The 72,089-nt window shown below is 52.7% G+C and overlaps 2 protein-coding genes and 1 pseudogene across 2 annotated transcripts in view; 2 read left to right on the forward strand and 1 right to left on the reverse strand.

Annotated features, from left to right (window-relative positions):
* Window positions 1-2,634, forward strand: part of LACTBL1 (lactamase beta like 1) — a 22,041-nt gene extending 19,407 nt beyond the window's left edge. The window contains 2 exon segments of the mRNA XM_077456266.1: window positions 158-263; window positions 588-2,634. Of these exon segments, the coding sequence (XP_077312392.1) occupies window positions 158-263; window positions 588-1,569 (1,088 nt within the window). The 3' untranslated portion in view covers window positions 1,570-2,634.
* Window positions 2,635-19,384: 16,750 nt separating this feature from the next.
* LOC143933338 (neuromedin-U receptor 1 pseudogene) lies at window positions 19,385-20,143 on the reverse strand (annotated as a pseudogene).
* A 34,345-nt stretch (window positions 20,144-54,488) lies between these two features.
* Window positions 54,489-72,089, forward strand: part of LOC143933059 (guanylate cyclase activator 2B-like) — an 18,934-nt gene continuing 1,333 nt past the window's right edge. The window contains exons 1-2 of the mRNA XM_077456022.1: window positions 54,489-54,698; window positions 70,900-71,095. Coding sequence (XP_077312148.1) covers window positions 54,504-54,698; window positions 70,900-71,095 — 391 coding nt within the window. The 5' untranslated portion in view covers window positions 54,489-54,503. The remainder of the gene's footprint in view (window positions 54,699-70,899; window positions 71,096-72,089) is intronic.

Consider the following 72,089-nt stretch of genomic DNA (forward strand, 5'->3'; position numbering starts at 1 on the left):
GGATCATTTCTACTCCCAATGGCCACAGTCCGGCCCCCGTAAAGTCTGTAAACTGGCCCTTTGTTTAGGAAGTTTGGAGACCCCTGGTGTAGAGGATGAATGGTTCCCAACCTTCTGGATTGCTCCCCTGACCTGTGCTGTGTCCGGTTCTCTGCAGGTCTCCCCCGTAGGCTGCGCTCCACCAACCTTCTGTGGAAGGGCAGCACACAGGAAGCCATCCGCCTGCTGAGGGATGACGTCTTGGTAGCAGATCCCGGCACAAGGTGGGTGATCGATGGATTATCGGGGGTCCTACAACCAGCAGCCACTAGGATTGTCATCTGTGTCCACCCATAGCAACCAGTGCCCATTTGTATAGTACCTGTCATATGGGGCGTTGTCTGGCATGGCCAGTGTGCCCACCCTATGCTGGAAGCTGCCATGGTCTAGTCCAGAGGCAGTGCTAGGTCATGGACACACAGGGAGGTCTCAGTCCTTATGGGAGTCAGCCAATAGAAGGGCTTCTGAGGGTGACAAGTAGCAGACCACATGTGACGGAACGTCGGAAGGGGCCGGTTTACGTTCTTATCGTTGTCTCTGCCTTTCAGGTGTCACTACAGTAATCTGGCGTTCTCCTTGTTGGCGCACGTCCTGGCAGAGCAGACATCAGAGGGGGACTACCAGCGCTGGGTGTCGGACAACATCCTGGACCGGATCGGCATGGAGGACACAGGCTTTGACCTGACGCCTCCAATCGTGTCCCAGATGGCGGTGGGCTTCTACAGCAGCGGACAGGTGGCCCCGCTCTACGATCTGGGTTGGTATCGCCCATCGGGACAGATGTACTCCACGGCGGCAGACATGGCCAAGCTGGCTATGGGGCTTCTAGGGACATTCCACCGCCGCATCCTGGAGGCGGACACCTTGAAGACCATGCTGACCCCTCTCTTCAAATGTTCTTCAGATTATTTTGCCAACAAGACGGGGACCCCCTGGGAGGTGAACGAGCAGCTCGGCTATGACATTGTTCGCAAAGATGGCGACCTTGACGGATATTCCGCCACCTTCTCCATCGTTCCCAAACTGCGGCTGAGTTTTATCGTGCTGATGTCGGGGACGCGGCCCCAAGAAGAAGACATTGTGTGGCAGACATATCGCTTCCTGATCCCCGCCATGGAAAAGGCCTTCCGAGAGGCAGAGAAGAGACTCAACCCCACCCCCAATCCCACCCCTTACCTAGGACTTTACACCTACGCCAACCTGACCTTTTATGAGATTAAGGTGGGGCGTGACGGCGTGCTGGAGATGCAGCAGTTCGGTCCTCACATTCAGGACCTGATCCCAGAGATTTACCGCACAATCCGCCTTCATTACTTGGAGGAGCGCATCCTGCAGGTCGTGTTCGATAGGGAATTCCCGTGTATCCTGCGGCTGGGCTCCGCCTCCGTCTCCCTGGAAACGCAAGACCGCCAACTCTTCAACTTCCACCCCTACAACGCGCAGGGGCTCTCCCCAGCCTTCGACGCCCCGGGACTCAACACCTACAACGTCCAGCGCTTATATCACAAACCCGCCTTCTATAACTCATAAGGGGCGGAGCCACGGAACCGATATTCATACCGCAAATGTCTAACAGACTCCGCCCTCAGCAAAACCCCCAATATACCCAACGAAACCCAACCGACCGGACCAGGAAGTGGAGGGATGAGAGGTGCGCCATGAATATATGCCCCATCATAGGAACCGCCCAGTGAAAGTGAAGGAAATATCATCAGGACTGAGCCCTGAAATATGCCACCGACTGAGGTCACTTCACCCACAACTGATATTTCACCGTTTGGTGATGCTGGAGGGTTAATCCAGATCCCACCATCCAAGTTCATGGGTCTGTACACCCGCTGTGCCCATTACGAGGGGTTCCCACCATCCCTGTGCCCATTACGAGGGGTTCCCACCATCCCTGTGCCCATTACGAGGGGTTCCCACCATCCCTGTGCCCATTACGAGGGGTTCCCACCATCCCTGTGCCCATTACGAGGGGTTCCCACCTACCCTGTGCCCATTACGGGGGGTTCCCACCATCCCTGTGCCCATTACGGTGGGGGATCCCACCATCCCTGTGCCCATTACGGTGGGGGTTCCCACCATCCCTGTGCCCATTACGGTGGGGGTTCGCACCATCCCTGTGCCCATTACGGTGGGGGTTCGCACCATCCCTGTGCCCATTACGGTGGGGGTTCGCACCATCCCTGTGCCCATTACGAGGGGTTCCCACCATCCCTGTGCCCATTACGGGGGGTTCCCACCATCCCTGTGCCCATTACGGGGGGTTCCCACCATCCCTGTGCCCATTACGGGGGGTTCCCACCATCCCTGTGCCCATTACGGGGGGTTCCCACCATCCCTGTTAGATGTGTATAATACAGAATATATCAGGATGGGTGGAAGACAGAAATTTGTCAGGAAAATTTTATTTCTGGAGATATAAGGAAGTTGCCTTCAGACTCCGGCCATAACGGAGATCATATGTGGGCGGGGCGATGGGAGGATCCGTGGGCGGGGCGATGGGTTATGATGTATTTTGGAATCACCTCACTATTAAAGTTCACAATTTTGCTGAATTAAATTTATCAATAAATTGTTGGGAAAAGTAAAGCAACGTCTCATATATATATATATCTGTACAGGCCAATCACCAAACACCGCCAGTAGAGGCCGGTCCTCCCCTCACCGACAGTAGAGGCCGGTCCTCCCCTCACCGACAGTAGAGGCCGGTCCTCCCCTCACCGACAGTAGAGGCCGGTCCTCCCCGCCCCGACAGTAGAGGCCGGTCCTCCCCGCACCACCAGTAGAGGCCGCTCCTCCCCGCCCCGACAGTAGAGGCCGCTCCTCCCCTCACCGCCAGTAGAGGCCGCTCCTCCCCTCACCGCCAGTAGAGGCCGGTCCCCCCCGCACCGACAGTAGAGGCCGGTCCCCCCCGCACCGACAGTAGAGGCCGGTCCCCCCCCGCACCGACAGTAGAGGCCGGTCCCCCCCCGCACCGACAGTAGAGGCCGGTCCCCCCCCGCACCGACAGTAGAGGCCGGTCCTCCCCTCACCGCCAGTAGAGGCCGGTCCTCCCCTCACCGACAGTAGAGGCCGGTCCTCCCCTCACCGCCAGTAGAGGCCGGTCCTCCCCTCACCGACAGTAGAGGCCGGTCCTCCCCACAAAAACTTGTTTTACAGCGATGACAAGATGTGACCAGCACACACATTGATGGATCTAAGGCTCTGGCATTTCTGCTGCCACCTCCTGGTGAACTATACACACAGCCAGTACAGCAATCACTGGAGTCCCTCCTACATCAGCATCTAACGCTTACTAGGCGCCCGCCAAAGCTGTACTGACCCCCTGTCAGGTTTTTATTGCTGTGTCCCCATTAGGGAGATTCTTCCTATTTCTCCTGTTCACCTTTATTATTGAAAGTGAAAGAAAATTAGGAACAGAGGGGAAATCTTCCAACGGGGACACTACTTCTGGTGACACCCAGGGATTTCCTCTTACTTCCTGTGGGACAGGAAGTGAAGGGAAATCTTCCTAATAGGAAGATGGCAAAAACAAGAAATACCTTCCAAAATGGTCATAAAGAAAACTGCCTTTGTTCTACCAGATTGGAAGCTACAATTCCACATGTACTGCACCTCTGCTGCCATCTGGTGGCTGAATCTAGAACTGTGCCACCTACACAATGGTCCTGCACCTCTGCTGCCATCTGGTGGCTGAATCTAGAACTGTGCCACCTATACAATGGTGCTGCTCCTCTGCTGCCATCTGGTGGCTGAACATGGGAACTCTAAAAAGTACCCACAGAGTACAGTGAAGAATAAAACACCATTCTCATAGAATCAAATCCCAGCCTGACCCACCCCAGGAATGACTTCCCTTCCCCCACTTGTATCTCCTAAGGGCCACATCAGGTAAGTAAACCCGGGACACAGATCTCACCCACTGGGGGACGCGGATCTCACCCCCCCCCAGGGGACACGGATCTCACCCCCCCCCCCCCCAGGGGACACGGATCTCACCCCCCCCCAGGGGACACGGATCTCACCCCCCCCCCCCCAGGGGACACGGATCTCACCCCCCCCCCCCAGGGGACACGGATCTCACCCCCCCCCCAGGGGACACGGATCTCACCCCCCCCCCCAGGGGACACGGATCTCACCCCCCCCCCCCCCAGGGGACACGGATCTCACCCCCCCCCCCCCCAGGGGACACGGATCTCACCCCCCCCCCCAGGGGACACGGATCTCACCCCCCCCCCCCCAGGGGACACGGATCTCACCCCCCCCCCCCCAGGGGACACGGATCTCACCCCCCCCCCCCAGGGGACACGGATCTCACCCCCCCCCCCCAGGGGACATGGATCTCACCCCCCCCCCCCAGGGGACACGGATCTCACCCCCCCCCCCCCAGGGGACACGGATCTCACCCCCCCCCCCCAGGGGACACGGATCTCACCCCCCCCCCCCCAGGGGACACGGATCTCACCCCCCCCCCCCAGGGGACACGGATCTCACCCCCCCCCCCCAGGGGACACGGATCTCACCCCCCCCCCCCAGGGGACACGGATCTCACCCCCCCCCCAGGGGACACGGATCTCACCCCCCCCCCCCCAGGGGACACGGATCTCACCCCCCCCCCCCCCAGGGGACACGGATCTCACCCCCCCCCCCCCAGGGGACACGGATCTCACCCCTCCCCCCCCAGGGGACACGGATCTCACCCCCCCCCCAGGGGACAGGGATCTCACCCCCCCCCCCCCAGGGGACACGGATCTCACCCCCCCCCCCCCAGGGGACACGGATCTCACCCCCCCCCAGGGGACACAGATCTCACCCCCCCCAGGGGACACGGATCTCACCCCTTAGCAGACCCTCAGATATTCTCCCCTCACATAAGCCCGGTGTGTTTCCTGCTGTAACAGAGAACCTTCTAGAATGTCCAGGACTGGAGGTGACAATCCTCCCCCTGGGTCCAGTACAGACCAGTAAGATTCCCCGGAATGAGCGATGGACGGGACTCTCAGTTATCACAGACAACCTAACAGGGTCTCCTACTTCTCTTTCAATGGTATTTATTGGTTTCAACAGACAGAAAATACAAGATACATTCTGAAAATAGAAACATTTCTTCTAATATCAGAGGGACTTACCTGTCCTCCTGTAGGTGCTCTTCTCTCTTCACCTGACTCAGCCCCTGGCAATCAGCACAGGAAGCCCCACACCTGAGCAGCTCATTACCATAATCACCTGAGGAACTCCACCTAGAACATCACAGTGTGCGGGCCCATCCCCCGACCAATCATTCACACTAACAACTCAAAGGGGGGGGGGGCAGATATCAGTGTCCATGTCAGGATATAGATCCCCCATATTGGGGGGGGGGGGCAGATATCAGTGTCCATGTCAGGATATAGATCCCCATATTGGGGGGGGCAGATATCAGTGTCCATGTCAGGATATAGATCCCCCATATTGGGGGGGGCAGATATCAGTGTCCATGTCAGGATATAGATCCCCATATTGGGGGGGGGGGGCAGATATCAGTGTCCATGTCAGGATATAGATCCCCCATATTGGGGGGGCAGATATCAGTGTCCATGTCAGGATATAGATCCCCATATTGGGGGGGGGGGGCAGATATCAGTGTCCATGCCAGGATATAGATCCCCCATATGGGGGGGGGCAGATATAAGTGTCCATGTCAGGATATAGATCCCCCATATTGGGGGGGGGTGCAGATATCAGTGTCCATGTCAGGCTATAGATCCCCCATATTGGGGGGGGGAGATATCAGTGTCCATGTCAGGATATAGATCCCCATATTGGGGGGGGCAGATATCAGTGTCCATGTCAGGCTATAGATCCCCCATATTGGGGGGGGAGATATCAGTGTCCATGTCAGGCGATAGATGGGTCCAGGGTGTGATGTCACGGGGTCAGTTTAGGGTGGGGGATGCTGCACATAGTACTCCTCATAGAGGAACCTTTATATAAAGTGTCTTCTGATCTCCTCGCTGGACTGTAGACGTCGTTCTGCGTTTCGTCTCTTTTCTTCATTTGTGGAATTTTTTTAATGCTACAAAAAGGAACCAAAGGAAAGAAAACCAATTGGTGGACAATGCCCGGCTGGGCGGAGCTGAAGTTCTACCCCCAATCTGCTGTGACAAGGTGGTTACAAAGTATTTATAAAGAAAGAATTCAATCACAGAGGAGCGTCTGTCAGCAGTCCTGAATACAGGACGGGACCTGGCTGCCAAACGTACAGCCAATCCGTGGGGCTGGCAGAACCTTGGCCCCAGCTGTGACACCCCCCCCCCCCTCCGTAAAAAAAAACCTCAGCTGGGGGCCTCCTCTGTGCCCCTTCCAGTCAGTACCCCACCCAGAGAGTCCCCATGAGAACATTGCGTTATGGCGCTCTGCCTTCCCAAATGAGGCCGGGGGAGGTAAGTGAACCTGCCAGGAGAGACTACTCACACGGGTGGTCATTGGGAAGAACGGTCTTCACACTTGTTGTCATTGGGAAGAATGGTCCTCACACTTGTGGTCATTGGGAAGAACTGTCCTCACACTTGTTGTCATTGGGAAGAATGGTCCTCACACTTGTGGTCAATGGGAAGAACGGTCTTCACACTTGTTGTCATTGGGAAGAATGGTCCTCACACTTGTGGTCATTGGGAAGAACTGTCCTCACACTTGTTGTCATTGGGAAGAATGGTCCTCACACTTGTGGTCAATGGGAAGAACGGTCTTCACACTTGTTGTCATTGGGAAGAATGGTCCTCACACTTGTTGTCATTGGGAAGAATGGTCCTCACACTTGTTGTCATTGGGAAGAATGGTCCTCACACTTGTGGTCAGTGGGAAGAATGGTCTTCACACTTGTGGTCAATGGGAAGAATGGTCCTCACACTTGTGGTCAATGGGAAGAACGGTCCTCACACTTGTTGTCATTGGGAAGAACGGTCCTCACACTTGTTGTCATTGGGAAGAACGGTCCTCACACTTGTTGTCATTGGGAAGAATGGTCCTCACACTTGTGGTCAGTGGGAAGAATGGTCCTCAGACTTGTTGTCATTGGGAAGAATGGTCCTCACACTTGTCATTGGGAAGAACGGTCCTCACACTTGTTGTCATTGGGAAGAATGTTCCTTACACTTGTGGTCATTGGGAAGAATGGTCCTCACACTTGTGGTCAGTGGGAAGAATGGTCTTCACACTTGTTGTCATTGGGAAGAACGGTCCTCACACTTGTGGTCAATGGGAAGAACGGTCCTCACACTTGTTGTCATTGGGAAGAACGGTCCTCACACTTGTTGTCATTGGGAAGAACGGTCCTCACACTTGTGGTCAATGGGAAGAACGGTCCTCACACTTGTTGTCATTGGGAAGAATGGTCCTCACACTTGTTGTCATTGGGAAGAATGGTCCTTACACTTGTTGTCATTGGGAAGAACGGTCCTCACACTTGTGGTCAATGGGAAGAACGGTCTTCACACTTGTTGTCATTGGGAAGAACGGTCCTCACACTTGTGGTCAATGGGAAGAACGGTCCTCACACTTGTTGTCATTGGGAAGAACGGTCCTCACACTTGTTGTCATTGGGAAGAACGGTCCTCACACTTGTTGTCATTGGGAAGAACGGTCCTCACACTTGTGGTCAATGGGAAGAACGGTCCTCACACTTGTTGTCATTGGGAAGAACGGTCCTCACACTTGTTGTCATTGGGAAGAACGGTCCTCACACTTGTGGTCAATGGGAAGAACGGTCCTCACACTTGTTGTCATTGGGAAGAATGGTCCTCACACTTGTTGTCATTGGGAAGAATGGTCCTTACACTTGTTGTCATTGGGAAGAACGGTCCTCACACTTGTGGTCAATGGGAAGAACGGTCTTCACACTTGTTGTCATTGGGAAGAATGGTCCTCACACTTGTTGTCATTGGGAAGAATGATCCTCACACTTGTGGTCATTGGGAAGAATGGTCCTCACACTTGTGGTCATTGGGAAGAACTGTCCTCACACTTGTTGTCATTGGGAAGAATGGTCCTCACACTTGTGGTCAATGGGAAGAACGGTCTTCACACTTGTTGTCATTGGGAAGAATGGTCCTCACACTTGTGGTCATTGGGAAGAACTGTCCTCACACTTGTTGTCATTGGGAAGAATGGTCCTCACACTTGTGGTCAATGGGAAGAACGGTCTTCACACTTGTTGTCATTGGGAAGAATGGTCCTCACACTTGTTGTCATTGGGAAGAATGGTCCTCACACTTGTTGTCATTGGGAAGAATGGTCCTCACACTTGTGGTCAGTGGGAAGAATGGTCTTCACACTTGTGGTCAATGGGAAGAATGGTCCTCACACTTGTGGTCAATGGGAAGAACGGTCCTCACACTTGTTGTCATTGGGAAGAACGGTCCTCACACTTGTTGTCATTGGGAAGAACGGTCCTCACACTTGTTGTCATTGGGAAGAATGGTCCTCACACTTGTGGTCAGTGGGAAGAATGGTCCTCAGACTTGTTGTCATTGGGAAGAATGGTCCTCACACTTGTCATTGGGAAGAACGGTCCTCACACTTGTTGTCATTGGGAAGAATGTTCCTTACACTTGTGGTCATTGGGAAGAATGGTCCTCACACTTGTGGTCAGTGGGAAGAATGGTCTTCACACTTGTTGTCATTGGGAAGAACGGTCCTCACACTTGTGGTCAATGGGAAGAACGGTCCTCACACTTGTTGTCATTGGGAAGAACGGTCCTCACACTTGTTGTCATTGGGAAGAACGGTCCTCACACTTGTGGTCAATGGGAAGAACGGTCCTCACACTTGTTGTCATTGGGAAGAATGGTCCTCACACTTGTTGTCATTGGGAAGAATGGTCCTTACACTTGTTGTCATTGGGAAGAACGGTCCTCACACTTGTGGTCAATGGGAAGAACGGTCTTCACACTTGTTGTCATTGGGAAGAACGGTCCTCACACTTGTGGTCAATGGGAAGAACGGTCCTCACACTTGTTGTCATTGGGAAGAACGGTCCTCACACTTGTTGTCATTGGGAAGAACGGTCCTCACACTTGTTGTCATTGGGAAGAACGGTCCTCACACTTGTGGTCAATGGGAAGAACGGTCCTCACACTTGTTGTCATTGGGAAGAACGGTCCTCACACTTGTTGTCATTGGGAAGAACGGTCCTCACACTTGTGGTCAATGGGAAGAACGGTCCTCACACTTGTTGTCATTGGGAAGAATGGTCCTCACACTTGTTGTCATTGGGAAGAATGGTCCTTACACTTGTTGTCATTGGGAAGAACGGTCCTCACACTTGTGGTCAATGGGAAGAACGGTCTTCACACTTGTTGTCATTGGGAAGAATGGTCCTCACACTTGTTGTCATTGGGAAGAATGATCCTCACACTTGTGGTCATTGGGAAGAATGGTCCTCACACTTGTGGTCAGTGGGAAGAATGGTCCTCACACTTGTTGTCATTGGGAAGAACGGTCCTCACACTTGTTGTCATTGGGAAGAACGGTCCTTACACTTGTGGTCAATGGGAAGAATGGTCCTCACACTTGTGGTCAATGGGAAGAACGGTCCTCACACTTGTTGTCATTGGGAAGAATGGTCCTCACACTTGTTGTCATTGGGAAGAACGGTCCTCACACTTGTTGTCATTGGGAAGAACGGTCCTCACACTTGTTGTCATTGGGAAGAATGGTCCTCACACTTGTCATTGGGAAGAACGGTCCTCACACTTGTTGTCATTGGGAAGAATGGTCCTTACACTTGTGGTCATTGGGAAGAATGGTCCTCACACTTGTTGTCATTGGGAAGAATGGTCCTCACACTTGTGGTCATTGGGAAGAATGGTCCTCACACTTGTGGTCAGTGGGAAGAATGGTCTTCACACTTGTTGTCATTGGGAAGAATGGTCCTCACACTTGTGGTCAATGGGAAGAACGGTCCTCACACTTGTTGTCATTGGGAAGAACGGTCCTCACACTTGTTGTCATTGGGAAGAACGGTCCTCACACTTGTGGTCAATGGGAAGAACGGTCCTCACACTTGTTGTCATTGGGAAGAATGGTCCTCACACTTGTTGTCATTGGGAAGAACGGTCCTCACACTTGTTGTCATTGGGAAGAATGGTCCTTACACTTGTGGTCATTGGGAAGAACGGTCCTCACACTTGTGGTCATTGGGAAGAACGGTCCTCACACTTGTTGTCATTGGGAAGAACGGTCCTCACACTTGTTGTCATTGGGAAGAATGGTCCTCACACTTGTGGTCAATGGGAAGAACGGTCCTCACACTTGTTGTCATTGGGAAGAACGGTCCTCACACTTGTTGTCATTGGGAAGAACGGTCCTCACACTTGTTGTCAGTGGGAAGAACGGTCCTCACACTTGTTGTCATTGGGAAGAACGGTCCTCACACTTGTGGTCATTGGGAAGAATGGTCCTCACACTTGTTGTCATTGGGAAGAATGGTCCTTACACTTGTGGTCATTGGGAAGAACGGTCCTCACACTTGTTGTCATTGGGAAGAACGGTCCTCACACTTGTTGTCATTGGGAAGAACGGTCCTCACACTTGTGGTCATTGGGAAGAACGGTCCTCACTCTTGTTGTCATTGGGAAGAACGGTCCTCACACTTGTTGTCATTGGGAAGAACGGTCCTCACACTTGTTGTCATTGGCAAGAACGGTCCTCACACTTGTGGTCATTGGGAAGAATGGTCCTCACACTTGTGGTCATTGGGAAGAATGGTCCTCACACTTGTTGTCATTGGGAAGAATGGTCCTCACACTTGTCATTGGGAAGAACGGTCCTCACACTTGTTGTCATTGGGAAGAATGGTCCTTACACTTGTGGTCATTGGGAAGAATGGTCCTCACACTTGTTGTCATTGGGAAGAATGGTCCTCACACTTGTGGTCATTGGGAAGAATGGTCCTCACACTTGTGGTCAGTGGGAAGAATGGTCTTCACACTTGTTGTCATTGGGAAGAATGGTCCTCACACTTGTGGTCAATGGGAAGAACGGTCCTCACACTTGTTGTCATTGGGAAGAACGGTCCTCACACTTGTTGTCATTGGGAAGAACGGTCCTCACACTTGTGGTCAATGGGAAGAACGGTCCTCACACTTGTTGTCATTGGGAAGAATGGTCCTCACACTTGTTGTCATTGGGAAGAACGGTCCTCACACTTGTTGTCATTGGGAAGAATGGTCCTTACACTTGTGGTCATTGGGAAGAACGGTCCTCACACTTGTGGTCATTGGGAAGAACGGTCCTCACACTTGTTGTCATTGGGAAGAACGGTCCTCACACTTGTTGTCATTGGGAAGAATGGTCCTCACACTTGTGGTCAATGGGAAGAACGGTCCTCACACTTGTTGTCATTGGGAAGAACGGTCCTCACACTTGTTGTCATTGGGAAGAACGGTCCTCACACTTGTTGTCAGTGGGAAGAACGGTCCTCACACTTGTTGTCATTGGGAAGAACGGTCCTCACACTTGTGGTCATTGGGAAGAATGGTCCTCACACTTGTTGTCATTGGGAAGAATGGTCCTTACACTTGTGGTCATTGGGAAGAACGGTCCTCACACTTGTTGTCATTGGGAAGAACGGTCCTCACACTTGTTGTCATTGGGAAGAACGGTCCTCACACTTGTGGTCATTGGGAAGAACGGTCCTCACTCTTGTTGTCATTGGGAAGAACGGTCCTCACACTTGTTGTCATTGGGAAGAACGGTCCTCACACTTGTTGTCATTGGGAAGAACGGTCCTCACACTTGTGGTCATTGGGAAGAATGGTCCTCACACTTGTGGTCATTGGGAAGAATGGTCCTCACACTTGTTGTCATTGGGAAGAATGGTCCTCACACTTGTGGTCAATGGGAAGAACGGTCCTCACACTTGTTGTCATTGGGAAGAACGGTCCTTACACTTGTTGTCATTGAGAAGAACGGTCCTCACACTTGTGGTCATTGGGAAGAATGGTCCTCACACTTGTGGTCATTGGGAAGAACGGTCCTCACACTTGTTGTCATTGGGAAGAACGGTCCTCACACTTGTGGTCAATGGGAAGAACGGTCCTCACACTTGTTGTCATTGGGAAGAACGGTCCTCACACTTGTGGTCATTGGGAAGAACGGTCCTCACACTTGTTGTCATTGGGAAGAATGGTCCTTACACTTGTGGTCATTGGGAAGAACGGTCCTCACACTTGTTGTCATTGGGAAGAACGGTCCTCACACTTGTGGTCATTGGGAAGAACGGTCCTCACTCTTGTTGTCATTGGGAAGAACGGTCCTCACACTTGTTGTCATTGGGAAGAACGGTCCTCACACTTGTGGTCATTGGGAAGAACGGTCCTCACTCTTGTTGTCATTGGGAAGAACGGTCCTCACACTTGTTGTCAGTGGGAAGAACGGTCCTCACACTTGTTGTCAGTGGGAAGAACGGTCCTCACACTTGTTGTCAGTGGGAAGAACGGTCTTCACACTTGTTGTCATTGGGAAGAACGGTCCTCACACTTGTTGTCAGTGGGAAGAACGGTCCTCACACTTGTTGTCATTGGGAAGAATGGTCCTCACACTTGTTGTCAGTGGGAAGAACGGTCCTCACACTTGTTGTCAGTGGGAAGAACGGTCCTTACACTTGTGGTCAGTGGGAAGAATGGTCCTTACACTTGTGGTCATTGGGAAGAATGGTCCTCACACTTGTTGTCATTGGGAAGAATGGTCCTCACACTTGTGGTCATTGGGAAGAATGGTCCTCACACTTGTGGTCAGTGGGAAGAATGGTCTTCACACTTGTTGTCATTGGGAAGAATGGTCCTCACACTTGTGGTCAATGGGAAGAACGGTCCTCACAGTTGTTGTCATTGGGAAGAACGGTCCTCACACTTGTTGTCATTGGGAAGAACGGTCCTCACACTTGTTGTCATTGGGAAGAATGGTCCTCACACTTGTGGTCAATGGGAAGAACGGTCCTCACACTTGTTGTCATTGGGAAGAACGGTCCTCACACTTGTTGTCATTGGGAAGAACGGTCCTCACACTTGTTGTCAGTGGGAAGAACGGTCCTCACACTTGTTGTCATTGGGAAGAACGGTCCTCACACTTGTTGTCATTGGGAAGAACGGTCCTCACACTTGTTGTCATTGGGAAGAACGGTCCTCACACTTGTGGTCATTGGGAAGAATGGTCCTCACACTTGTGGTCATTGGGAAGAATGGTCCTCACACTTGTTGTCATTGGGAAGAATGGTCCTCACACTTGTCATTGGGAAGAACGGTCCTCACACTTGTTGTCATTGGGAAGAATGGTCCTTACACTTGTGGTCATTGGGAAGAATGGTCCTCACACTTGTTGTCATTGGGAAGAATGGTCCTCACACTTGTGGTCATTGGGAAGAATGGTCCTCACACTTGTGGTCAGTGGGAAGAATGGTCTTCACACTTGTTGTCATTGGGAAGAATGGTCCTCACACTTGTGGTCAATGGGAAGAACGGTCCTCACACTTGTTGTCATTGGGAAGAACGGTCCTCACACTTGTTGTCATTGGGAAGAACGGTCCTCACACTTGTGGTCAATGGGAAGAACGGTCCTCACACTTGTTGTCATTGGGAAGAATGGTCCTCACACTTGTTGTCATTGGGAAGAACGGTCCTCACACTTGTGGTCAATGGGAAGAACGGTCCTCACACTTGTTGTCATTGGGAAGAACGGTCCTCACACTTGTGGTCATTGGGAAGAACGGTCCTCACACTTGTTGTCATTGGGAAGAATGGTCCTTACACTTGTGGTCATTGGGAAGAATGGTCCTCACACTTGTGGTCAATGGGAAGAACGGTCCTCACACTTGTTGTCATTGGGAAGAACGGTCCTCACACTTGTTGTCATTGGGAAGAACGGTCCTCACACTTGTTGTCAGTGGGAAGAACGGTCCTCACACTTGTTGTCATTGGGAAGAACGGTCCTCACACTTGTGGTCATTGGGAAGAATGGTCCTCACACTTGTTGTCATTGGGAAGAATGGTCCTTACACTTGTGGTCATTGGGAAGAACGGTCCTCACACTTGTTGTCATTGGGAAGAACGGTCCTCACACTTGTTGTCATTGGGAAGAACGGTCCTCACACTTGTGGTCATTGGGAAGAACGGTCCTCACTCTTGTTGTCATTGGGAAGAACGGTCCTCACACTTGTTGTCATTGGGAAGAACGGTCCTCACACTTGTTGTCATTGGGAAGAACGGTCCTCACACTTGTGGTCATTGGGAAGAATGGTCCTCACACTTGTGGTCATTGGGAAGAATGGTCCTCACACTTGTTGTCATTGGGAAGAATGGTCCTCACACTTGTGGTCAATGGGAAGAACGGTCCTCACACTTGTTGTCATTGGGAAGAACGGTCCTTACACTTGTTGTCATTGAGAAGAACGGTCCTCACACTTGTGGTCATTGGGAAGAATGGTCCTCACACTTGTGGTCATTGGGAAGAACGGTCCTCACACTTGTTGTCATTGGGAAGAACGGTCCTCACACTTGTGGTCAATGGGAAGAACGGTCCTCACACTTGTTGTCATTGGGAAGAACGGTCCTCACACTTGTGGTCATTGGGAAGAACGGTCCTCACACTTGTTGTCATTGGGAAGAATGGTCCTTACACTTGTGGTCATTGGGAAGAACGGTCCTCACACTTGTTGTCATTGGGAAGAACGGTCCTCACACTTGTGGTCATTGGGAAGAACGGTCCTCACTCTTGTTGTCATTGGGAAGAACGGTCCTCACACTTGTTGTCATTGGGAAGAACGGTCCTCACACTTGTGGTCATTGGGAAGAACGGTCCTCACTCTTGTTGTCATTGGGAAGAACGGTCCTCACACTTGTTGTCAGTGGGAAGAACGGTCCTCACACTTGTTGTCAGTGGGAAGAACGGTCCTCACACTTGTTGTCAGTGGGAAGAACGGTCTTCACACTTGTTGTCATTGGGAAGAACGGTCCTCACACTTGTTGTCAGTGGGAAGAACGGTCCTCACACTTGTTGTCATTGGGAAGAATGGTCCTCACACTTGTTGTCAGTGGGAAGAACGGTCCTCACACTTGTTGTCAGTGGGAAGAACGGTCCTTACACTTGTGGTCAGTGGGAAGAATGGTCCTTACACTTGTGGTCATTGGGAAGAATGGTCCTCACACTTGTTGTCATTGGGAAGAATGGTCCTCACACTTGTGGTCATTGGGAAGAATGGTCCTCACACTTGTGGTCAGTGGGAAGAATGGTCTTCACACTTGTTGTCATTGGGAAGAATGGTCCTCACACTTGTGGTCAATGGGAAGAACGGTCCTCACAGTTGTTGTCATTGGGAAGAACGGTCCTCACACTTGTTGTCATTGGGAAGAACGGTCCTCACACTTGTGGTCAATGGGAAGAACGGTCCTCACACTTGTTGTCATTGGGAAGAATGGTCCTCACACTTGTTGTCATTGGGAAGAACGGTCCTCACACTTGTTGTCATTGGGAAGAATGGTCCTTACACTTGTGGTCATTGGGAAGAACGGTCCTCACACTTGTGGTCATTGGGAAGAACGGTCCTCACACTTGTTGTCATTGGGAAGAACGGTCCTCACACTTGTTGTCATTGGGAAGAACGGTCCTCACACTTGTGGTAAATGGGAAGAACGGTCCTCACACTTGTTGTCATTGGGAAGAACGGTCCTCACACTTGTGGTCATTGGGAAGAACGGTCCTCACACTTGTTGTCATTGGGAAGAATGGTCCTTACACTTGTGGTCATTGGGAAGAACGGTCCTCACACTTGTTGTCATTGGGAAGAACGGTCCTCACACTTGTGGTCATTGGGAAGAACGGTCCTCACTCTTGTTGTCATTGGGAAGAACGGTCCTCACACTTGTTGTCATTGGGAAGAACGGTCCTCACACTTGTGGTCATTGGGAAGAACGGTCCTCACTCTTGTTGTCATTGGGAAGAACGGTCCTCACACTTGTTGTCAGTGGGAAGAACGGTCCTCACACTTGTTGTCAGTGGGAAGAACGGTCCTCACACTTGTTGTCAGTGGGAAGAACGGTCTTCACACTTGTTGTCATTGGGAAGAACGGTCCTCACACTTGTTGTCAGTGGGAAGAACGGTCCTCACACTTGTTGTCATTGGGAAGAATGGTCCTCACACTTGTTGTCAGTGGGAAGAACGGTCCTCACACTTGTTGTCAGTGGGAAGAACGGTCCTCACACTTGTTGTCATTGGGAAGAACGGTCTTCACACTTGTTGTCATTGGGAAGAACGGTCCTCACACTTGTTGTCATTGGGAAGAACGGTCCTCACACTTGTTGTCATTGGGAAGAACGGTCCTTACACTTGTTGTCATTGGGAAGAACGGTCCTTACACTTGTGGTCAGTGGGAAGAATGGTCCTCACACTTGTTGTCATTGGGAAGAACGGTCCTCACACTTGTTGTCATTGGGAAGAACGGTCCTCACACTTGTTGTCATTGGGAAGAATGGTCCTCACACTTGTGGTCAGTGGGAAGAACGGTCCTCACACTTGTTGTCATTGGGAAGAATGGTCCTCACACTTGTTGTCAGTGGGAAGAATGGTCCTCACACTTGTTGTCATTGGGAAGAACGGTCCTCACACTTGTTGTCAGTGGGAAGAATGGTCCTTACACTTGTGGTCATTGGGAAGAACGGTCCTCACACTTGTTGTCATTGGGAAGAACGGTCCTCACACTTGTTGTCATTGGGAAGAACGGTCCTCACACTTGTTGTCATTTGAAGAACGGTCCTTACACTTGTTGTCATTGGGAAGAATGGTCCTCACACTTGTTGTCATTGGGAAGAACGGTCCTCACACTTGTTGTCATTGGGAAGAACGGTCCTTACACTTGTCATTGGGAAGAACGGTCCTTACACTTGTGGTCAGTGGGAAGAATGGTCTTCACACTTGTTGTCATTGGGAAGAACGGTCCTCACACTTGTTGTCATTGGGAAGAACGGTCCTCACACTTGTGGTCAGTGGGAAGAACGGTCTTCACATGTTGTCATTGGGAAGAACGGTCCTCACACTTGTTGTCATTTGAAGAACGGTCCTTACACTTGTTGTCATTGGGAAGAACGGTCCTCACACTTGTTGTTGTCATTGGGAAGAACGGTCCTTACACTTGTTGTCATTGGGAAGAACGGTCCTTACACTTGTGGTCAGTGGGAAGAATGGTCCTCACACTTGTTGTCATTGGGAAGAATGGTCCTCACACTTGTGGTCATTGGGAAGAACGGTCTTCACACTTGTGGTCAGTGGGAAGAACGGTCCTCACACTTGTTGTCAGTGGGAAGAACGGTCCTTACACTTGTGGTCAGTGGGAAGAACGGTCCTCACAATTGTTGTCATTGGGAAGAACGGTCCTCACACTTGTTGTCAGTGGGAAGAATGGTCCTCACACTTGTTGTCATTGGGAAGAACGGTTCTTACACTTGTGGTCATTGGGAAGAATGGTCCTTACACTTGTTGTCATTGGGAAGAACGGTCCTCACACTTGTTGTCATTGGGAAGAACGGTCCTCACACTTGTTGTCATTGGGAAGAACGGTCCTCACACTTGTGGTCAGTGGGAAGAACGGTCTTCACATGTTGTCATTGGGAAGAACGGTCTTCACACTTGTGGTCAGTGGGAAGAACGGTCCTCACACTTGTTGTCATTGGGAAGAACGGTCCTCACACTTGTTGTCATTGGGAAGAACGGTCCTCACACTTGTTGTCATTGGGAAGAATGGTCCTCACACTTGTGGTCAGTGGGAAGAACGGTCCTCACACTTGTTGTCATTGGGAAGAATGGTCCTCACACTTGTTGTCAGTGGGAAGAATGGTCCTCACACTTGTTGTCATTGGGAAGAATGGTCCTTACACTTGTGGTCATTGGGAAGAATGGTCCTCACACTTGTTGTCATTGGGAAGAACGGTCCTCACACTTGTTGTCAGTGGGAAGAATGGTCCTTACACTTGTGGTCATTGGGAAGAACGGTCCTCACACTTGTTGTCATTGGGAAGAACGGTCCTCACACTTGTTGTCATTGGGAAGAACGGTCCTCACACTTGTTGTCATTTGAAGAACGGTCCTTACACTTGTTGTCATTGGGAAGAATGGTCCTCACACTTGTTGTCATTGGGAAGAACGGTCCTCACACTTGTTGTCATTGGGAAGAACGGTCCTTACACTTGTTGTCATTGGGAAGAACGGTCCTTACACTTGTGGTCAGTGGGAAGAATGGTCTTCACACTTGTTGTCATTGGGAAGAACGGTCCTCACACTTGTTGTCATTGGGAAGAACGGTCCTCACACTTGTGGTCAGTGGGAAGAACGGTCTTCACATGTTGTCATTGGGAAGAACGGTCCTCACACTTGTTGTCATTTGAAGAACGGTCCTTACACTTGTTGTCATTGGGAAGAACGGTCCTCACACTTGTTGTTGTCATTGGGAAGAACGGTCCTTACACTTGTTGTCATTGGGAAGAACGGTCCTTACACTTGTGGTCAGTGGGAAGAATGGTCCTCACACTTGTTGTCATTGGGAAGAATGGTCCTCACACTTGTGGTCATTGGGAAGAACGGTCTTCACACTTGTGGTCAGTGGGAAGAACGGTCCTCACACTTGTTGTCAGTGGGAAGAATGGTCCTTACACTTGTGGTCAGTGGGAAGAACGGTCCTCACAATTGTTGTCATTGGGAAGAACGGTCCTCACACTTGTTGTCAGTGGGAAGAATGGTCCTCACACTTGTTGTCATTGGGAAGAACGGTCCTTACACTTGTGGTCATTGGGAAGAATGGTCCTTACACTTGTTGTCATTGGGAAGAACGGTCCTCACACTTGTTGTCATTGGGAAGAACGGTCCTCACACTTGTTGTCATTGGGAAGAACGGTCCTCACACTTGTGGTCAGTGGGAAGAATGGTCCTCACACTTGTTGTCATTGGGAAGAATGGTCCTCACACTTGTGGTCAGTGGGAAGAATGGTCCTCACACTTGTTGTCATTGGGAAGAACGGTCCTCACACTTGTGGTCAGTGGGAAGAACGGTCTTCACATGTTGTCATTGGGAAGAACGGTCCTCACACTTGTTGTCATTTGAAGAACGGTCCTTACACTTGTTGTCATTGGGAAGAACGGTCCTCACACTTGTTTTCAGTGGGAAGAACGGTCTTCACACGGGTGGTCATTGGGAAGAATTACCTCCTTACAGAGAGCTAAAAAAATCAATGGTGTCAGTGGGAACTTACCTGAGAGGCAGAAATTGCCCAATGCTGGAGGAACCCCTACAACCTCTGGAGGAACCCTGGTTGAGAATCACTGCATTAGAAGAAAACATACACAACATTCTGGTGATCTGCCGCCTCTTGCCATTCTCCTGTTGGCCTTGACCGCGCTGCCCAATCTCTTCTCACGGGTAAGATGGCAGCCAATCAGCAGGTAGAGGATGGTGATGACAGAGACCGTGAGAAAGTAGAAAAAGATGGTGGTCACCTGAACCACCAGATTGTAGATCCATTTGGGTTTGAGGATGGCGCAAGGTGGCGGAGCCCTCCCCCTCTCCAGGGACGGTAAGTAGACGTAGTAGATCCCATGCAGCATTGTGTTGGGAATGGCGCACAGGAACGACACGCACCAGACACCACTGATGACCTTCCTGGTGTAAGCGTTGGTCATGAGGCGTTTGGCCTTCTGGGGGTGCACCACGGTCAGGTACCACTGCACACTCAGCGCCATCACGTTTAGTACTGACGCAAAGAGGAACGTCTTAAATGACCAGCCGTCCTCACCGAATGGAAAGGGGTAGTTCTGCCAAATCTCGTACGTCTCCAGCGGCATTTCAAAGACCAGGAGATCGGAGACGGGCAGGCTGAAGAGGTACAGGTTGGTGGTTCTCATTTTGTGATGTTCGGCAATGATGGTGCAGGTGAGGTTTCCTGCCATCCCGGTCAGGAATATGACCAGGTAAGTCAGTGACACCGGCAGGAAGAACGAGGACATCCGGGGTCCTAGAATATGGATTAGGAGCTCCTTGCACCTCCTGGGCCCGGCTCTGGCTGCTCCTCCACATGTCATTGGTCAAACATTAGAAAATGTGGAACAGGTCCTCTTCCTCCACAGAAGCCATCACTGCAATGAAAAGGAAGGGGGCTGTAAGTTACAGGACTGCGGGGTCCTTCAAGAGGAGTGTGAAGAATTCTGAAGACCAATCTCCCCCATCCCCCACTACTGACTGGTCTGCATTGGGTCTCCATTCACTGAGAGCTCTAATGATGAGCCGGCTCAGGACACACATGACCTGAGGCTGCAGCACCGCCAGAATTAGGCATTACAACTGACTTCCCCCTGTCTGGGTGATTTATAAAGGGACCTAAAGGGACCTAACGTCCCACTAGAAGTGAATGATCACAAATAACCACTAGATGGCACTGCTGACACTCAAATAAACTCCATAACGTTTCCTAGAGATTGCTGCCACTCGCAAAGGGTCCGTACAAGATATATACTGGGGATATACTGGGAATATACCCGGGATATACTAGGGATATACTGGGAATATACTGGGGATATACTAGGGATATACTGGGGATATACTGGGAATATACCCGGGATATACTAGGGATATACTGGGAATATACTGGGGATATACTGGGAATATACTGGGAATATACCCGGGATATACTAGGGATATACTGGGAATATACCCGGGATATACTGGGAATATACCCGGGATATACTAGGGATATACCGGGAATATACTGGGGATATACTGGGAATATACTGGAGATATACTGGGGATATACTGGGAATATACTGGGACTATACTGGGGATATACTAGGGATATACTGGGAATATACCGGGGATATACTAGGGATATACTGGGGATATACTAGGGATATACTGGGAATATACTGGGGATATACTGGGGATATACTGGGAATATACTGGGGATATACTGGGAATATACTGGGGATATACTAGGGATACACTGGGAATATACCGGGGATATACTAGGGATATACTGGGGATATACTGTGGGGATATACTAGGGATATACTGGGGATATACTAGGGATATACTGGGGATATACTGTGGGGATATACTGGAGATATACTGTGGGGATATACTGGGAATACTGGGGATATACTGTGGGGATATACTGGAGATATACTGTGGGGATATACTGGGAATACTGGGGATATACTGGGAATATACTAGGAATATACTGGGGATATACTGGGAATATACTGGAGATATACTGGGGATATACTGGGAATATACTGGGGATATACTGGGGATATACTGGGGATATACTGTGGGGATATACTGGGGATATACTGGGAATATACTGGGGATATACTGGGAATATACTGGGGATATACTGGGAATATACTGTGGGAATACTGGGGATATACTGGGAATATACTGGGAATACTGGGGATATACTGGGAATACTGGGGATATACTGGGAATATACTGGGAATACTGGGGATATACTGGGAATACTGGGGATATACTGGGAATACTGGGGATATACTGGGGATATACTGGGAATACTGGGGATATACTGGGAATATACTGGGGATATACTGGGGATATACTGGGAATACTGGGGATATACTGGGAATATACTGGGGATATATTGGGAATACTGGGGATATACTGGGAATATACTGGGAATACTGGGGATATACTGGGGATATACTGGGAATACTGGGGATATACTGGGAATATACTGGGAATATACTGGGAATACTGGGGATATACTGGGGATATACTGGGAATACTGGGGATATACTGGGGATATACTGGGAATACTGGGGATATACTGGGAATACTGGGCACATGTCGTGGCTCGGGAGCTTCATGTCTTGTTTTTGCGCTCGTTGCGCGGTGCTGAACACTGCGATTGGGTCAGTCCAGTTATCGCGCCGCCTCCAGTTTAGCAGCACAAGACGGGGACACCTGTAAAAATGAGGGGAATCCCAGAGATGAGAATCCGCAAATATGCCGTCCAATGAGAGCGCCAAACACACATCCGAGACTCTAATGATATGATTGGTTTATAGCAGAAACAATCCAACACATTGTGGAGGCGAGATCCCTACATCGGGGTTCAGGAACATCGTCTGTGCGTGAAGAGGGACTAACCCATCGATCCCAAGACATTCCAGGCATGCCCAGACCGACAACGGTCACAGTGGCTTGGGCTCTCCACCAAACTGTCAAGCCATCCAATGGCTGCTCTCAAAACTGATCACATGTGCAGCACCATGGCAACAGCAGATCAGAGTCTAAGATGGCCGCTTCCTTGGCTGTAAAGGAGAGGAGGGTTCAGTTCCGCCTTAAATAGACTCAGATAAGCCAATAGCAGGCAGAACTGCGGGGTCTCTGCATGGAGCAGGGATAGGGGGCGGGCTTCCAATGACAGCGTGTTACGTCACAGCGCGATCAGGGTCAGCAATTTTCACAACAAAAGTACAACAGGAAAGGACATACCCTGCGAGCAGCATTATTGGGGGCCCATAACTGAGCATGGGGGGCCCATAACTGAGCATGGGGGGCCCATAACTGAGCATGGGGGGCCCATAACTGACATACAGATCAGACAAATATCCCCCGATCACCTTTTACGTCAGCCCTGAGGAAGCCAAATACATCTGTGAAACGCGTCGGCCTGTGATTGTGCTATGATGTAATACACTGTCATTGAAGCGCTCCCTTATACACTCTTATATACCTATCAGGACTTTACATATATTTCATCATTTGATTGGTATGTAGATTTATGTAAAGCGGATCTTCCCTCTCCTCATCACCAGGAACTCTGTGTAGTCCTCATTATACATAGAGAGGAAGGTGGACCATCTTTACTGGTTTCCATCCCTCCAGTGTCTTCCTGGTTTCCATCCCTCCAGTGTCTTCCTGGATTCCATTTCTCCAGTGTCTTCCTGGTTTCCATCTCTCCAGTGTCTTCCTGGTTTCCATCTCTCCAGTGTCTTCCTGGTTTCCATCTCTCCAGTGTCTTCCTGGTTTCCATTTCTCCAGTGTCTTCCTGGTTTCCATCCCTCCAGTGTCTTCCTGGTTTCCATTTCTCCAGTGTCTTCCTGGTTTCCATTTCTCCAGTGTCTTCCTGGTTTCCATCTCTCCAGTGTCTTCCTGGTATCCATCTCTCCAGTGTCTTCCTGGTTTCCATTTCTCCAGTGTCTTCCTGGTTTCCATCTCTCCAGTGTCTTCCTGGTTTCCATCCCTCCAGTGTCTTCCTGGTTTCCATCCCTCCAGTGTCTTCCTGGTTTCCATTTCTCCAGTGTCTTCCTGGTTTCCATCTCTCCAGTGTCTTCCTGGTTTCCATCTCTCCAGTGTCTTCCTGGTTTCCATCTCTCCAGTGTCTTCCTGGTTTCCATCCCTCCAGTGTCTTCCTGGTTTCCATTTCTCCAGTGTCTTCCTGGTTTCCATCTCTCCAGTGTCTTCCTGGTTTCCATCTCTCCAGTGTCTTCCTGGTTTCCATTTCTCCAGTGTCTTCCTGGTTTCCATCTCTCCAGTGTCTTCCTGGTTTCCATCTCTCCAGTGTCTTCCTGGTTTCCATTTCTCCAGTGTCTTCCTGGTTTCCATCTCTCCAGTGTCTTCCTGGTTTCCATTTCTCCAGTGTCTTCCTGGTTTCCATTTCTCCAGTGTCTTCCTGGTTTCAATCTCTCCAGTGTCTTCCTGGTTTCCATCTCTCCAGTGTCTTCCTGGTATCCATCTCTCCAGTGTCTTCCTGGTTTCCATCTCTCCAGTGTCTTCTTGGTTTTCATCTCTCCAGTGTCTTCCTGGTTTCCATCTCTCCAGTGTCTTCTTGGTTTTCATCTCTCCAGTGTCTTCCTGGTTTCCATTTCTCCAGTGTCTTCCTGGTTTCCATTTCTCCAGTGTCTTCCTGGTTTCCATTTCTCCAGTGTCTTCCTGGTTTCCATCTCTCCAGTGTCTTCCTGGTTTCCATCTCTCCAGTGTCTTCCTGGTTTCCATCTCTCCAGTGTCTTCCTGGTTTCCATCTCTCCAGTGTCTTCCTGGTTTCCATCTCTCCAGTGTCTTCCTGGTTTCCATTTCTCCAGTGTCTTCCTGGTTTCCATTTCTCCAGTGTCTTCCTGGTTTCCATCTCTCCAGTGTCTTCCTGGTTTCCATCTCTCCAGTGTCTTCCTGGTTTCCATCTCTCCAGTGTCTTCCTGGTTTCCATTTCTCCAGTGTCTTCCTGGTTTCCATCTCTCCAGTGTCTTCCTGGTATCCATCTCTCCAGTGTCCTTCCATCTCTCCAGTGTCTTCCTGGTTTCCATCTCTCCAGTGTCTTCCTGGTTTCCATTTCTCCAGTGTCTTCCTGGTTTCCATTTCTCCAGTGTCTTCTTGGTTTTCATTTCTCCAGTGTCTTCCTGGTTTCCATCCCTCCAGTGTCTTCCTGGTTTCCATTTCTCCAGTGTCTTCCTGGTTTCCATCTCTCCAGTGTCTTCCTGGTTTCCATCTCTCCAGTGTCTTCCTGGTTTCCATCTCTCCAGTGTCTTCCTGGTTTCCATTTCTCCAGTGTCTTCCTGGTTTCCATCTCTCCAGTGTCTTCCTGGTTTCCATTTCTCCAGTGTCTTCCTGGTTTCCATTTCTCCAGTGTCTTCCTGGTTTCCATCTCTCCAGTGTCTTCCTGGTTTCCATCTCTCCAGTGTCTTCCTGGTTTCCATCTCTCCAGTGTCTTCCTGGTTTCCATCTCTCCAGTGTCTTCCTGGTTTCCATCTCTCCAGTGTCTTCTTGGTTTTCATCTCTCCAGTGTCTTCCTGGTTTCCATTTCTCCAGTGTCTTCCTGGTTTCCATTTCTCCAGTGTCTTCCTGGTTTCCATTTCTCCAGTGTCTTCCTGGTTTCCATCTCTCCAGTGTCTTCCTGGTTTCCATCTCTCCAGTGTCTTCCTGGTTTCCATCTCTCCAGTGTCTTCCTGGTTTCCATCTCTCCAGTGTCTTCCTGGTTTCCATTTCTCCAGTGTCTTCCTGGTTTCCATTTCTCCAGTGTCTTCCTGGTTTCCATCTCTCCAGTGTCTTCCTGGTTTCCATCTCTCCAGTGTCTTCCTGGTATCCATCTCTCCAGTGTCCTTCCATCTCTCCAGTGTCTTCCTGGTTTCCATCTCTCCAGTGTCTTCCTGGTTTCCATTTCTCCAGTGTCTTCCTGGTTTCCATTTCTCCAGTGTCTTCTTGGTTTTCATTTCTCCAGTGTCTTCCTGGTTTCCATCCCTCCAGTGTCTTCCTGGTTTCCATTTCTCCAGTGTCTTCCTGGTTTCCATCTCTCCAGTGTCTTCCTGGTTTCCATCTCTCCAGTGTCTTCCTGGTTTCCATTTCTCCAGTGTCTTCCTGGTTTCCATCTCTCCAGTGTCTTCCTGGTTTCCATCTCTCCAGTGTCTTCCTGGTTTCCATTTCTCCAGTGTCTTCCTGGTTTCCATTTCTCCAGTGTCTTCCTGGTTTCCATCCCTCCAGTGTCTTCCTGGTTTCCATCTCTCCAGTGTCTTCCTGGTTTCCATCTCTCCAGTGTCTTCCTGGTTTCCATCTCTCCAGTGTCTTCCTGGTTTCCATCTCTCCAGTGTCTTCCTGGTTTCCATTTCTCCAGTGTCTTCCTGGTTTCCATTTCTCCAGTGTCTTCCTGGTTTCCATCTCTCCAGTGTCTTCCTTGTTTCCATCTCTCCAGTGTCTTCCTGGTTTCCATCTCTCCAGTGTCTTCCTGGTTTCCATTTCTCCAGTGTCTTCCTGGTTTCCATCCCTCCAGTGTCTTCCTTGCTTCCATTTCTCCAGTGTCTTCCTGGTTTCCATTTCTCCAGTGTCTTCCTGGTTTCCATCTCTCCAGTGTCTTCCTGGTTTCCATCTCTCCAGTGTCTTCCTGGTTTCCATCTCTCCAGTGTCTTCCTGGTTTCCATTTCTCCAGTGTCTTCCTTGTTTCCATTTCTCCAGTGTCTTCCTGGTTTCCATCTCTCCAGTGTCTTCCTGGTTTCCATTTCTCCAGTGTCTTCCTGGTTTCCATTTCTCCAGTGTCTTCCTGGTTTCCATTTCTCCAGTGTCTTCCTGGTTTCCATTTCTCCAGTGTCTTCCTGGTTTTCATTTCTCCAGTGTCTTCTTGGTTTTCATTTCTCCAGTGTCTTCCTTGTTTCCATCCCTCCAGTGTCTTCCTGGTTTCCATTTCTCCAGTGTCTTCCTGGTTTCCATCCCTCCAGTGTCTTCCTGGTTTCCATCTCTCCAGTGTCTTCCTGGTTTCCATCTCTCCAGTGTCTTCCTGGTTTCCATTTCTCCAGTGTCTTCCTGGTTTCCATCCCTCCAGTGTCTTCCTGGTTTCCATCTCTCCAGTGTCTTCCTGGTTTCCATCTCTCCAGTGTCTTCCTGGTTTCCATTTCTCCAGTGTCTTCCTGGTTTCCATCTCTCCAGTGTCTTCCTGGTTTCCATCTCTCCAGTGTCTTCCTGGTTTCCATTTGTCCAGTGTCTTCCTTGTTTCCATTTCTCCAGTGTCTTCCTGGTTTCCATCTCTCCAGTGTCTTCCTGGTTTCCATTTCTCCAGTGTCTTCCTGGTTTCCATTTCTCCAGTGTCTTCCTGGTTTCCATTTCTCCAGTGTCTTCCTGGTTTCCATTTCTCCAGTGTCTTCCTGGTTTTCATTTCTCCAGTGTCTTCCTGGTTTCCATTTCTCCAGTGTCTTTCTGGTTTCCATTTCTCCAGTGTCTTCCTGGTTTCCATTTCTCCAGTGTCTTCCTGGTTTTCATTTCTCCAGTGTCTTCTTGGTTTTCATTTCTCCAGTGTCTTCCTGGTTTCCATTTCTCCAGTGTCTTCCTGGTTTCCATCTCTCCAGTGTCTTCCTGGTTTCCATCTCTCCAGTGTGTTCCTGGTTTCCATCTCTCCAGTGTCTTCCTGGTTTCCATCTCTCCAGTGTCTTCCTGGTTTCCATTTCTCCAGTGTCTTCCTGGTTTCCATCCCTCCAGTGTCTTCCTGGTTTCCATTTCTCCAGTGTCTTCCTGGTTTCCATTTCTGCAGTGTCTTCCTGGTTTCCATCTCTCCAGTGTCTTCCTGGTTTCCATTTCTCCAGTGTCTTCCTGGTTTCCATTTCTCCAGTGTCTTCCTGGTTTCCATCCCTCCAGTGTCTTCTTGGTTTCCATCTCTCCAGTGTCTTCCTGGTTTCCATTTCTCCAGTGTCTTCCTGGTTTCCATTTCTCCAGTATCTTCCTGGTTTCCATCTCTCCAGTGTCTTCCTGGTTTCCATTTCTCCAGTGTCTTCCTGGTTTCCATCCCTCCAGTGTCTTCCTGGTTTCCATTTCTCCAGTGTCTTTATGGTTTCCATCCCTCCAGTGTCTTCCTGGTTTCCATCCCTCCAGTGTCTTCTTGGTTTCCATCTCTCCAGTGTCTTCCTGGTTTCCATTTCTCCAGTGTCTTCCTGGTTTCCATCTCTCCAGTATCTTCCTGGTTTCCATCTCTCCAGTGTCTTCCTGGTTTCCATCCCTCCAGTGTCTTCTTGGTTTCCATCTCTCCAGTGTCTTCCTGGTTTCCATTTCTCCAGTGTCTTCCTGGTTTCCATCTCTCCAGTGTCTTCCTGGTTTCCATCTCTCCAGTGTCTTCCTGGTTTCCATCTCTCCAGTATCTTCCTGGTTTCCATCTCTCCAGTGTCTTCCTGGTTTCCATCCCTCCAGTGTCTTCTTGGTTTCCATCTCTCCAGTGTCTTCCTGGTTTCCATTTCTCCAGTGTCTTCCTGGTTTCCATCTCTCCAGTATCTTCCTGGTTTCCATCTCTCCAGTGTCTTCCTGGTTTCCATCCCTCCAGTGTCTTCTTGGTTTCCATCTCTCCAGTGTCTTCCTGGTTTCCATTTCTCCAGTGTCTTCCTGGTTTCCATCTCTCCAGTATCTTCCTGGTTTCCATCTCTCCAGTGTCTTCCTGGTTTCCATTTTTCCAGTGTCTTCCTGGTTTCCATTTCTCCGGTGTCTTCCTGGTTTCTGGTCATACATGCCAGAAGTCAGGACCAGGACCTCTGCTGTGTCTGGTGGTGTCTCTCCTTGCTGAGCCTCCTGCAGAGCTCCATGAATGATCCTGCCTTGAATCTGGTTTCTGGTGAACCTTGACCCATTTGCTCCTCCCATGAACTTCCTATTTAAGCCACACCTCTCCACTTCCTGTTTGCCAGATAATTCTGCTCTCTCCAGCGGATATCTCTCTCTTGTCACTCCTGCCGCCGTCCGCTTCTCCATTACCACTTGTTACTGACCTTTGCTTTGTTTACTGACTGCTTCTGCTTGACCCCATCCTGCTGTATCTGCTACTGGACCCAGACTTGTCCCCTCCTGGTGGGGTGATCCTGAGGACCATGACCTTCTACTAACATCAGGAGCTCTGGTGAATACCGGTCAGGGCTCAGACCCCGCCCCTTGGGTGAGCCCCGGTCATCCACCAGGGTGACCTTCTTCAGTACTTATCCTGTTGGACAGTGGGAGCCTCTCTACTGCTATCGATACTGACCTCCGAGCCTGACCCTGGACCATGGCACCAATAGTCTTCATTGGGAGGAGGAGCTTTCTCAGCTAAGCACACCCTCCTGCCTGCATGCCTGAGCTAAGGGCAGATGGATTCCAGGAAAGAAATACTACATGAATCATTTACCCTTACTCAAGATGGTCGCAGCTAGAAATGCTAGGGGGTGTTCTTCAAAGTGATTTCTCAGCAAAATAAAGCATTGAGACATGAATGGATGGATGGAGATATGGAGAGATGAATGGATGGATGGAGATATGGAGAGATGAATGGATGGATGGAGATATGGAGAGATGAATGGATGGATGGAGAGATGAATGGATGGATGGAGATATGGAGAGATGAATGGATGGATGGAGAGATGAATGGATGGATGGAGATATGGAGAGATGAATGGATGGATGGACAGATGAATGGATGGATGGATGGAGAGATGAATGGATGGATGGAGATATGGAGAGATGAATGGATGGATGGAGATATGGAGAGATGAATGGATGGATGGATGGATGGAGAGATGAATGGATGGATGGATGGATGGAGAGATGAATGGATGGATGGATGGATGGATGGAGAGATGAATGGAGAGATGAATGGATGAATGGATGGATGGATGGAGAGATGAATGGATGGATGGATGGAGAGATGAATGGATTGATGGAGATATGGAGAGATGAATGGATGGATGTAGATATGGACAGATGAAATGAATGGATGGAGAGATGGAGAGATGAATGGATGGATGGAGAGATGAATGGATGGATGGAGATATGGAGAGATGAATGGATGGATGGAGATATGGAGATATGAATAGATGGATGGATGGAGATATGAATGGATGAATGGATGGATGGGTAGATGGATGGATGAATGGATGGATGGATGGAGAGATGAATGGATGGATAGATGGAGATATGGAGAGATGAATGGATGGATGGAGAGATGAATGGATGGATGGAGATATGAATGGATGAATGGATGGATGGAGAGATGAATGGATGGATGGATGAATGGATGGATGGATGGATGGATAGATGGAGATATGGAGAGATGAATGGATGGATGGAGAGATGAATGGATGGATGGAGATATGGAGAGATGAATGGATGAAGAGATGGATGGATGGATGGAGATATGGAGAGATGAATGGATGGATGGAGAGATGAATGGATGGATGGAGATATGGAGAGATGAATGGATGGATGGAGAGATGAATGGATGGATGGAGAGATGAATGGATGGATGGAGATATGGAGAGATGAATGGATGGATGGAGATATGGAGAGATGAATGGATGGATGGAGAGATGAATGGATGGATGGAGATATGGAGAGATGAATGGATGGATGGAGAGATGAATGGATGGATGGAGATATGGAGAGATGAATGGATGGATGGAGAGATGAATGGATGGATGGAGAGATGAATGGATGGATGGAGATATGGAGAGATGAATGGATGGATGGAGAGATGAATGGATAGATGGAGAGATGAATGGATGGATGGAGATATGGAGAGATGAATGGATGGATGGAGAGATGAATGGATGGATGGAGATATGGAGAGATGAATGGATGGATGGATGGAGAGATGAATGGATGGAGATATGGAGAGATGAATGGATGGATGGAGATATGGAGAGATGAATGGATGGATGGAGATATGGAGAGATGAATGGATGGATGGAGATATGATGAGATGAATGGATGGATGGAGAGATGAATGGATGGAGATATGGAGAGATGAATGGATGGATGGAGATATGGAGAGATGAATGGATGGATGGAGATATGGAGAGATGAATGGATGGATGGAGAGATGAATGGATGGATGGAGAGATGAATGGATGGATGGAGATATGGAGAGATGAATGGATGGATGGAGATATGGAGAGATGAATGGATGGATGGAGAGATGAATGGATGGAGATATGGAGAGATGAATGGATGGATGGAGATATGGAGAGATGAATGGATGGATGGAGATATGGAGAGATGAATGGATGGATGGAGAGATGAATGGATGGATGGAGAGATGAATGGATGGATGGAGATATGGAGAGATGAATGGATGGATGGAGATATGGAGAGATGAATGGATGGATTGAGAGATAAATGGATGGATGGAGATATGGAGAGATGAATGGATGGATGGAGAGATGAATGGATGGATGGAGATATGGAGAGATGAATGGATGGATGGAGAGATGAATGGATGGATGGATGGAGAGATGAATGGATGGATAGATGGAGATATGGAGAGATGAATGGATGGATGGAGAGATGAATGGATGGATGGAGATATGGAGAGATGAATGGATGGATGGAGAGATGAATGGATGGATGGAGATATGGAGAGATGAATGGATGGATGGAGATATGGAGAGATGAATGGATGGATGGAGATATGGAGAGATTAATGGATAGATGGAGAGATGAATGGATGAAGAGATGGATGGATGGATGGAGATATGGAGAGATGAATGGATGGATGGAGAGATGAATGGATGGATGGAGACAGAAGGACACGAGTATCAGGTGGCTCTTTTTCATACTCTGTGTATATATATATATATACCCCAATCCACACACAATGACCCCCTATACACAATACAAACCACATTATTGATATTGTATTCACTCCACCAATGGAAATCTTTACTCCTCCCCCGCTCCTCCCCCCATGGGAATCTTCACTCCTCCTCCCATGGGAATCTTCACTCCTCCTCCCATGGGAATCTTCACTCCTCCCCCATGGAAATCTTCACTCCTCCCCCATTGAAAATCTTCACTCCTCCCCCCATGGAAATCTTCACTCCTCCCCCCATGGAAATCTTCACTCCTCCCCCATGGAAATCTTCACTCCTCCCCCATTGAAAATCTTCACTCCTCCCCCCATGGAAATCTTCACTCCTCCCCCCATGGAAATCTTCACTCCTCCCCATGGAAATCTTCACTCCTCCCCCATTGAAAATCTTCACTCCTCCCCCCATGGAAATCTTCACTCCTCCCCCCATGGAAATCTTCACTCCTCCCCACATGGAAATCTTCACTCCTCCCCACATGGAAATCTTCACTCCTCCCCCCAGCACTGAGCTCTATATATAGGCAGCCTGTAGGGGGAAGCACTGAGCTGTATATAATGGCAGCCTGTAGATGGCAGCACTGAGCTGTATATAATGACAGCCTGTAGGGGGAAGCACTGAGCTGTATATAATGGCAGCCTGTAGGGGGCAGCACTGAGCTGTATATAATGGCAGCCTGTAGGGGGAAGCACTGAGCTGTATATAATGGCAGCCTGTAGGGGGCAGCACTGAGCTGTATATAATGGCAGCCTGTAGATGGCAGCACTGAGCTGTATATAATGGCAGCCTGTAGGGGGCAGCACTGAGCTGTATATAATGGCAGCCTGTAGATGGCAGCACTGAGCTGTATATAATGACAGCCTGTAGGGGGAAGCACTGAGCTGTATATAATGGCAGCCTGTAGGGGGCAGCACTGAGCTGTATATAATGGCAGCCTGTAGATGGCAGCACTGAGCTGTATATAATGGCAGCCTGTAGATGGCAGCACTGAGCTGTATATAATGGCAGCCTGTAGGGGGCAGCACTGAGCTGTATATAATGGCAGCCTGTAGGGGGAAGCACTGAGCTGTATATAATGACAGCCTGTAGATGGCAGCATTGAGCTGTATATAATGGCAGCCTGTAGGGGGCAGCACTGAGCTGTATATAATGGCAGCCTGTAGGGGGCAGCACTGAGCTGTATATAATGGCAGCCTGTAGGGGGCAGCACTGAGCTGTATATAATGGCAGCCTGTAGGGGGCAGCACTGAGCTGTATATAATGGCAGCCTGTAGGGGGCAGCACTGAGCTGTATATAATGGCAGCCTGTAGGGGGCAGCACTGAGCTGTATATAATGGCAGTCTGTAGGGGGCAGCACTGAGCTGTATATAATGGCAGCCTGTAGATGGCAGCACTGAGCTGTATATAATGGCAGCCTGTAGGGGACAGCAATGAGCTGTATATAATGACAGCCTGTAGGGGGCAGCACTGAGCTGTATATAATGGCAGCCTGTAGGGGGCAGCACTGAGCTGTATATAATGGCAGTCTGTAGGGGGCAGCACTGAGCTGTATATAATGGCAGCCTGTAGATGGCAGCACTGAGCTGTATATAATGGCAGCCTGTAGGGGGCAGCACTGAGCTGTATATAATGGCAGCCTGTAGGGGGCAGCACTGAGCTGTATATAATGGCAGCCTGTAGGGGGCAGCACTGAGCTGTATATAATGGCAGCCTGTAGGGGGCAGCACTGAGCTGTATATAATGGCAGCCTGTAGGGGGCAGCAATGAGCTGTATATAATGACAGCCTGTAGGGGGCAGCACTGAGCTGTATATAATGGCAGCCTGTAGGGGGCAGCACTGGAACCAGAGAGCTGATGATTTATACATCTCCAATGTTTACCCTGGAGCTGACAGTCCACGCAGGCGGGTTCGGAGTTTCCCCAGAAGTGGAGGGATGAGGACAGTAAATATGGGACATCTCGGTACATTCTACGGCAATAAATGTGGTTTATGGCGGAAGAATTAATGATTTCTAGGTGATGATGGATTACATGGGCCACCTGGTGGGGAGAGCTTATCAGCAGATACCGATCTTTATGGCTCATAAACTCTGTTTGCATCAGCAGCATATGGGGGATAAAGGAGAACTCTAGCCTCCCCTGGGCCTTCTACCATCACAACACCTTCAGATTCAGACCAATTGCAAAGATCCTCCAAGCTCCTCTCATAGACGGGTGGAGGTAGATATTGGCTTGTGTTCCCCGGGTGGAGGTAGATATTGGCTTGTGTTCCCCGGGTGGAGGTAGATATTGGCTTGCGTTCCCCGGGTGGAGGTAGATATTGGCCTGCGTTCCCCGGGTGGAGGTAGATATTGGCCTGCGTTCCCCGGGTGGAGGTAGATATTGGCTTGTGTTCCCCGGGTGGAGGTAGATATTGGCCTGCGTTCCCCGGGTGGAGGTAGATATTGGCCTGCGTTCCCCGGGTGGAGGTAGATATTGGCCTGCGTTCCCCGGGTGGAGGTAGATATTGGCCTGCGTTCCCCGGGTGGAGGTAGATATTGGCCTGCGTTCCCCGGGTGGAGGTAGATATTGGCCTGCGTTCCCCGGGTGGAGGTAGATATTGGCCTGCGTTCCCCGGGTGGAGGTAGATATTGGCTTGTGTTCCCCGGGTGGAGGTAGATATTGGCCTGCGTTCCCCGGGTGGAGGTAGATATTGGCCTGCGTTCCCCGGGTGGAGGTAGATATTGGCTTGCGTTCCCCGGGTGGAGGTAGATATTGGCTTGTGTTCCCCGGGTGGAGGTAGATATTGGCTTGTGTTCCCCGGGTGGAGGTAGATATTGGCTTGTGTTCCCCGGGTGGAGGTAGATATTGGCTTGTGTTCCCCGGGTGGAGGAAGATATTGGCTTGTGTTCCCCGGGTGGAGGTAGATATTGGCTTGTGTTCCCCGGGTGGAGGTAGATATTGGCTTGTGTTCCCCGGGTGGAGGTAGATATTGGCTTGTGTTCCCCGGGTGGAGGTAGATATTAGCTTGTGTTCCCCGGGTGGAGGTAGATATTGGCTCGTGAGCCCCGGGGTGGAGCCCAGTAATGGCTTGTGTTCCCCTGGGTGGAGGTCAGAATGGGCTCGGTTCCCCCAGTTGGAGGTTGGTATTGGCTTGTGTCCCCCTGGGTGGAGGCAAGTATTGACTTGGTTCCCACAGGTGGAGGTCAGTATTGGCTTGGTTTCCCCGGGTGGAGGTCGGTATTGGCTTGTGTACCCCCAGGTGGAGGTTGGTATTGGCTCGATTCCCCCGGGTGGAGGCCGGTATTAGCTTTTGTCCCCCAGGTGGAGGCCATTATTGGCTTGTGTTCTCTGGGTGGAGTCCAGTATTGGCTTCTGTTCCGTGGGTGGAGGTAGGTATAGGCTTGTGTTCCCCAGGTGGAGATCAGTATTGGTTTGTGTTCCACGGGTAGAGGTAGGTATTGACTTGTGTTACCAAGGTGGAGACCAGTATTGGCTCTGTTACCCTGGGTAGAGGCCGATATTGGCTGGTTTTCAACTGGAGTGAACACCGATATTGGCTCATGTGCCCCGGGGTGGAGGCCAATAATGGTTTGTGTCCCTCTGGGTGGAGGTTGGTATTGGCTCGGTTCCCCCAGGTGGAGATCGGTATTGGCTTGTGTACCCCAGGTGAAGGCCGGTATTGGCTTCTGTCCCCTGGGTGAAGGCCGGTATTGGCTTCTGTCCCTTGGGTGGAGGTCGTTATTGGCTTGTGTTCCCCGGGTGGAGACCAGTATTGGCTTATGTTCTCTGGGTGGAGGTAGGTATTGACTTGTGTTACCTAGGTGGAGACCAGTATTGGCTTGTGTCCCCCAGGTGGAGGTCGGTATTGGCTTGCGTTCCCCAGGTGGAGACCAGTATTCACTTATGTTCTCTAGGTGGAGGCGGTAGTGACTGGTGTCCCCCGGGTAGAGGTTGGTATTGGCTTCTGTCCCCCGTGTAGAGGTAGGCATTGGCTCTGTTACCCTGGGTGGAGGCCGGTATTGGCTGGTTTTCCACTGGAGTGAACACCGGTATTGTCTCCTGTGCCCAAGGGTGGAGGTCAGTAATGGCTTGTGCCCCTCTGGGTGGAGGTTGGTTTTGGCTCTGTTTCCCCAGGTGGAGGTCGGTATTGGCTTGTGTCCCTCCCGGGTGGAGGCCAGTATTGGCTTGGTTCCCCCAGGTGGAGGTCGGTATTGGCTTGGTTCGCCTGGGTGGAGGTCGGTATTGGCTTGTGTCCCTCCAGGTGGAGGTTGGTATTGGCTCGGTTCCCCCGGGTGGAGGTTGGTATTGGCTTGTGTTCCCTTATTGGAAGTCGGTATTGGCTGGTGTCCCCCGGGTGCAGGTTGGTATTGGCTTGTGTCCCTCCAGGTGGAGGTTGGTATTGGCTCGGTTCCCCCGGGTGAAGGTTGGTATTGGCTTGTGTTCCCTGATTGGTAGTCGGTATTGGCTGGTGTCCCCCGGGTGGAGGTTGGTATTGGCTTGTGTCCCTCCAGGTGGAGGTTGGTATTGGCTCGGTTCCCCCCGGGTGGAGGTTGGTATTGGCTCGGTTCCCCCGGGTGGAGGTTGGTATTGGCTTGTGTCCCCCGGGTGGAGGTTGGTATTGGCTTGTGTTCCCAGGTTGAGGCCATTATTGGCTTCTGTTACGTGGGTGGAGGTAGGTATTGGCTTGTGTTCCCCGGGTGGAGGTAGGTATTGGCTTGTGTTCCCCGGGTGGAGGTCAGTATTGGCTTGTGTTCCCAGGTTGAGGCCATTATTGGCTTCTGTTACCTGGGTGGAGGTTGGTATTGGCTCGGTTCCCACCGGGTGGAGGTTGGTATTGGCTTGTTCCCCCCCGGGTGGAGGTTGGTATTGGCTTGTGTTCCCCGGGTGGAGGTCAGTATTGGCTTGTGTTCCCAGGTTGAGGCCATTATTGGCTTCTGTTACCTGGGTGGAGGTAGGTATTGGCTTGTGTTCCCCCGGGTGGAGACCAGTATTACCTTGTGTTCTCTAGGTGGAGGCCAGTAGTGACTAGTGTCCCCCGGTTGGATATTGGTATTGGCTTGGTTTTCCCAAGTTGGAGGACGGTAGTGACTGGTGTCCCCCAAGTGGATATTGGCTTGTGTCCCCCGGTTGGAGGTCGTTATTGGTTTGTCTTTCCCAGGGTGGAGGTCGGGTTTGGCTTGTGTTTTCTGGGTTGGAGGCCGGTATTGGTTGTGTTCCCCGGGTGGAGGCTGGTATTGGCTGGTTTTCCACTGGAATGAACACCGGTATTGGCTCATGTGCCCCGTGGGGGTGAAGGCCAGTAATGACTTGTGTCCCCCTGGGTGGAGATTGGCATTGGCTTGGTTCCCCTGCTTGGAGGTCGGAATTGGCTTGTGTCCCCCCGGGTGGAGGCCAGTATTGACTTGGTTCCTCCAGGTGGAGGTTGGTATTGGTTGGCTTGTGTCCCCCCAGGTGGAAGTTGGTATTGGCTCAGTTCCCCCGGGTGGAGGCCCGTATTGACTTGGTTCCCCTGGGGGGAGGTCAGTACTGGCTGGTGTCCCCTGGGTGGAGGTTGGTATTGGCCGGTGTCCCCTGGGGGGAGGTCGGTATTGGCTTGGTTCCCCTGGGGGAGGTCGGTATTGGCTTGGTTCCCCTGGGTGGAGGTCGGTATTGGCTTGGTTCCCCCGGGTGGAGGTCGGTATTGGCTTGGTTCCCCCGGGTGGAGGTCGGTATTGGCTTGGTTCCCCCGGGTGGAGGTCGGTATTGGCTTGGTTCCCCCGGGGGGAGGTCGGTATTGGCTTGGTTCCCCTGGGGGGAGGTCGGTATTGGCTTGGTTCCCCTGGGGGGAGGTCGGTATTGGCTTGGTTCCCCTGGGGGGAGGTAGGTATTGGCTTGGTTCCCCTGGGTGGAGGTCAGTATTGGCTGGTGTCCCCCGGGGGGAGGTCAGTATTGGCTGGTGTCCCCCGGGGGGAGGTTGGTATTGGCTTGGTTCCCCCGGGGGGAGGTCAGTATCGGCTGGTGTCCCCCGGGGGGAGGTTGGTATTGGCTTGGTTCCCCCGGGGGGAGGTCAGTATTGACTGGTGTCCCCCGGGGGGAGGTTGGTATTGGCTTGGTTCCCCCGGGGGGAGGTCAGTATCGGCTGGTGTCCCCCGGGGGGGAGGTTGGTATTGGCTGGTGTCCCCCGGGGGGAGGTCAGTATTGGCTGGTGTCCCCCGGGGGGAGGTCAGTATTGGCTGGTGTCCCCCGGGGGGAGGTTGGTATTGGCTTGGTTCCCCCGGGGGGAGGTCAGTATTGACTGGTGTCCCCCGGGGGGAGGTTGGTATTGGCTTGGTTCCCCCGGGGGGAGGTCAGTATCGGCTGGTGTCCCCCGGGGGGGAGGTTGGTATTGGCTGGTGTCCCCCAGGGGAGGCCGGTATTTAGCCTCTGTATGTGTGTGACTCGGAGGGGGATGGGAAGATGTGACCTTTCATCAGACGATTGTTGTTAATTAACCTGCAGTGGCTTCTCCTTCATCGGCTGTAAATGAGTAACTTTCATGATACCGGAAAATTTATGATAATTCCAAACTTTCCACCTGAGAATTCGGTGAGATCGCAGTGACATTTACAGCTGATAATGAGGAACTCCGCCTGCACCCCGCTCTCCCCCTGCACCCCGACCTCCGTCTGCACCCCGACCTCCGCCTGCACCCTGACCTCCGCCTGCACCCTGACCTCCGCCTGCACCCTGACCTCAGCCTGCACCCCGACCTCCGCCTGCACCCTGACCTCCGCCTGCACCCCGCTCTCCCCCTACACCCCGACCTCCGCCTGCACCCTGACCTCCGCCTGCACCCTGACCTCCGCCTGCACCCTGACCTCAGCCTGCACCCTGACCTCCGCCTGCACCCCGCTCTCCCCCTGCACCCTGACCTCCGCCTGCACCCCGCTCTCCGCCTGCACACCTGCCTCCGCCTGCACCCCGCTCTCCCCCTGCACCCTGACCTCCGCCTGCACCCCGACCTCCGCCTGCACCCTGACCTCAGCCTGCACCCTGACCTCCGCCTGCACCCCGCTCTCCGCCTGCACACCTGCCTCCGCCTGCACCCTGACCTCCGCCTGCACCCCGCTCTCCGCCTGCACCCTGACCTCCGCCTGCACTCCGACCTCCGCCTGCACCCCGCTCTCCCCCTGCACCCTGACCTCCGCCTGCACCCCGACCTCCGCCTGCACCCTGACCTCCGCCTGCACCCTGACCTCAGCCTGCACCCTGACCTCCACCTGCACCCCGCTCTCCCCCTGCACCCTGACCTCCGCCTGCACCCCGCTCTCCGCCTGCACCCTGACCTCCGCCTGCACCCCGCTCTCCCCCTGCACCCTGACCTCCGCCTGCACCCCGCTCTCCGCCTGCACCCTGACCTCCACCTGCACCCCGCTCTCCCCCTGCACCCTGACCTCCGCCTGCACCCCGCTCTCCCCCTGCACCCTGACCTCCGCCTGCACCCCGCTCTCTGCCTGCACCCCGACCTCCGCCTGCACCCTGACCTCAGCCTGCACCCTGACCTCAGCCTGCACCCTGACCTCCGCCTGCACCCCACTTTCCGCCTGCACACCTGCCTCCGCCTGCACCCTGACCTCCGCCTGCACCCTGACCTCCGCCTGCACCCCGCTCTCCGCCTGCACCCTGACCTCCGCCTGCACTCCGACCTCCGCCTGCACCCCGCTCTCCGCCTGCACCCCGCTCTCCGCCTGCACCCTGACCTCCACCTGCACTCCGACCTCCGCCTGCACCCCGCTCTCCGCCTGCACCCCGCTCTCCCACTGCACCCTGACCTCCGCCTGCACCCTGACCTCCGCCTGCACCCCGCTCTCCGCCTGCACCCTGACCTCCACCTGCACTCCGACCTCCGCCTGCACCCCGCTCTCCGCCTGCACCCCGCTCTCCCACTGCACCCTGACCTCAGCCTGCACCCTGACCTCCGCCTGCACCCCGCTCTCCGCCTGCACACCTGCCTCCGCCTGCACCCTGACCTCCGCCTGCACCCCGCTCTCCGCCTGCACCCTGACCTCCGCCTGCACTCCGACCTCCGCCTGCACCCCGCTCTCCCCCTGCACCCTGACCTCCGCCTGCACCCCGACCTCCGCCTGCACCCTGACCTCCGCCTGCACCCTGACCTCAGCCTGCACCCTGACCTCCACCTGCACCCCGCTCTCCCCCTGCACCCTGACCTCCGCCTGCACCCCGACCTCCGCCTGCACCCTGACCTCAGCCTGCACCCTGACCTCAGCCTGCACCCTGACCTCCGCCTGCACCCCACTTTCCGCCTGCACACCTGCCTCCGCCTGCACCCTGACCTCCGCCTGCACCCTGACCTCCGCCTGCACCCCGCTCTCCGCCTGCACCCTGACCTCCGCCTGCACTCCGACCTCCGCCTGCACCCCGCTCTCCGCCTGCACCCCGCTCTCCGCCTGCACCCTGACCTCCACCTGCACTCCGACCTCCGCCTGCACCCCGCTCTCCGCCTGCACCCCGCTCTCCCACTGCACCCTGACCTCCGCCTGCACCCTGACCTCCGCCTGCACCCCGCTCTCCGCCTGCACCCTGACCTCCACCTGCACTCCGACCTCCGCCTGCACCCCGCTCTCCGCCTGCACCCCGCTCTCCCACTGCACCCTGACCTCAGCCTGCACCCTGACCTCCGCCTGCACCCCGCTCTCCGCCTGCACACCTGCCTCCGCCTGCACCCTGACCTCCGCCTGCACCCCGCTCTCCGCCTGCACCCTGACCTCCGCCTGCACTCCGACCTCCGCCTGCACCCCGCTCTCCCCCTGCACCCTGACCTCCGCCTGCACCCCGACCTCCGCCTGCACCCTGACCTCCGCCTGCACCCTGACCTCAGCCTGCACCCTGACCTCCACCTGCACCCCGCTCTCCCCCTGCACCCTGACCTCCGCCTGCACCCCGACCTCCGCCTGCACCCTGACCTCAGCCTGCACCCTGACCTCAGCCTGCACCCTGACCTCCGCCTGCACCCCACTTTCCGCCTGCACACCTGCCTCCGCCTGCACCCTGACCTCCGCCTGCACCCTGACCTCCGCCTGCACCCCGCTCTCCGCCTGCACCCTGACCTCCGCCTGCACTCCGACCTCCGCCTGCACCCCGCTCTCCGCCTGCACCCCGCTCTCCGCCTGCACCCTGACCTCCACCTGCACTCCGACCTCCGCCTGCACCCCGCTCTCCGCCTGCACCCCGCTCTCCCACTGCACCCTGACCTCCGCCTGCACCCTGACCTCCGCCTGCACCCCGCTCTCCGCCTGCACCCTGACCTCCGCCTGCACTCCGACCTCCGCCTGCACCCGCTCTCCCCCTGCACCCTGACCTCCGCCTGCACCCCGCTCTCCGCCTGCACCCCGACCTCCGCCTGCACCCTGACCTCCGCCTGCACTCCGACCTCCGCCTGCACCCCGCTCTCCGCCTGCACCCCGCTCTCCGCCTGCACCCTGACCTCCGCCTGCACTCCGGTCTCCACCTGCACCACGCTCTCCGCCTGCACCCCGCTCTCCGGCCTCCGCCTGCACCCTGACCTCCGCCTGCACCCCGACCTCCGCCTGCACCCCGCTCTCCGCCTGCACCCTGACCTCCGCCTGCACCCTGACCTCCGCCTGCACTCCGACCTCCACCTGCACCCCGCTCTCCGCCTACACCCCGCTCTCAGCCTGCACCGCAACCTCCGCCTGCACTCTGACCTCTGCCTGCACTCCGGCCTCCACCTGCACCCCGCTCTCCCCCTACACCCCGACCTCCGCCTGCACCCTGACCTCCGCCTGCACCCTGACCTCCGCCTGCACCCTGACCTCAGCCTGCACCCTGACCTCCGCCTGCACCCCGCTCTCCCCCTGCACCCTGACCTCCGCCTGCACCCCGACCTCCGCCTGCACCCTGACCTCCGCCTGCACCCCGCTCTCCGCCTGCACACCTGCCTCCGCCTGCACCCTGACCTCCGCCTGCACCCCGCTCTCCGCCTGCACCCTGACTTCCGCCTGCACTCCGACCTCCGCCTGCACCCCGCTCTCCCCCTGCACCCTGACCTCCGCCTGCACCCCGACCTCCGCCTGCACCCTGACCTCCGCCTGCACCCTGACCTCAGCCTGCACCCTGACCTCCGCCTGCACCCCGCTCTCCCCCTGCACCCTGACCTCCGCCTGCACCCCGACCTCCGCCTGCACCCTGACCTCCGCCTGCACCCTGACCTCCGCCTGCACCCCGCTCTCCGCCTGCACCCTGACCTCCGCCTGCACTCCGACCTCCGCCTGCACCCCGCTCTCCGCCTGCACCCCGCTCTCCGCCTGCACCCTGACCTCCACCTGCACTCCGACCTCCGCCTGCACCCCGCTCTCCGCCTGCACCCCGCTCTCCCACTGCACCCTGACCTCCGCCTGCACCCTGACCTCCGCCTGCACCCCGCTCTCCGCCTGCACCCTGACCTCCGCCTGCACTCCGACCTCCGCCTGCACCCGCTCTCCCCCTGCACCCTGACCTCCGCCTGCACCCCGCTCTCCGCCTGCACCCCGCTCTCCGCCTGCACCCTGACCTCCGCCTGCACCCTGACCTCAGCCTGCACCCTGACCTCCGCCTGCACCCCGCTCTCCCCCTGCACCCTGACCTCCGCCTGCACCCCGACCTCCGCCTGCACCCTGACCTCAGCCTGCACCCTGACCTCAGCCTGCACCCTGACCTCCGCCTGCACCCCACTTTCCGCCTGCACACCTGCCTCCGCCTGCACCCTGACCTCCGCCTGCACCCTGACCTCCGCCTGCACCCCGCTCTCCGCCTGCACCCTGACCTCCGCCTGCACTCCGACCTCCGCCTGCACCCCGCTCTCCGCCTGCACCCCGCTCTCCGCCTGCACCCTGACCTCCACCTGCACTCCGACCTCCGCCTGCACCCCGCTCTCCGCCTGCACCCCGCTCTCCCACTGCACCCTGACCTCCGCCTGCACCCTGACCTCCGCCTGCACCCCGCTCTCCGCCTGCACCCTGACCTCCGCCTGCACTCCGACCTCCGCCTGCACCCGCTCTCCCCCTGCACCCTGACCTCCGCCTGCACCCCACTCTCCGCCTGCACCCCGCTCTCCGCCTGCACCCCGACCTCCGCCTGCACCCTGACCTCCGCCTGCACTCCGACCTCCGCCTGCACCCCGCTCTCCGCCTGCACCCTGACCTCCGCCTGCACTCCGGTCTCCACCTGCACCACGCTCTCCGCCTGCACTCCGCTCTCCGGCCTCCGCCTGCACCCTGACCTCCGCCTGCACCCCGACCTCCGCCTGCACCCCGCTCTCCGCCTGCACCCTGACCTCCGCCTGCACCCTGACCTCCGCCTGCACTCCGACCTCCACCTGCACCCCGCTCTCCGCCTACACCCCGCTCTCAGCCTGCACCGCAACCTCCGCCTGCACTCTGACCTCTGCCTGCACTCCGGCCTCCACCTGCACCACGCTCTCCGCCTGCACCCCGCTCTCCGCCTGCACCCCGCTCTCCGCCTGCACTCCGGCCTCCGCCTGCACTCCGGCCTCCGCCTGCACCACGCTCTCTGCCTGCGCCCCGCTCTCCGCCTGCACCCTGATCTCTGCCTGCACCCCGACCTCCGCCTGCACCCCGCTCTCCGCCTGCACCCCGCTCTCCGCCTGCACTCCGGCCTCCACCTGCACCCCGCTCTCCGCCTGCACTCCGGCCTCCGCCTGCACCACACTCTCTGCCTGCGCCCCGCTCTCCACCTGCAGCCTGATCTCTGCCTGCACCCCGACCTCCGCCTGCACCCCGCTCTCCGCCTGCACTCCGGCCTCCGCCTGCACCACGCTCTCCGCCTGCACCCTGATCTCTGCCTGCACCCTGACCTCCGCCTGCACCCCGCTCTCCGCCTGCACACCTGCCTCCGCCTGCACCCCGCTCTCCGCCTGCACCCCGCCTGCACTCTGGCCTCCGCCTGCACCCCGCTCTCCGCCTGCACACCTGCCTCCGCCTGCACCCCGCTCTCCGCCTGCACCCCGCCTGCACTCTGGCCTCCGCCTGCACCCCGCTCTCCGCCTGCACTCCGCTCTCCGACTGCACCCTGACCTCCGCCTGCACCCCGCTCTCCGCCTGCACCCCGCTCTCCGCCTGCACACCTGCCTCCGCCTGCACCCCGCTCTCCGCCTGCACCCCGCCTGCACTCTGGCCTCCGCCTGCACCCCGCTCTTCGCCTGCACACCTGCCTCCGCCTGCACCACGCTCTCCGCCTGCACTCTGGCCTCCGCCTGCACCCCGCTCTCCGCCTGCACTCCGGCCTCCGCCTGCACCCCGCTCTCCGACTGCACCCTGACCTCCGCCTGCACCCCGCTCTCCGCCTGCACACCTGCCTTAGAACACTCCATCCTGTAAAAACCAACACTCACTCTTTATGTCCCCCCTCACCCTCAAACAGGAAACAATTGACACATTCTTATGGAGTTTACCCATCATTGGTGTCAGTGGGAGGAATAGTGCCCCATCATTGGTGTCAGTGGGAGGAATAGTGCCCCATCATTGGTATCAGTGGGAGGAATAGTGCCCCATCATTGGTATCAGTGGGAGGAATAGTGCCCCATCATTGGTGTCAGTGGGAGGAATAGTGCCCCATCATTGGTGTCAGTGGGAGGAATAGTGCCCCATCATTGGTATCAGTGGGAGGAATAGTGCCCCATCATTGGTGTCAGTGGGAGGAATAGGTCCCCATCATTGGTGTCAGTGGGAGGAATAGGTCCCCATCATTGGTATCAGTGGGAGGAATAGTGCTCCATCATTGGTGTCAGTGGGAGGAATAGTGCCCCATCATTGGTATCAGTGGGAGGAATAGTGCCCCACCATTGGTATCAGTGGGGGGAATAGTGCCCCATCATTGGTGTCGGTGGGAGGAATAGTGTCCCATCATTGGTGTCAGTGGAATAGGTCCCCATCATTGGTGTCAGTGGGAGGAATAGTGCCCCATCATTGGTGTCAGTGGGAGGAATAGTGCCCCATCATTGGTGTCGGTGGGAGGAATAGTGCCCCATCATTGGTATCAGTGGGAGGAATAGTGCCCCACCATTGGTATCAGTGGGGGGAATAGTGCCCCATTATTGGTGTCGGTGGGAGGAATAGTGCCCCATCATTGGTGTCAGTGGGGGAATAGGTCCCCATCATCGGGGTCAGTCGGGGTAATACCCTCCAAACTGTGGTATGTTGTGTTGAGAGTGGCGCCACAATGGTACACACCCCCTTCTAAGGAACACGGGGTACATCTCCTGGAACATACATCACTCTGTAATGTAATTGATAGTTGGTATACGGGATTCACCTTTTCAATCTCAGGTAGAGAAGAATTGTCCACACGTCCCAAAACACAACCACTGATGATCCGGCTACAGCCCTTCCAATAAGAAGACATCACTTGGATTACCACAGAAGACATCTCAGGGGTGTCTTTACTCAGACCACCACAGAAGATATCACAGGGGTGTCTTTACTCACACCACCACAGAAGACATCATGGGGGTGTCTTTACTCAGACCACCACAGAAGACATCATGGGGGTGTCTTTACTCAGACCACCACAGAAGATATCACGGGGGTGTCTTTACTCAGACCACCACAGAAGATATCACAGGGGTGTCTTTACTCAGACCACCACAGAAGACATCTCAGGGGTGTCTTTACTCAGACCACCACAGAAGACATCACAGGGGTGTCTTTACTCAGACCACCACAGAAGACATCATGGGGTGTCTTTACTCCGACCACCACAGAAGACATCATGGGGGTGTCTTTACTCAGACCACCACAGAAGATATCACGGGGGTGTCTTTACTCAGACCACCACAGAACATATCACGGGGGTGTCTTTACTCCGACCACCACAGAAGACATCATGGGGGTGTCTTTACTCAGACCACCACAGAAGATATCACAGGGGGTGTCTTTACTCAGACCACCACAGAAGATATCACAGGGGGTGTCTTTACTCAGACCACCACAGAAGACATCACAGGGGTGTCTTTACTCAGACCACCACAGAAGATATCACAGGGGTGTCTTTACTCAGACCACCACAGAAGATATCACAGGGGGTGTCTTTACTCAGACCACCACAGAAGATATCACAGGGGGTGTCTTTACTCAGACCACCACAGAAGACATCACAGGGGTGTCTTTACTCAGACCACCACAGAAGACATCATGGGGGTGTCTTTACTCAGACCACCACAGAAGATATCACGGGGGTGTTTTTACTCAGACCACCACAGAAGATATCACAGGGGTGTCTTTACTCAGACCACCACAGAAGACATCACGGGGGTGTCTTTACTCAGACCACCACAGAAGATATCACGGGGGTGTCTTTACTCAGACCACCACAGAAGACATCACGGGGGTGTCTTTACTCAGACCACCATAGAAGACATCACGGGGGTGTCTTTACTCAGACCACCACAGAAGACATCTCAGGGGTGTCTTTACTCAGACCACCACAGAAGACATCACGGGGGTGTCTTTACTCAGACCACCACAGAAGATATCACGGGGGTGTCTTTACTCCGACCACCACAGAAGACATCATGGGGGTGTCTTTACTCAGACCACCACAGAAGATATCACAGGGGGTGTCTTTACTCAGACCACCACAGAAGATATCACAGGGGGTGTCTTTACTCAGACCACCACAGAAGACATCACAGGGGTGTCTTTACTCAGACCACCACAGAAGATATCACAGGGGTGTCTTTACTCAGACCACCACAGAAGATATCACAGGGGGTGTCTTTACTCAGACCACCACAGAAGATATCACAGGGGGTGTCTTTACTCAGACCACCACAGAAGACATCACAGGGGTGTCTTTACTCAGACCACCACAGAAGACATCATGGGGGTGTCTTTACTCAGACCACCACAGAAGATATCACGGGGGTGTTTTTACTCAGACCACCACAGAAGATATCACAGGGGTGTCTTTACTCAGACCACCACAGAAGACATCACGGGGGTGTCTTTACTCAGACCACCACAGAAGATATCACGGGGGTGTCTTTACTCAGACCACCACAGAAGACATCACGGGGGTGTCTTTACTCAGACCACCATAGAAGACATCACGGGGGTGTCTTTACTCAGACCACCACAGAAGACATCTCAGGGGTGTCTTTACTCAGACCACCACAGAAGACATCACGGGGTGTCTTTACTCAGACCACCACAGAAGACATCATGGGGGTGTCTTTACTCAGACCACCACAGAAGACATCATGGGGGTGTCTTTACTCAGACCACCACAGAAGATATCACGGGGGTGTCTTTACTCAGACCACCACAGAAGATATCACGGGGGTGTCTTTACTCCGACCACCACAGAAGACATCATGGGGGTGTCTTTACTCAGACCACCACAGAAGATATCACAGGGGGTGTCTTTACTCAGACCACCACAGAAGATATCACAGGGGGTGTCTTTACTCAGACCACCACAGAAGACATCACAGGGGTGTCTTTACTCAGACCACCACAGAAGATATCACAGGGGTGTCTTTACTCAGACCACCACAGAAGATATCACAGGGGGTGTCTTTACTCAGACCACCACAGAAGATATCACAGGGGTGTCTTTACTCAGACCACCACAGAAGACATCACGGGGGTGTCTTTACTCAGACCACCACAGAAGATATCACGGGGGTGTCTTTACTCAGACCACCACAGAAGACATCACGGGGGTGTCTTTACTCAGACCACCATAGAAGACATCACGGGGGTGTCTTTACTCAGACCACCACAGAAGACATCTCAGGGGTGTCTTTACTCAGACCACCACAGAAGACATCACGGGGGTGTCTTTACTCAGACCACCACAGAAGACATCATGGGGGTGTCTTTACTCAGACCACCACAGAAGACATCACGGGGGTGTCTTTACTCAGACCACCACAGAAGATATCACGGGGGTGTCTTTACTCAGACCACCACAGAAGACATCACGGGGGTGTCTTTACTCAGACCACCGCAGAAGATATCACGGGGTGTCTTTACTCAGACCACCACAAAAGATATCACGGGGGTGTCTTTACTCAGACCACCACAGAAGACATCATGGGGGTGTCTTTACTCAGACCACCACAGAAGACATCACGGGGGTGTCTTTACTCAGACCACCACAGAAGATATCACGGGGGTGTCTTTACTCAGACCACCACAGAAGACATCACGGGGGTGTCTTTACTCAGACCACCACAGAAGATATCACGGGGTCTCTTTACTCAGACCACCACAGAAGATATCACGGGGGTGTCTTTACTCAGACCACCACAGAAGATATCACAGGGGTGTCTTTACTCAGACCACCATAGAAGACATCTCAGGGGTGTCTTTACTCAGACCACCACAGAAGACATCACGGGGGTGTTTTTAGTCAGACCACCACAGAAGACATCACAGGGGTGTTTTTAGTCAGACCACCACAGAAGACATCTCAGGGGTGTCTTTACTCAGACCACCACAGAAGATATCACGGGGGTGTCTTTACTCAGACCACCACAGAAGACATCACGGGGTGTTTTTACTCAGACCACCACAGAAGATATCACGGGGGTGTTTTTACTCAGACCACCACAGAAGATATCACAGGGGTGTCTTTACTCAGACCACCACAGAAGACATCACGGGGGTGTCTTTACTCACACCACCACAGAAGACATCTCAGGGGTGTCTTTACTCAGACCACCACAGAAGACATCACGGGGTGTTTTTACTCAGACCACCACAGAAGACATCACGGGGGTGTCTTTACTCAGACCACCACAGAAGACATCTCAGGGGTGTCTTTACTCAGACCACCACAGAAGACATCTCAGGGGTGTCTTTACTCAGACCACCACAGAAGACATCACGGGGTGTTTTTACTCAGACCACCACAGAAGACATCTCAGGGGTGTCTTTACTCAGACCACCACAGAAGACATCTCAGGGGTGTCTTTACTCAGACCACCATAGAAGACATCACGAAGGGTGTCTTTACTCAGACCACCACAGAAGACATCACGGGGGTGTCTTTACTCAGACCACCACAGAAGACATCTCAGGGGTGTCTTTACTCAGACCACCACAGAAGACATCACGGGAGTGTCTTTACTCAGACCACCACAGAAGACATCACGGGGGTGTCTTTACTCAGACCACCACAGAAGACATCACGGGGGTGTCTTTACTCAGACCACCACAGAAGATATCACGGGGGTGTCTTTACTCAGACCACCATAGAAGACATCTCAGGGGTGTCTTTACTCAGACCACCACAGAAGACATCTCAGGGGTGTCTTTACTCAGACCACCACAGAAGATATCACGGGGGTGTCTTTACTCAGACCACCACAGAAGACATCACGGGGTGTTTTTACTCAGACCACCACAGAAGATATCACGGGGGTGTTTTTACTCAGACCACCACAGAAGATATCACAGGGGTGTCTTTACTCAGACCACCACAGAAGACATCACGGGGGTGTCTTTACTCACACCACCACAGAAGACATCTCAGGGGTGTCTTTACTCAGACCACCACAGAAGACATCACAGGGTGTTTTTACTCAGACCACCACAGAAGACATCACGGGGGTGTCTTTACTCAGACCACCACAGAAGACATCTCAGGGGTGTCTTTACTCAGACCACCACAGAAGACATCACGGGGGTGTCTTTACTCAGACCACCACAGAAGACATCTCAGGGGTGTCTTTACTCAGACCACCACAGAAGACATCTCAGGGGTGTCTTTACTCAGACCACCACAGAAGACATCACGGGGGTGTCTTTACTCAGACCATCACAGAAGACATCTTAGGGGTGTCTTTACTCAGACCACCACAGAAGACATCACGGGGGTGTTTTTACTCAGACCACCACAGAAGACATCACGGGGGTGTCTTTACTCAGACCACCACAGAAGACATCTCAGGGGTGTCTTTACTCAGACCACCACAGAAGACATCACGGGGTGTTTTTACTCAGACCACCACAGAAGACATCACGGGGGTGTCTTTACTCAGACCACCACAGAAGACATCTCAGGGGTGTCTTTACTCAGACCACCACAGAAGATATCACGGGGGTGTCTTTACTCAGACCACCACAGAAGACATCTCAGGGGTGTCTTTACTCAGACCACCACAGAAGATATCACGGGGGTGTCTTTACTCAGACCACCATAGAAGACATCTCAGGGGTGTTTTTACTCAGACCACCACAGAAGACATCACGGGGGTGTCTTTACTCAGACCACCACAGAAGATATCACGGGGGTGTCTTTACTCAGACCACCACAGACATGTTTATTGAACTTTGATAGGGATTTCTTTGTGGGATCAGTGTCAGATATCTCAGGATGACCTGGAACTTTTCCCTTTATTGATCGGCTAACAATCCTTCTAAGCCAGGAGAGCAGAATATTGCACCTTGGTGATAAGGTTTATGGTTGTATCATTGATAACAAGGCCATCAAACATGCCGAAGAAAAGCAATAAAGTCAAAGCTGCCAATGCAGGTCAGTAGACATCCTGCTGTACCGTACAGACGTGTTGTGATGTCCACGTGACACGGGCCCCTGGGATGCAGTCAGAGGACCCGTCTCATGGCACAGAGCACAACACTTCCTGCATCTCTCCAACGTTCTTCATGAAATAAGGAACATTGTGTGTCCATTAGACCTGAGACAAGGACTGCCTGGACCTCCCTAGTTACCATGGAAGAGCAAAGAGTGGATTTCCGGGGCTTTTCTCCAATGTTTCTCCTGTTTGCCATGTGCTGGAAAATGACCCCCTTTGTGGTGGACAGAAGTCGGGGTTCCTCCGATCTGCCTCCGCCGCTCTCCAAAAACACAATACAAGGATAGAAGATGCCAGTGTGACGCCGAGACTCCCCAGTGTGACGCCGGGACTCTCCGGTTTGACGCCGAGACTCCCCGGTGTGAGGCCGAGACTCCCCGATGTGACGCCGAGACTCCCCGGTGTGACGCCGAGACTCCCCGGTGTGACGCCGAGACTCCCCGGTGTGACTCCGAGACTCCCCGGTGTGACTCCGAGACTCCCCGGTGTGACGCCGAGACTCCCCGGTGTGACGCCGAGACTCCCCGGTGTGACGCCGAGACTCCCCGGTGTGACGCAGAGACTCCCCGGTGTGACGCCGAGACTCCCCGGTGTGACGCCGAGACTCCCCGGTGTGACGCCGACTCCCCGGTGTGACGCTGAGACTCCCCGGTGTGACGCTGAGACTCCCCAGTGTGACGCCTCCCCAGTGTGACGCCGAGACTCCCCAGTGTGACGCCAAGACTCCCCGGTGTAACGCCTAGACTCCCCGGTGTGACGCCGAGACTCCTCGGTGTGACGCTAAGACTCCCCGGTGTGATGCTGAGACTCCCCGGTGTGACGCCTCCCCAGTGTGACGCCGAGACTCCCCGGTGTGACGCCGACTCCCCGGTGTGACGCTGAGACTCCCCAGTGTGACGCCTCCCCAGTGTGACGCCGAGACTCCCCGGTGTGACGCCGAGACTCCCCGGTGTGACGCAGAGACTCCCCGGTGTGACGCCGAGACTCCCCGGTGTGACGCCGAGACTCCCCGGTGTGACGCCGACTCCCCGGTGTGACGCTGAGACTCCCCCGTGTGACGCCGAGACTCCCCGGTGTGACGCCGACACTTCCCGGTGTGACGCCGAGACTCCCCGGTGTGACGCCGAGACTCCCCGGTGTGACGCCGACTCCCCGGTGTGACGCAGAGACTCCCCGGTGTGACGCCGACTCCCCGGTGTGACGCTGAGACTCCCCGGTGTGACACCGACTCCCCGGACTCCCCGGTGTGACGCTGAGACTCCCCAGTGTGACGCCGAGACTCCCCGGTGTGACGCCGAGACTCCCCGGTGTGACGCCGAGACTCCCCGGTGTGACGCCGAGACTCCCCGGTGTGACGCCGAGACTCCCCGGTGTGATGCTGAGACTCCCCGGTGTGATGCCTCCCCAGTGTGACGCCGAGACTCCCCCGTGTGAGACGCAGAGACTCCCCGGTGTGACACCGACTCCCCGGTGTGACGCCGAGACTTCCCGGTGTGACGCCGACTCCCCGGTGTGACGCCGAGACTCCCCGATGTGACGCCGACTCCCCGGTGTGACGCTGAGACTCCCCGGTGTGACGCTGAGACTCCCCAGTGTGACGCCTCCCCAGTGTGACGCCGAGACTCCCCAGTGTGACGCCAAGACTCCCCGGTGTGACGCCGAGACTCCCCGGTGTGACGCTGAGACTCCCCAGTGTGATGCCGAGACTCCCCGGTGTGACGCTGAGACTCCCCAGTGTGATGCTGAGACTCCCCGGTGTGACGCCTCCCCAGTGTGACGCCGAGACTCCCCGGTGTGACGCCGAGACTCCCCGGTGTGACGCCGACTCCCCGGTGTGACGCCGAGACTCCCCGGTGTGACGCCGACTCCCCGGTGTGACGCTGAGACTCCCCGGTGTGACGCTGAGACTCCCCAGTGTGACGCCTCCCCAGTGTGACGCCGAGACTCCCCAGTGTGACGCCGAGACTCCCCAGTGTGACGCCGAGACTCCCCGGTGTGACGCTGAGACTCCCCGGTGTGATGCTGAGACTCCCCGGTGTGACGCCTCCCCAGTGTGACGCCGAGACTCCCCGGTGTGACGCCGAGACTCCCCAGTGTGACGCCGAGACTCCCCGGTGTGACGCCGAGACTCCCCGGTGTGACGCCGACTCCCCGGTGTGACGCTGAGACTCCCCAGTGTGACGCCTCCCCAGTGTGACGCCGAGACTCCCCGGTGTGACGCCGAGACTCCCCGGTGTGACGCCGAGACTCCCGGGGGTGACGCCGAGACTCCCCTGTGTGAAGCCGAGACTCCCCGGTGTGACGCCGAGACTCCCCCGTGTGACGCCGAGACTCCCCCGTGTGACGCCGAGACTCCCCGGTGTGACGCCGACACTTCCCGGTGTGACGCCGAGACTCCCCGATGTGACGCCGACTCCCCGGTGTGACGCCGAGACTCCCCGGTGTGACGCCGACTCCCCGGTGTGACGCTGAGACTCCCCGGTGTGACGCTGAGACTCCCCAGTGTGACGCCTCCCCAGTGTGACGCCGAGACTCCCCAGTGTGACGCCGAGACTCCCCGGTGTGACGCCGAGACTCCCCGGTGTGACGCCGAGACTCCCCGGTGTGACGCCGAGACTCCCCGGTGTGATGCTGAGACTCCCCGGTGTGACGCCTCCCCAGTGTGATGCCGAGACTCCCCGGTGTGACGCCGAGACTCCCCGGTGTGATGCCGACTCCCCGGTGTGACGCTGAGACTCCCCAGTGTGATGCCTCCCCAGTGTGACGCCGAGACTCCCCGGTGTGACGCCGAGACTCCCCGGTGTGACGCCGAGACTCCCGGGGGTGACGCCGAGACTCCCCGGTGTGACGCCGAGACTCCCCGGGGTGACGCAGAGACTCCCCTGTGTGAAGCCGAGACTCCCCGGTGTGACGCCGAGACTCCCCGGTGTGACGCCGAGACTCCCCCGTGTGACGCCGAGACTCCCCCGTGTGACGCCGAGACTCCCCGGTGTGACGCCGACACTTCCCGGTGTGACGCCGAGACTCCCCGGTGTGACGCCGAGACTCCCCGGTGTGACGCCGACTCCCCGGTGTGACGCTGAGACTCCCCGGTGTGACGCTGAGACTCCCCGGTGTGACGCCTCCCCAGTGTGACGCCGAGACTCCCCGGTGTGACGCCGAGACTCCCCGGTGTGACGCCGAGACTCCCCGGTGTGACTCCGAGACTCCCCGGTGTGACGCCGAGACTCCCCGGTGTGACGCCGAGACTCCCCGGTGTGACGCAGAGACTCCCCGGTGTGATGCTGAGACTCCCCGGTGTGACGCCTCCCCAGTGTGACGCCGAGACTCCCCGGTGTGACGCTGAGACTCCCCGGTGTGACGCCGACTCCCCGGTGTGACGCTGAGACTCCCCAGTGTGACGCCGAGACTCCCCGGTGTGACGCCGACTCCCCGGTGTGACGCTGAGACTCCCCGGTGTGACGCAGAGACTCCCCGGTGTGACGCCGAGACTCCCCGGTGTGATGCCGAGACTCACCAGGGATGGAAGTTCCAAGGGTCCCATCTGTCCATCACAAATGATGATGACTGCAATGTCCATGACGTGATGGAGGCCTTGTGTGGTGCTTTCAGGGACATGTAAGATCATTCGGAGCTCCTTGATGGGCACATTTGGCCTGCAGAGTCCTTCCTAATATCAAACCTGAAAGCAAACATTCCTTATATTGCAGCTTTCCAATTCTTGGATGTGATGGCTGCATTCGTTTTCTTTTCTTTATTTTCACCTAGTGATCCTGCCAGTAAGTCTGTTGTTTTTCAATCGAATAACCTGCCCTAGAGATGTGGCAGTTAGGATGAGACAAACCATTTATCCCCGACAGGGATAACTGATAACTGTAACTGATCATAAAGTGGTGGGTGGGGTTTGGTTTCAGTTTGTTAGTCTATCTAAATCTGCTAGTACAACTAACACTCCCCTCCCCAGACTGATAATTCTGCTGTTCAAATGTGCCCCCTGTGCTCCTTCAAACAGAGGGGGGCGCTCTAATAGAGGAGGTATGTTACGGACCAGATCACCAGGTGAAAACAGAGGGGAAAAATAAAACGAATGCAGCCACCGCATCCAATGATTGGTAAGCGGCAATATATGACGTTTCTGGTTTAATGCCTTAACCACCTGAAAGTTGCTTTTACATTCCCATTGAACTGCACAGGGAGGGCAGCTGACTAAAGAAAGCCCCCTGACCCCGGCCCTCCACCATCATAAAACGGACTCTTCATGTGGCACTTTGCAGGATTCTACCCGTCTGCCTGGCTCTCCTACACCCTATCAGTGTGGTTATGGGGGGTAGTGGAGGGTGGTTATGGGGAGGTGGTTATGGGGGGTAGTGGAGGGTGGTTATGGGGGGGGGTGGTTATGGGGGGTAGTGGAGGGTGGTTATGGGGGTAGTGGAGGGTGGTTATGGGGGGTAGTGCAGGGTGGTTATGGGGGGTAGTGGAGGGTGGTTATGGGGGGTGGTTATGGGGGGTAGTGGAGGGTGGTTATGGGGGGTAGTGGAGGGTGGTTATGGGGGGTAGTGGGGGGTGGTTATGGGGGGTAGTGGAGGGTGGTTATGGGGGGTGGTTAAGGGGGGTAGTGGGGGGTGGTTATGGGGGGTAATCATTTGGGGTGTCTGTGAGGTTGCTGCCCATAGACAGGCTAGATGTTGGCATGTTCTGAAGATAATGCCCCTCCCGGGAGGACCAGCCCGTGTTCAGTATTGATTGTTTGCCCGGCTCCGTCATACAGCTTATTCATGGTCGGTAAACATTCTCGGTGTCACCTAATAAAAACCGTGGCCAATGAGAAGAGGACAAGCTTCTTCCTGCTCAGACACATTGCTTATAAAGCTGACACCAGAATCTTGGAGACACCAGCCGAGGACCTCAAGATGTGGACCGAACTGCTGTTCCTTCTGGTGTTCCTCTATGGGGACTGCGTCATTGTGGAGGTAAGATCCGAGCTTTACACACTGAGAGGATCTATACACGAGGGTCGGGGTCTCCAAACAAGGGGCCGGTTTACTGTCCTTCAGACTTTGAGGGGGCCGGACTGCAGCCGGTGGGAGTAGAAAATTCCCCATGACTAGTATCAGTGGGAGGAATAGTGCCCCATCATTGGTATCAGTGGGAGGAATAGTGTCCCATCATTGGTGTCAGTGGGGGGAATAGTGCCCCATAATTGGTGTCAGTGGGGGGAATAGTGCCCCGTCATTGGTGTCAGTGGGAGGAATAGTGCCCCATAATTGGTGTCAGTGGGAGGAATAGTGCCCCATCATTGGTGTCAGTGGGAGGAATAGCGCCCCATCATTGGTATCAGTGGGAGGAATAGTGCCCCATCATTGGTGTCAGTGGGAGGAATAGTGCCCCATCATTGGTATCAGTGGGAGGAATAGTGCCCCATCATTGGTATCAGTGGGAGGAATAGTGCCCCATCATTGGTGTCAGTGGGAGGAATAGCGCCCCATCATTGGTATCAGTGGGAGGAATAGTGCCCCATCATTGGTGTCAGTGGGAGGAATAGTGGCCCATCATTGGTATCAGTGGGAGGAATAGTGCCCCATCATTGGTATCAGTGGGAGGAATAGTGCCCCATCATTGGTGTCAGTGGGAGGAATAGTGCCCCATCATTGGTGTCAGTGGGAGGAATAGTGCCCCATCATTGGTATCAGTGAAAGGAATAGTGCCCCATCATTGGTATCAGTGGGAGGAATAGTGCCCCATCATTGGTGTCAGTGGGAGGAATAGTGCCCCATCATTGGTGTCAGTGGGAGGAATAGCGCCCCATCATTGGTGTCAGTGGGAGGAATAGTGCCCCATCATTGGTGTCAGTGGGAGGAATAGCGCCCCATCATTGGTATCAGTGGGAGGAATAGTGCCCCATCATTGGTATCAGTGGGAGGAATAGTGCCCCATCATTGGTATCAGTGGGAGGAATAGTGCCCCATCATTGGTGTCAGTGGGGGGAATAGTGCCCCATCATTGGTATCAGTGGGAGGAATAGTGCCCCATCATTGGTGTCAGTGGGAGGAATAGTGCCCCATCATTGGTATCAGTGGGAGGAATAGTGCCCCATCATTGGTGTCAGTGGGAGGAATAGTGGCCCATCATTGGTATCAGTGGGAGGAATAGTGCCCCATCATTGGTATCAGTGGGAGGAATAGTGCCCCATCATTGGTGTCAGTGGAAGGAATAGTGCCCCATCATTGGTATCAGTGGGAGGAATAGTGCCCCATCATTGGTATCAGTGGGAGGAATAGTGCCCCATCATTGGTATCAGTGGGAGGAATAGTGCCCCATCATTGGTATCAGTGGGAGGAATAGTGGGTGTCAGTGGGAGGAATAGTGCCCCATCATTGGTGTCAGTGGGAGGAATAGCGCCCCATCATTGGTGTCAGTGGGAGGAATAGTGCCCCATAATTGGTGTCAGTGGGAGGAATAGTGTCCCATCATTGGTATCAGTGGGAGGAATAGTGCCCCATCATTGGTGTCAGTGGGGGGAATAGTGCCCCGTCATTGGTGTCAGTGGGAGGAATAGTGCCCCATCATTGGTGTCAGTGGGGGGAATAGTGCCCCATCATTGGTGTCAGTGGGGGGAATAGTGCCCCGTCATTGGTGTCAGTGGGAGGAATAGTGCCCCATCATTGGTGTCAGTGGGGGGAATAGTGCCCCGTCATTGGTGTCAGTGGGAGGAATAGTGGCCCATCATTGGTATCAGTGGGAGGAATAGTGCCCCATCATTGGTATCAGTGGGAGGAATAGTGCCCCATCATTGGTATCAGTGGGAGGAATAGTGCCCCATCATTGGTGTCAGTGGGAGGAATAGTGTCCCATCATTGGTATCAGTGGGGGGAATAGTGCCCCGTCATTGGTGTCAGTGGGGGGAATAGTGCCCCATAATTGGTGTCAGTGGGGGGAATAGTGCCCCGTCATTGGTGTCAGTGGGAGGAATAGTGCCCCATAATTGGTGTCAGTGGGAGGAATAGTGCCCCATCATTGGTGTCAGTGGGAGGAATAGCGCCCCATCATTGGTATCAGTGGGAGGAATAGTGCCCCATCATTGGTGTCAGTGGGAGGAATAGTGCCCCATCATTGGTATCAGTGGGAGGAATAGTGCCCCATCATTGGTATCAGTGGGAGGAATAGTGCCCCATCATTGGTGTCAGTGGGAGGAATAGCGCCCCATCATTGGTATCAGTGGGAGGAATAGTGCCCCATCATTGGTGTCAGTGGGAGGAATAGTGGCCCATCATTGGTATCAGTGGGAGGAATAGTGCCCCATCATTGGTATCAGTGGGAGGAATAGTGCCCCATCATTGGTGTCAGTGGGAGGAATAGTGCCCCATCATTGGTGTCAGTGGGAGGAATAGTGCCCCATCATTGGTATCAGTGAAAGGAATAGTGCCCCATCATTGGTATCAGTGGGAGGAATAGTGCCCCATCATTGGTGTCAGTGGGAGGAATAGTGCCCCATCATTGGTGTCAGTGGGAGGAATAGCGCCCCATCATTGGTGTCAGTGGGAGGAATAGTGCCCCATCATTGGTGTCAGTGGGAGGAATAGCGCCCCATCATTGGTATCAGTGGGAGGAATAGTGCCCCATCATTGGTATCAGTGGGAGGAATAGTGCCCCATCATTGGTATCAGTGGGAGGAATAGTGCCCCATCATTGGTGTCAGTGGGGGGAATAGTGCCCCATCATTGGTATCAGTGGGAGGAATAGTGCCCCATCATTGGTGTCAGTGGGAGGAATAGTGCCCCATCATTGGTATCAGTGGGAGGAATAGTGCCCCATCATTGGTGTCAGTGGGAGGAATAGTGGCCCATCATTGGTATCAGTGGGAGGAATAGTGCCCCATCATTGGTATCAGTGGGAGGAATAGTGCCCCATCATTGGTGTCAGTGGAAGGAATAGTGCCCCATCATTGGTATCAGTGGGAGGAATAGTGCCCCATCATTGGTATCAGTGGGAGGAATAGTGCCCCATCATTGGTATCAGTGGGAGGAATAGTGCCCCATCATTGGTATCAGTGGGAGGAATAGTGGGTGTCAGTGGGAGGAATAGTGCCCCATCATTGGTGTCAGTGGGAGGAATAGCGCCCCATCATTGGTGTCAGTGGGAGGAATAGTGCCCCATAATTGGTGTCAGTGGGAGGAATAGTGTCCCATCATTGGTATCAGTGGGAGGAATAGTGCCCCATCATTGGTGTCAGTGGGGGGAATAGTGCCCCGTCATTGGTGTCAGTGGGAGGAATAGTGCCCCATCATTGGTGTCAGTGGGGGGAATAGTGCCCCATCATTGGTGTCAGTGGGGGGAATAGTGCCCCGTCATTGGTGTCAGTGGGAGGAATAGTGCCCCATCATTGGTGTCAGTGGGGGGAATAGTGCCCCGTCATTGGTGTCAGTGGGAGGAATAGTGGCCCATCATTGGTATCAGTGGGAGGAATAGTGCCCCATCATTGGTATCAGTGGGAGGAATAGTGCCCCATCATTGGTGTCAGTGGAAGGAATAGTGCCCCATCATTGGTATCAGTGGGAGGAATAGTGTCCCATCATTGGTATCAGTGGGAGGAATAGTGCCCCATCATTGGTATCAGTGGGAGGAATAGTGCCCCATCATTGGTATCAGTGGGAGGAATAGTGCCCCATCATTGGTATCAGTGGGAGGAATAGTGCCCCATCATTGGTGTCAGTGGAAGGAATAGTGCCCCATCATTGGTATCAGTGGGAGGAATAGTGCCCCATCATTGGTATCAGTGGGAGGAATAGTGCCCCATCATTGGTGTCAGTGGAAGGAATAGTGCCCCATCATTGGTATCAGTGGGAGGAATAGTGCCCCATCATTGGTATCAGTGGGAGGAATAGTGCCCCATCATTGGTGTCAGTGGGAGGAATAGTGCCCCATCATTGGTGTCAGTGGGAGGAATAGCGCCCCATCATTGGTATCAGTGGGAGGAATAGTGCCCCATCATTGGTGTCAGTGGGGGGAATAGTGCCCCATCATTGGTGTCAGTGGGAGGAATAGTGCCCCATCATTGGTGTCAGTGGGAGGAATAGTGTCCCATCATTGGTATCAGTGGGAGGAATAGTGTCCCATCATTGGTATCAGTGGGAGGAATAGTGCCCCATCATTGGTGTCAGTGGGAGGAATAGTGCCCCATCATTGGTATCAGTGGGAGGAATAGTGTCCCATCATTGGTGTCAGTGGGAGGAATAGTGTCCCATCATTGGTATCAGTGGGAGGAATAGTGCCCCATCATTGGTGTCAGTGGGAGGAATAGTGTCCCATCATTGGTATCAGTGGGAGGAATAGTGCCCCATCATTGGTATCAGTGGGAGGAATAGTGCCCCATCATTGGTATCAGTGGGAGGAATAGTGCCCCATCATTGGTGTCAGTGGGAGGAATAGTGTCCCATCATTGGTATCAGTGGGAGGAATAGTGCCCCATCATTGGTGTCAGTGAGAGGAATAGTGCCCCATCATTGGTATCAGTGGGAGGAATAGTGTCCCATCATTGGTGTCAGTGGGAGGAATAGTGTCCCATCATTGGTATCAGTGGGAGGAATAGTGCCCCATCATTGGTGTCAGTGAGAGGAATAGTGCCCCATCATTGGTATCAGTGGGAGGAATAGTGCCCCATCATTGGTGTCAGTGGGAGGAATAGTGTCCCATCATTGGTATCAGTGGGAGGAATAGTGCCCCATCATTGGTGTCAGTGGGAGGAATAGTGTCCCATCATTGGTGTCAGTGGGAGGAATAGTGTCCCATCATTGGTATCAGTGGGAGGAATAGTGCCCCATCATTGGTGTCAGTGAGAGGAATAGTGCCCCATCATTGGTATCAGTGGGAGGAATAGTGCCCCATCATTGGTGTCAGTGGGAGGAATAGTGGCCCATCATTGGTATCAGTGGGAGGAATAGTGCCCCATCATTGGTATCAGTGGGAGGAATAGTGCCCCATCATTGGTGTCAGTGGGAGGAATAGTGCCCCATCATTGGTGTCAGTGGGAGGAATAGTGCCCCATCATTGGTATCAGTGGGAGGAATAGTGTCCCATCATTGGTATCAGTGGGAGGAATAGTGCCCCATCATTGGTGTCAGTGGGAGGAATAGTGCCCCATCATTGGTGTCAGTGGGGGGAATAGTGCCCCATCATTGGTGTCAGTGGGGGGAATAGTGCCCCATCATTGGTGTCAGTGGGAGGAATATTGCCCCGTCATTGGTGTCAGTGGGGGGAATAGTGCCCCATAATTGGTGTCAGTGGGAGGAATAGTGCCCCATCATTGGTGTCAGTGGGAGGAATAGCGCCCCATCATTGGTATCAGTGGGAGGAATAGTGCCCCATCATTGGTGTCAGTGGGAGGAATAGTGCCCCATCATTGGTGTCAGTGGGAGGAATAGTGTCCCATCATTGGTGTCAGTGGGAGGAATAGTGCCCCATCATTGGTGTCAGTGGGAGGAATAGTGTCCCATCATTGGTATCAGTGGGGGGAATAGTGCCCCGTCATTGGTGTCAGTGGGGGGAATAGTGCCCCATAATTGGTGTCAGTGGGAGGAATAGTGCCCCATCATTGGTGTCAGTGGGAGGAATAGCGCCCCATCATTGGTATCAGTGGGAGGAATAGTGCCCCATCATTGGTGTCAGTGGGAGGAATAGTGCCCCATCATTGGTGTCAGTGGGAGGAATAGTGCCCCATCATTGGTATCAGTGGGAGGAATAGTGCCCCATCATTGGTGTCAGTGGGAGGAATAGTGCCCCATCATTGGTGTCAGTGGGAGGAATAGTGTCCCATCATTGGTGTCAGTGGGAGGAATAGTGTCCCATCATTGGTATCAGTGGGAGGAATAGTGCCCCATCATTGGTGTCAGTGGGAGGAATAGTGCCCCATCATTGGTGTCAGTGGGAGGAATAGTGCCCCATCATTGGTGTCAGTGGGAGGAATAGTGCCCCATCATTGGTGTCAGTGGGAGGAATAGTGCCCCATCATTGGTGTCAGTGGGAGGAATAGCGCCCCATCATTGGTATCAGTGGGAGGAATAGTGCCCCATCATTGGTATCAGTGGGAGGAATAGTGCCCCATCATTGGTATCAGTGGGAGGAATAGTGCCCCATCATTGGTGTCAGTGGGGGGAATAGTGCCCCATCATTGGTATCAGTGGGAGGAATAGTGCCCCATCATTGGTGTCAGTGGGAGGAATAGCGCCCCATCATTGGTATCAGTGGGAGGAATAGTGCCCCATCATTGGTATCAGTGGGGGGAATAGTGCCCCATCATTGGTATCAGTGGGAGGAATAGTGCCCCATCATTGGTATCAGTGGGAGGAATAGTGCCCCATCATTGGTGTCAGTGGGAGGAATAGTGGCCCATCATTGGTATCAGTGGGAGGAATAGTGCCCCATCATTGGTATCAGTGGGAGGAATAGTGCCCCATCATTGGTGTCAGTGGAAGGAATAGTGCCCCATCATTGGTATCAGTGGGAGGAATAGTGCCCCATCATTGGTATCAGTGGGAGGAATAGTGCCCCATCATTGGTATCAGTGGGAGGAATAGTGCCCCATCATTGGTGTCAGTGGGAGGAATAGTGTCCCATCATTGGTATCAGTGGGAGGAATAGTGCCCCATCATTGGTGTCAGTGGGGGGAATAGTGCCCCGTCATTGGTGTCAGTGGGAGGAATAGTGCCCCATCATTGGTGTCAGTGGGGGGAATAGTGCCCCATCATTGGTGTCAGTGGGGGGAATAGTGCCCCGTCATTGGTGTCAGTGGGAGGAATAGTGGCCCATCATTGGTATCAGTGGGAGGAATAGTGCCCCATCATTGGTGTCAGTGGAAGGAATAGTGCCCCATCATTGGTATCAGTGGGAGGAATAGTGTCCCATCATTGGTATCAGTGGGAGGAATAGTGCCCCATCATTGGTATCAGTGGGAGGAATAGTGCCCCATCATTGGTATCAGTGGGAGGAATAGTGCCCCATCATTGGTATCAGTGGGAGGAATAGTGCCCCATCATTGGTGTCAGTGGAAGGAATAGTGTCCCATCATTGGTATCAGTGGGAGGAATAGTGGGTGTCAGTGGGAGGAATAGTGCCCCATCATTGGTGTCAGTGGGAGGAATAGCGCCCCATCATTGGTGTCAGTGGGAGGAATAGTGCCCCATAATTGGTGTCAGTGGGAGGAATAGTGTCCCATCATTGGTATCAGTGGGAGGAATAGTGCCCCATCATTGGTGTCAGTGGGGGGAATAGTGCCCCGTCATTGGTGTCAGTGGGAGGAATAGTGCCCCATCATTGGTGTCAGTGGGGGGAATAGTGCCCCATCATTGGTGTCAGTGGGGGGAATAGTGCCCCGTCATTGGTGTCAGTGGGAGGAATAGTGGCCCATCATTGGTATCAGTGGGAGGAATAGTGCCCCATCATTGGTGTCAGTGGAAGGAATAGTGTCCCATCATTGGTATCAGTGGGAGGAATAGTGCCCCATCATTGGTATCAGTGGGAGGAATAGTGCCCCATCATTGGTATCAGTGGGAGGAATAGTGTCCCATCATTGGTATCAGTGGGAGGAATAGTGCCCCATCATTGGTATCAGTGGGAGGAATAGTGCCCCATCATTGGTATCAGTGGGAGGAATAGTGCCCCATCATTGGTATCAGTGGGAGGAATAGTGCCCCATCATTGGTGTCAGTGGAAGGAATAGTGCCCCATCATTGGTATCAGTGGGAGGAATAGTGCCCCATCATTGGTATCAGTGGGAGGAATAGTGCCCCATCATTGGTGTCAGTGGAAGGAATAGTGCCCCATCATTTGTATCAGTGGGAGGAATAGTGCCCCATCATTGGTGTCAGTGGGAGGAATAGTGCCCCATCATTGGTATCAGTGGGAGGAATAGTGCCCCATCATTGGTATCAGTGGGAGGAATAGTGCCCCATCATTGGTATCAGTGGGAGGAATAGTGCCCCATCATTGGTGTCAGTGGAAGGAATAGTGCCCCATCATTGGTATCAGTGGGAGGAATAGTGCCCCATCATTGGTATCAGTGGGAGGAATAGTGCCCCATCATTGGTGTCAGTGGAAGGAATAGTGCCCCATCATTTGTATCAGTGGGAGGAATAGTGCCCCATCATTGGTGTCAGTGGGAGGAATAGTGCCCCATCATTGGTGTCAGTGGGAGGAATAGCGCCCCATCATTGGTGTCAGTGGGAGGAATAGTGCCCCATCATTGGTGTCAGTGGGAGGAATAGTGCCCCATAATTGGTGTCAGTGGGAGGAATAGTGTCCCATCATTGGTATCAGTGGGAGGAATAGTGCCCCATCATTGGTGTCAGTGGGAGGAATAGTGCCCCATCATTGGTATCAGTGGGAGGAATAGTGCCCCATAATTGGTGTCAGTGGGAGGAATAGTGCCCCATCATTGGTATCAGTGGGAGGAATAGTGCCCCATCATTGGTGTCAGTGGGAGGAATAATGTCCCATCATTGGTATCAGTGGGAGGAATAGTGTCCCATCATTGGTGTCAGTGGGAGGAATAGTGCCCCATCATTGGTGTCAGTGGGAGGAATAGTGTCCCATCATTGGTATCAGTGGGAGGAATAGTGCCCCATCATTGGTGTCAGTGAGAGGAATAGTGCCCCATCATTGGTGTCAGTGGGAGGAATAGTGCCCCATCATTGGTATCAGTGGGAGGAATAGTGCCCCATCATTGGTGTCAGTGGGAGGAATAGTGCCCCATCATTGGTATCAGTGGGAGGAATAGTGTCCCATCATTGGTATCAGTGGGAGGCATAGTGCCCCATCATTGGTGTCAGTGGGAGGAATAGTGCCCCATCATTGGTATCAGTGGGAGGAATAGTGTCCCATCATTGGTATCAGTGGGAGGAATAGTGTCCCATCATTGGTGTCAGTGGGAGGAATAGTGTCCCATCATTGGTATCAGTGGGAGGAATAGTGCCCCATCATTGGTGTCAGTGGGAGGAATAGTGCCCCGTCATTGGTGTCAGTGGGAGGAATAGTGTCCCATCATTGGTATCAGTGGGAGGAATAGTGCCCCATCATTGGTATCAGTGGGAGGAATAGTGTCCCATCATTGGTATCAGTGGGAGGAATAGTGCCCCATCATTGGTGTCAGTGGGAGGAATAGTGCCCCGTCATTGGTGTCAGTGGGAGGAATAGTGTCCCATCATTGGTATCAGTGGGAGGAATAGTGCCCCATCATTGGTATCAGTGGGAGGAATAGTGCCCCATCATTGGTGTCAGTGGGAGGAATAGTGTCCCATCATTGGTATCAGTGGGAGGAATAGTGCCCCATCATTGGTGTCAGTGAGAGGAATAGTGCCCCATCATTGGTGTCAGTGGGAGGAATAGTGCCCCATCATTGGTATCAGTGGGAGGAATAGTGCCCCATCATTGGTGTCAGTGGGAGGAATAGTGCCCCATCATTGGTATCAGTGGGAGGAATAGTGTCCCATCATTGGTATCAGTGGGAGGCATAGTGCCCCATCATTGGTGTCAGTGGGAGGAATAGTGCCCCATCATTGGTATCAGTGGGAGGAATAGTGTCCCATCATTGGTATCAGTGGGAGGAATAGTGTCCCATCATTGGTGTCAGTGGGAGGAATAGTGTCCCATCATTGGTGTCAGTGGGAGGAATAGTGCCCCATCATTGGTATCAGTGGGAGGAATAGTGTCCCATCATTGGTATCAGTGGGAGGAATAGTGCCCCATCATTGGTATCAGTGGGAGGAATAGTGCCCCATCATTGGTATCAGTGGGAGGAATAGTGCCCCGTCATTGGTGTCAGTGGGAGGAATAGTGTCCCATCATTGGTATCAGTGGGAGGAATAGTGCCCCATCATTGGTATCAGTGGGAGGAATAGTGCCCCATCATTGGTGTCAGTGGGAGGAATAGTGCCCCATCTTGGGGGGCGTGGGTAAGATGGTGTCATGGCTGACCTTGGGCTCTCATAGTGTGTCACAGTTCCTCTCAGATGGAGATTATCACACAGGATCCATGAGGGAGAAACTCTTATGGAGAAAGTAGCGACCAGCAGAGGAAACCCCCTCAGACCCCCCAGTAGATCCACCGAGAGCCCCATCATTATTAATATATTACATGTATAATAAGCTGGAGAAAACAAACGTGTAAAAGTTCCCCTTTTCTCAGAGGTGCCTTTTCATTGGGACCAGTTATAGAATTGTTATCTCTCTCGCCTCCTTGGACTGTAGAATGATGTAGTTATAGAATTGTTATCTCTCTCGCCTCCTTGGACTGTAGAATGATGTAGTTATAGAATTGTTATCTCTCACCTCCTTGGACTGTAGAATGATGTAGTTATAGAATTGTTATCTCTCTCACCTCCTTGGACTGTAGAATGATGTAGTTATAGAATTGTTATCTCTCACCTCCTTGGACTGTAGAATGATGTAGTTATAGAATTGTTATCTCTCACCTCCTTGGACTGTAGAATGACGTAGTTATAGAATTGTTATCTCTCACCTCCTTGGACTGTAGAATGATGTAGTTATAGAATTGTTATCTCTCTCGCCTCCTTGGACTGTAGAATGATGTAGTTATAGAATTGTTATCTCTCACCTCCTTGGACTGTAGAATGACGTAGTTATAGAATTGTTATCTCTCTCACCTCCTTGGACTGTAGAATGATGTAGTTATAGAATTGTTATCTCTCTCGCCTCCTTGGACTGTAGAATGATGTAGTTATAGAATTGTTATCTCTCTCACCTCCTTGGACTGTAGAATGATGTAGTTATAGAATTGTTATCTCTCTCCCCTCCTTGGACTGTAGAATGATGTAGTTATAGAATTGTTATCTCTCTCGCCTCCTTGGACTGTAGAATGACGTAGTTATAGAATTGTTATCTCTCTCACCTCCTTGGACTGTAGAATGATGTAGTTATAGAATTGTTATCTCTCTCTCCTCCTTGGACTGTAGAATGATGTAGTTATAGAATTGTTCGCTCTCGCCTCCTTGGACTGTAGAATGATGTAGTTATAGAATTGTTATCTCTCTCACCTCCTTGGACTGTAGAATGATGTAGTTATAGAATTGTTATCTCTCTCTCCTCCTTGGACTGTAGAATGATGTAGTTATAGAATTGTTATCTCTCTCACCTCCTTGGACTGTAGAATGACGTAGTTATAGAATTGTTCGCTCTCGCCTCCTTGGACTGTAGAATGATGTAGTTATAGAATTGTTATCTCTCTCACCTCCTTGGACTGTAGAATGATGTAGTTATAGAATTGTTATCTCTCTCTCCTCCTTGGACTGTAGAATGATGTAGTTATAGAATTGTTCGCTCTCGCCTCCTTGGACTGTAGAATGATGTAGTTATAGAATTGTTATCTCTCTCACCTCCTTGGACTGTAGAATGACGTAGTTATAGAATTGTTATCTCTCTCCCCTCCTTGGACTGTAGAATGATGTAGTTATAGAATTGTTATCTCTCTCGCCTCCTTGGACTGTAGAATGATGTAGTTATAGAATTGTTATCTCTCTCGCCTCCTTGGACTGTAGAATGACGTAGTTATAGAATTGTTATCTCTCTCACCTCCTTGGACTGTAGAATGATGTAGTTATAGAATTGTTATCTCTCTCGCCTCCTTGGACTGTAGAATGATGTAGTTATAGAATTGTTATCTCTCTCGCCTCCTTGGACTGTAGAATGACGTAGTTATAGAATTGTTATCTCTCTCACCTCCTTGGACTGTAGAATGATGTAGTTATAGAATTGTTATCTCTCTCTCCTCCTTGGACTGTAGAATGATGTAGTTATAGAATTGTTCGCTCTCGCCTCCTTGGACTGTAGAATGATGTAGTTATAGAATTGTTATCTCTCTCGCCTCCTTGGACTGTAGAATGATGTAGTTATAGAATTGTTATCTCTCTCGCCTCCTTGGACTGTAGAATGATGTAGTTATAGAATTGTTATCTCTCTCGCCTCCTTGGACTGTAGAATGACGTAGTTATAGAATTGTTATCTCTCTCACCTCCTTGGACTGTAGAATGATGTAGTTATAGAATTGTTATCTCTCTCCCCTCCTTGGACTGTAGAATGATGTAGTTATAGAATTGTTATCTCTCTCACCTCCTTGGACTGTAGAATGATGTAGTTATAGAATTGTTATCTCTCTCACCTCCTTGGACTGTAGAATGACGTAGTTATAGAATTGTTATCTCTCTCGCCTCCTTGGACTGTAGAATGATGTAGTTATAGAATTGTTATCTCTCTCACCTCCTTGGACTGTAGAATGATGTAGTTATAGAATTGTTATCTCTCTCCCCTCCTTGGACTGTAGAATGATGTAGTTATAGAATTGTTATCTCTCTCTCCTCCTTGGACTGTAGAATGATGTAGTTATAGAATTGTTCGCTCTCGCCTCCTTGGACTGTAGAATGATGTAGTTATAGAATTGTTCGCTCTCTCCCCTCCTTGGACTGTAGAATGATGTAGTTATAGAATTGTTATCTCTCTCTCCTCCTTGGACTGTAGAATGATGTAGTTATAGAATTGTTATCTCTCTCGCCTCCTTGGACTGTAGAATGATGTAGTTATAGAATTGTTATCTCTCTCACCTCCTTGGACTGTAGAATGACGTAGTTATAGAATTGTTCGCTCTCTCGCCTCCTTGGACTGTAGAATGATGTAGTTATAGAATTGTTATCTCTCTCTCCTCCTTGGACTGTAGAATGATGTAGTTATAGAATTGTTATCTCTCTCACCTCCTTGGACTGTAGAATGATGTAGTTATAGAATTGTTCGCTCTCTCCCCTCCTTGGACTGTAGAATGATGTAGTTATAGAATTGTTATCTCTCTCACCTCCTTGGACTGTAGAATGACGTAGTTATAGAATTGTTATCTCTCTCACCTCCTTGGACTGTAGAATGATGTAGTTATAGAATTGTTATCTCTCTCACCTCCTTGGACTGTAGAATGATGTAGTTATAGAATTGTTCGCTCTCTCCCCTCCTTGGACTGTAGAATGATGTAGTTATAGAATTGTTATCTCTCTCCTCCTTGGACTGTAGAATGATGTAGTTATAGAATTGTTATCTCTCTCGCCTCCTTGGACTGTAGAATGACGTAGTTATAGAATTGTTATCTCTCTCGCCTCCTTGGACTGTAGAATGATGTAGTTATAGAATTGTTATCTCTCGCCTCCTTGGACTGTAGAATGACGTAGTTATAGAATTGTTATCTCTCTCACCTCCTTGGACTGTAGAATGATGTAGTTATAGAATTGTTATCTCTCTCGCCTCCTTGGACTGTAGAATGACGTAGTTATAGAATTGTTATCTCTCTCGCCTCCTTGGACTGTAGAATGATGTAGTTATAGAATTGTTATCTCTCTCACCTCCTTGGACTGTAGAATGACGTATTTATAGAATTGTTATCTCTCGCCTCCTTGGACTGTAGAATGACGTAGTTATAGAATTGTTATCTCTCTCGCCTCCTTGGACTGTAGAATGATGTAGTTATAGAATTGTTATCTCTCGCCTCCTTGGACTGTAGAATGACGTAGTTATAGAATTGTTATCTCTCTCGCCTCCTTGGACTGTAGAATGACGTAGTTATAGAATTGTTATCTCTCTCACCTCCTTGGACTGTAGAATGATGTAGTTATAGAATTGTTATCTCTCTCGCCTCCTTGGACTGTAGAATGACGTAGTTATAGAATTGTTATCTCTCGCCTCCTTGGACTGTAGAATGACGTAGTTATAGAATTGTTATCTCTCTCACCTCCTTGGACTGTAGAATGATGTAGTTATAGAATTGTTATCTCTCACCTCCTTGGACTGTAGAATGTCTCCATTCATTTATAACAAAGCCTCCTTAGATCAGAGGACCTCTTCCACAGAAGTTGGTGTCAGGGTGAAGGGGGAGGGGGGGAGTCACTGACCTTTTGTATTGACTGTATTTTGGGTCCCTGACCAGGAGCCGGTCCCGCTACAAGTTCTGATTGTTCTCTGACTTTCTGAAGGCTTGCCCCAGGTCTGCGACTCAGAGAGCAGCACTACCAGACACAGCCAGGCAACCAGCATTTCATAAAGCAAAGCGGGAATGGCGACCCACTCCGTTGATTGATCTTGGTACAGGAAAAGGAATACTGACATCAGAATAAACACCCCAGAAATACGTCACACAGGAGGTCCAGAAGGGATGGACCGAACCCCAAAACTCTACAATCAAGATCTGAGTTCTAAGACAACACAACCCTACTGTGTGCCTGGCGGGGGAAATCAACATGTCCTTCCAGAAGCTTCACTTATCCTTTCTTTAGAGTCCCGGACTATCTACTAATACTAATGAAACGAATAAAACTAGTAATCCATCTACTGATAAAGAAGGAGGAACCCCCGATAGGGCAGCCGGTGAGAAATGCTATAAACTGCCTATAAACACCGAGCCCCTCAATATCTGTAGTCACCACACAGTTCTCACCTGGAGGTCCCCCCAGACTCCTCTGTCCCGGCCACATGGACTTGTATGTAGGACACACCCAGACCGGGGGCCACCAGCGGAGACATTTCATGTCAGCCCCAAGTCTGAAGCCAAGTGGTCCAAGTAGACGATGTCCACCGATGAGGATATTTCATAAAAACCAACGTTCGGTGAAGGTGCGAATCCTTCTCCCCTCGGAGTCACAAGCCGGCACATCCCATTGGACGCACCATTCCGTGTCAGTCACGGGCAGCAGCTGGTAAACCAGATGGAACAATCTCCAGCTATTCAGATGTCGGCACATAACTCACCACGGCGAGATTAGATAAGAGCCATACCATCAACAGCAATAATAAATGCTACAAAATGCCGTTCACTATCAATCATCACCCAACATAAGATGAATACCTCAGGAGAAGAAGATAATGACACAATCTATCATCACCGCCGCCCCTTCTCTATTCACTGTATACTGGAGGGGCCCCAATATTTGTGTTGTATCACATGAGGACGGGGGAGGGGTCCCTGGGGACCTCGCTGATGGTTTGGAGACGTAGTTAATCAGATCCATGACCCGCGGTACCACGTCTTCTACTACTATTTACAATACAGACATGGAACCCAGATTTACACTACAAACCACCAAAATAGGCCATAGGAAGTTCTCTACCTATCAGTGCACCACCAACCTTCCACTATATATAACGAGAGGGAAATAGATGACGGACCAAACATTTCCCCGGACTTCATTATGCCATCCACACAGAGAGCGTAGGGTAATGTTCTGAGCTTGCGTCCTCCTAGGAAAGACCCCGGGGGGGGGGGGGGGGGTGATTGATTTGGCGTTTTATTGGTTGATAGAAGTGAAGAAAATGTCATCAGCACTCCAAGGATTCCTCGAAAGGACCATGGGCTGGACACCGTGGATGACCACAGTGAAGCAAATGTCATCAGCACTCCAAGGATTCCTCGAAAGGGTCCAAAGCTTTATTCCATGGTCACATGATAGATATACAGCAACGTTTCGGAGCCATGCAGGGCCCCATTGCCAGTCATGTCACTTGTCTAGCGATGGGGCCCTGTGTGGCTTTGAAACGTTGCTGTAAATCTATCATGTGACCATGGAATAAAGCTTTGGACCCTTTCGAGGAATCCTTGGAGTGCTGATGACATTTTCTTCACTTCTATCAACCAATAGAACGCCAAATCAATCATTTCCCCCCCCCCCCCCTCGGGTACTTTCCACGGTGTCCAGCCCATGGTCATTACAGCACCCAGCATCACTAAACAGTCGGTTTCTTGAATGTGTGCGTGGGGAACCCCAATATGTGCCTAGTGATCCTCTGACCATATACACGGTTTAATACATTGCACTCAATTCACAAAGATTCAACACAAGGGTACAGAACACTTTAGCTGTGTGACTGTAACTTCTACATTTTTCTGGACTGAAAATAACTTTTTTTTGTAAATAAGAGTCCTCTTTCTAGTGTGTTAGATTTGTGAATTGAGCCCATAGTATATATAGTTATTCAGGTGTGGGGGGTGGGACACCCATATTCAGGATGTGAGCTCAGCCCCGCAGTCATGGAAGAGCCGGGTGATAACACACCTATGGAGGCTGATGGGACAGATGATCGTGTCTTGTCTCTGTTGTTGTTCGAGACGCGTTGGTCAGTAACAATATCACTTCCTCATAGGTTGGAGATCACACCTTTCCTCTGGAGTCAGTGAAGAAGTACAAAGATATTTTGTATAAGAGCCCGAATGTGAAATCTGATGACTATAAAACCCACGGAATGTCAGTGTGTAAGAACCCAGGACTGCCCAAAGAGTTCCAGGAGCTGTGCCAGACCGGAGACCACCAACTGGTCATGAAGACCCTGACAGAGATCCGTAATGTATCTTCTTCTTACTGACATAGAACTGCTACCGGCCCCATGATCCGCCCTACAGCCCCACAAGATCCCGCCAGGCACGCTCACATTCACCCCATAGTACGAGCCCTCTAGTTATGTGAGGTGTCTCTGGGGTCCTAGAAGACCGGGGACACCTCTGAGCGCCATTTCAATGACAAAGTCTGTATGCTCAGGACCTCCACCTCACCTCCATTTAGTGTCTCCTGCCCTCCCATTTCACACCATCCTCCCCTTTACTGCACTCTTCACTCCTTACAATCCACCCCTATGAACTCCTCTCTACTCCACCCTTTACGCCCCCCCCCCCCACCCCACTTTTTTCTACCACCTATTCCCACACCTTCCTCTCTTCTACCTTCCAAATTCCTAGACACCCCCCCTTCTTCCACCTAGCTCCTGCACCCTCCCCTCTTCTGTCTTCCCATTTCCACACCCTCCTCTCTTCTTCCACCGCCCTACTGTGACCTCCTTTCCTCACCCACACCATTCCTGCACCCTCCTCTACTGCCCGCTATCCCTGCACCCTCCTCTCTACTGCCACCCTGTCCCTGCACCTTCTTCTCTACTGCCACCCCATTCCTGCACCCTCCTCTCTACTGCCACCCCATCCCTGCACCCTCCTCTCTACTGCCACCCCATCCCTGCACCCTCCTCTCTACTGCCACCCCATCCCTGCACCCTCCTCTCTACTGCCACCCCATCACTGCACCCTCCTTTCTACTGCCACCCCATCCCTGCACCCTCCTCTCTACTGCCACCCCATCCCTGCACCCTCCTCTTTACTGCCACCCCATCCCTGCACCCTCCTCTCTACTGCCACCCTATCCCTGCACCCTCCTCTCTACTGCCACACCATCACTGCACCCTCCTTTCTACTGCCACCCCATCCCTGCACCCTCCTCTTTACTGCCACCCCATCCCTGCACCCTCCTCTTTACTGCCACCCCATCCCTGCACCCTCCTCTTTACTG

The sequence above is a fragment of the Lithobates pipiens genome, unplaced genomic scaffold (assembly GCF_037356315.1).
Source record: "Lithobates pipiens isolate NorthernLeopardFrog02 unplaced genomic scaffold, aLitPip1_a1.2 Scaffold_27, whole genome shotgun sequence".
In the NCBI taxonomy this organism is placed as follows: Eukaryota; Metazoa; Chordata; class Amphibia; order Anura; family Ranidae; genus Lithobates; species Lithobates pipiens.